We start from the raw sequence: 71,732 nt of genomic DNA, 5'->3' as shown, positions 1-71,732 counted from the left end.
GCAGTGCACCTCATCTATTCATTTTACTTCCAGGGAAATCGGGAAAAATTGGCAGCAGATTTTATAATACAGTTTTATATCATAAAGAACTTACTTCCAATCTTAGATCCTGAATCCTTAATGACTGACTTTGAGAAAGGAAGTATCATTGGTTTCCTTAAGATATATCTGAATACAAGGATAACAAATATTGATGAAATTTGGCCTCTGTACACTGGTGCCGGGTTTAATCTGGGAGACAGAGCTTTGGGTGATGTATTTAGAAAGAAAGCTTTATTGCTTTGCCAGGCAAAAGGGGCCACAGCAGGCTAATGCCCTCAAGATGGTGTGTCCTGCCCTAGAAGGGGTGGTGAGGAGTCTCACAGTGTTCAAGGAGCAGGGCGTAGTCAGCTCACAGACCTTCTTCTGATTGGTTGGTGGTGAGGCAACTGGGAATCAACATCATCAACCTTCTGGTTCCAACTGGTCTGGGGTCTACGTGCTGGTGGGCAGCATAGAGTTAACTTCTTCCACCTGACAAAGGTTTCAGTATCTGCAAAACAGCTCAAAGGACATGGCTGAGAATATCACCTACAGTCCTTGAGGAAGAACTAAATGTCTTTGATGTTGTTTAATGGCTAAAGTATCATTATTTTGTATTGCTTGACTGTTTTCCTTTCGTTCTGTATTTTCTCACTTCTCTGATTAAATTTATTCTTTAACTAAAGGTTTTCTATAGACAAAAGGCAGATGGAGGACGTGGGTGGCAGTTGTTCTGGGAAGGCTCCTCCTTGGTTATAGGATCCTGCTCAGTTGTAGCAGCTGTTTGTTTTATTTGGCAAAAAAAAAAAAAAAAACCCAATTCTGCAAAGTCATTGACATTGGACCAATGTTGCTCCATCAAACAGATGCTGAATTTAACGTGAAAACTTAAAACATACAGAAGTGTTAGCACTTCTTCAGTGATACTATTGGTGGCTCTGTTGAGCTGATGGGTGACCATGATTTGCCCCAAGAGTTGGTTTCATGTTTTGAAACACATGACATTGGAGGAGGAAGGGGATGAGGGTCTCCCAAGCACAGAGTTGACACCACACTTCCCACAGAACTTTGGAACGTCTATCAGCAGACGTGTTACAGCCTGCCAAGAACACACACTGGTATAGAAGCCTTCATGAGGAGATGCAGGGCTCACTTACAAATGCACATCCGAGGATCTGGAAACTGATACCTGCTTTAATGAAGACATAAATTTTAGGGCAGAAGGAAACATGCAGTACCAAACTAGGAGGCAAGTCAACAAGCAGAACATTGTGTAAGACTGTGAATGAAGGAAAGATATGGAAGACAAGGGCTGAGACAAAAATCCACAAATTAAAATCAGTTATTTGGGCAGTGTTGCCGTGAACCCACAGACATTTTAATGTATTCAATTTTTTTTTGATATTTTCATTTCACAATAAAATCTTTTAAAAATTTTGTTACTAATTACCAGCTCCACAATTCTGGGAGCTGGTGAAAAGATGTTGACAAAAAATTAATCAGCAATCTAAGAAAGAAATGGAAAATCTTAGTTGAGCCAATTTGAGGATTGTAACCTAGAAAGAGCATCTCAGAAAGTTCTGAGAACTGCTCCCCGCCGCCTCCTTTACAAGTCTAGACACAGTTTATAGAACTTTTTTGAGATAGAGGGCTGGACATCAATGATGTATTATTGACAGTTCACATAACCTGGATCATCCCGGTAGGTCATGCGACCCTTTATAAGTTCAAAAAGGAATTGTCTTACGGATGCTAGGTCAGTGCTGCCCTTTATGGTTGAGCAGGTATTCCTGCCAGTGGGGGAGGTTTAGTGATCCCTAATGCAGATACACGGTGCACTGTGGTGGGGAGGAACGACGCAGGGGAGACCAAAGGGCGGAGAAGAATTTTGTATAAATTTCTCTTGTCTTGCCATAAAAATATGACTTTTATTTCACAAAGGTTAAGAGGTTGTGGCCTCTCTGTCTGGTGCTGGAGTCCGAAGTCAGCACGTAGGCAACTGAAAAGAAAAAGAAAAAGTACATACATCGGGAGAAGATAGGAGAAACTGGAACTGACACAGATGATCTGGAAGCCATGAGAATGGGCTGGAATCTGTGTTGATCCCTTGTCCCCTCTAAGCTTCCATCTCTAATGATGGGTGCTGATGGGCAGGAGAAGCTGGTGTGAGCTTGCAGAGCTGAACACATCTGGTCCATGAACAGATGGGTAGACGTGCGGTCTGGCTGGTGATGGAGCTGCTTCACCATCACCCCCGCGAGTCAGCAGATGATGACAGCGTGTGTTTGCGGGCATGAAAGGAGTAAGTCCCCAGCTTCGCTCCTATGATCTCACACAAAATATGTTTTGAGGCTGGTGCTAACCCGGAACTTCTGGGAAGAAAAGGATTGGTTACTATATATACAAATATACTCTTATCAAAATAAGAACAAATATTTATAACTATTCCAATTCTCATTCTGCAATTGTGTGCATGGTTGTAACTACTATTTATATGTATCTTCTTGCATTTCTCACTGCATATTTATTCCTTTTGTTCTTGGCAAGCACCTTGCCTGGTTGTGGTTCCCTACCTAGTGAGGTGAAACAGACCTTCATTTTTGAAGAGTTTGGGCCATTAACAGTGCTGTCTGCAGGTTCCCATCAATTTATTCTCTTTTAATTATAATCCTGTTACATTAATTTAATTACAGGCAAAGGCAGCTGTAATTGGTTGAATTATGCTCTCTCTCTCTCTCTCCGTCTCTCTCTCTCTCTCCGTCTCTCTCTCTATATATGTATACACACATCTGGAAATATTCTATTTCCACAGGGACTTCAAGTTAGGAACTATATATGTATATAGTGATATGTGTGGGCTCTCTCTCTCTCTATATATATACATATATGTGTGTGTATATGTATATATATGTGTGCATGCTCAGTCATGTTGGACTCTTTGCGATCCCATGGATTGTAGCCCACCAGGCTCCCCTGTCCATGAAATTTCCCAGGCAAGAATATTGAAGTAAGTTGACATTTCCTTCTCTAAGGGATCTTTCCGACCCAGGGATTCTTGGAGGCCAATTCTTTACCAACTGCATCATCTGGGAAGCCCACAAATATCACTATATATATATATATATATATATATATATATATTTCTTAACTTCCAGTCCCTATGAAAATAGAGCATTTTCAGATGTCCTCAAGTTGAGATGAGGTCATTAGGTTGGGCCCTAATCTACTGTAACTGGTGTCCTTATAAGAAAAGGGCAATTTGGATTCAGAGACACACAGAAGAGAGCACCTTGAGGAGGCACCGACGCAGAGGGAAGATGCCAACATGATGATGGAGGTAGAGATTGGAGTGATGCTACTACACGCCAAGAATCACCTGGGGCTACCAGAGCTGGAAGAAGCAAGGAAGGATCCTCCCTTAGAGGCTTCAGAAACAGTTTTAAGCCACTCAGTGGTGGTCCTCTGTTACGGCAGCCCTAGAAACGAATATAGGTATGTAGAAAAAAGCATTAACCAAGTCAATAACTACATGCAGATTCTACAGGATGTATTGATTTCCCCTGTCAAATAAAAAACACCAGGAAGAGTGGCTGTAATTGGAGTCACCATCTAATCAAGTTTACGATAATCCATTGTCATTTTCCAAGATCCATTTTCCTTCCGTACAGGTTAAAAGTGGGTGCAGCAGGAAATCTCCACCCTTAAATATTCCAAGTTCTCAATTGTGGTTTTAATCTCTTTGTTTTCTGATATTGATGTTACCTTTGGGTTAGTAGATAGAGGCAGGTATGGTGACTTCCATTCAGCTTTCCCTACTGTAATAGCCGTCACTCCATGGGATCCAGCCAGTTGCTGAGTGTATATATTCCACTTATGCATTCCCAGTCTGGAGATAGCTACAGAGTAGGCTTGGGGTTTGAGGACCCCACCCCCGACCCCATGAGATGGACCTGAGCCAAAATCCCTTTGCACTTCCTGATCACCACAAGCCTCTGCACGAACTAGTCTACCGTTTTGGGGTTTTCGGTGTCTCGGAATTATGGTCAGTTCAGAATCACTGTCTAGTAATCTCCCCCAACTTGATTATTCTCCTTCCACAAAGTTCAATCTCCCTGGCAAGTGTGTAGCTGCCTTTGGAGGGAATTGGAGGTAGATTCACAGGGCTATTTTGGTGTAGCAGGTCCTTCCTCAAAAAGACCTGGCCTCCCCTTCCTTCAAGCATCTCTGGGACAGTGAACTGGTTTTAATAGGGAATGAATTCAGAGTCCGTGAGTCCACTGTGTTTCTCAGACCTTGATCTTCTCAGCTTGTATGGATCAAGGTGTTAGTGGGTGGCCAATCCTATCAGTCCTACAGATACCCAAGACCTCTGCTGCTCATTACTGCCACCATGCCAGTAACATCTCTCTGCAATGTGCCATGGAAATCTTGGCCTTTCAGCCACACATAGTGTGGGCCATCTTTTGGTCCAGATTTCTGTCCAGCAACTGGGCAAACTGTTAGAGCACTCCCTGCCCCTAGAGCAAATGCACTGGATCTGAAATCTCTGCTTTAGTGGTCCATATCAACCAGTTTGGCTTGATCCAACCTTATTTTTCCTTCCAATCTGATCCCACACCATTTGGAACCATTCCACACATGTTTCCTTGGCTCTTATCAATATAAATTGGCAAAATCATGCAGTTCTTTCACTGTACATCATACTTCATCATGAATCCCTCCCTGTACTTCATCCTCTGGAGCCTGGGGTTTTGAGTCTGGCCGTAAATCTGGATGTGCTGAGAAGGGTGAGGTAGAGAGCTGGGGAGGCACAATCCTCTGCCAGGCAGGTGAAATCAGCATTGTTTCTTTGGCCAAGGGGAAACTACCCTCCTCATTCTTGGGTGAAAGTTCTGGAAAGGCGGTGTGGAAGAACTGAGGGCTTAAAAGCTACTCAAGTGTCTCTGTCCCAACTTTCAGTCTCACTCTTTCGAAGTCGAGGCTTTAACTAACGTCAGAAAGTCCCTGAGGGTGACAGTTCCATCCGTGTTACAGTTTAAGCACCTGCAGATCTAGGCTTTGGTTTAGTTTTTGTTCTTAGAAACCTCAATTTGGTGGCTATAGGAGATAGATTATTTTAGGGTTATAACGGAAGCTGAGTCGCTCGTATGAACCTTGAGCTGGAAATTTCAAGCCCTGATCTCATCATTTACTCCTTCCCCTATTTCTCTGTTGTACTTTGAAACAACCAACTGAAAAAAAAAAAAAAGAAACAACCAGTTGCATTATATTTCTTACTTTCACTAAAATTTTTTTGTGGCAGCAAAAACTTGTTTACTAAAAGATTATTTCACTTAGGCACTATTTTGACACTGAGTACAATGGGGGCTTCCCCAGGTGGCTCAGACAGTGAAGAATCTGTCTCCAACATGGGAGCCCTGGGTTCGATCCCTGGGTGGGGAAGATCCCCTGGGGAAGGCATGGCAACCCACTCCAGTATTCTTGGCTGGAGAATCCAAAAGACAGAGGAGCTTGGTGGGCTACAGTCCATGGGGTCACAGAGTCGGACATGACTGAGCCACTAACACTTTCACTTACTTTTCACAATGGCCTACCAGGATGCCCTTTACCACTAGAGACAAGACCACTAATACCTTTAAATCTAGGCCAGAGAGCCAGTTCAGAGAACCCATCCCTGAGATTTGTTCCCCTGGAACTTTCCAGTACCAAATTTTGTATGAGACAAGGTTCAGCCAGAGAAGCAGAACCACACAGAGCTCTACATGACAGGAGTCTATTATGGGAACTGGCCATGGGCTATTGTGGGTACGCTATGAGAGGCTCTGGTTTGTGCAACTGCTGCTGGATCATGACCGGCTGTGTGGTCAGTCTCTAAAGATGCTCCTTCAGTGGGGGAAGCGAGGGCAAGCAGGGACCTACACAGATGACCTAGAACCCATGAGGATGAACTAGAACCCTTGCTGGTCTCTCATCATCTGCACCTGTAAATTGGGCGAGGGGTGCTCTGCAGAAGACATCAGTGTCTTGTGTCATGGAGCGAAAACCCACCCGGCCCACGAGCTGTAGGTGCCAGAGAGAGGATCCATCAGGATGTGGAGTTGCCTTGTGTGTGGCATCTTTCCCATGGTAATGGGATGAGCCACAGGCAACGATGGTGTGACAGCCGAGACAGGCAGTGCCTGGCATGCTGCCCCGACTTGCTGAGTGTTGAAAGAATCTGACTTCTGCTTTACTTCTGGGTTCCCGAAGCTGACATCGCAGAAACCCACCATAGTCTCAAAGTCTGGGAAAGTACTCTTCCCAAAGCCCTATTATTCTTTTAAATGCTGACACCTTGAGAGACAAGGACCTTTCCATCTGCCTCTGAGAATGAAAACAAGTTGCTCTGCCCTGTGGGGATGCTGACATCTGGGCTTTGAGCCGTAAGACCCAGCCTGATGTGAGTGGGAGCTTGGGGTTCAGGGTGGAGAGTAGTCATGTGCCTGTTTCCCTCCGTATGTCTCCCCCAAGCAAGGTCTCTATCAAGCTTTGTCTCAGATTCTCGATGCCCAACCAAAAATCCATGATATTTATCTCAACTTGGCAAGGTGCCTTCACACACATGTATTCTCTCCTTTGGTTCTCATAGAAACTAAGAGATGTTCAACTCAGAACATCTAAGTCATCTCCAAAAGAGGTAAGGAGGCCTGAGGGTCCCAAGTCAGGACTTCAGGATCATTTTTCCCTTTAGCCAATCTTCCTGTTCAGGGCTAAGAGTCATTATGCTGTTATTAATAATCTCCTGGAAAACGTGGATGGGGATTTGCAGAATCAGGATCCAGTCATGTTCACTACTTATTTCTGTAGCTGCTGGGAAACCAGTCACGCCTGACATAAATCCAGGAGGACCTCAACCAGTGGTCAGGTCTCCTGAAGAGCTATTCGAAGATACACAAATCAGTGAGGGGCCGTCACATTTTCAGACGCACGTTTGCATGCTGTGTAGATCTTTGGTTCCCACATTTCCAGTTGAGTGCCGTTCTTTATTCTTGACGCTTAGTGCCTGGAGATGATTATTCTAATAATAGGTTTTGCCTGGCGAATGGGCCTATGCAGTTATAATGAGCTGCCAATATTTGTTGAAAGTGGAAGTCGCTCAGTTGTGTCTGACTCTATACAGTCCATGGAATTCTCCAGGCCAGAATACTGGAGTGGGTAGCCGTTCCCTTCTCCAGGGGATCTTCCCAACCCAGGGGTTGAACACAGGTTTCCCTCATTGCAGGTGGATTCTTTACCAACTGAGCTATCAGGGAATCCCAGAGACCTTGAAAAGCAGACTTACATTCAATGTTGACATTAATTCAGGAGATGGTATCATTCATAGGTCCTTTTGGATTCTGTATAACAAAACTATGTCCATATTCAATCAGATGACCCAGAGGAATACGGCATTCTTGACTTTGTTGTAGTCAATTTTCCTCAAGGAACATCTTGGCTCCTCTCCCTGAAAGAGTAGTTTTCAGTACTGGAAACGTTCATGTTCCACTCCCATGCAGGGTGGGTTGGGCTGTGGGAAAAGTGGGGGGAGGTGACCAAGACTCTTAGTCTTCTTCCTCTTCCCCCGTGACCTCTCTCTAGTCCATTCTTTTGAGTCACTAACCTGCCAGACAACTAAATCAATTGTCCCTAATCAAACAGAAAAATAAAATTGACGTCCAAATTCCAGATGGAGGCAGAGATTGGATGACGCGGCCACAAGCCAAGGAAAACTGGCAATGACCGGAAGTTGCCAAGCAAGAGAAGCGAGGATTCTTCCCCAGAGCCGTCAGACAGAGCGCGGCCCTGCTGACACCTTGATCTTGGACTTCTAGCCCCCAGAACTATGAGAGAATGCATTCCTGGCATTTTAAGATCCCAGTTTGTGGTGTTTTGGCACCCAGGAACCTTATACAAATGTTTTTCACAGGAATAACAATAAATACTCCATGAGACTCAGTGACTTGCCCAAGGTCACACAGGTCTCAGTGGCAGAGCTGGAAGTGAAGCCTACATCTTGACTCAGAGCCTGACCCTTCCTCTGCGTACAACTGGGGAGCCTCTTGCCTGCACACAGTTGCCCCCTCCCCATGTCCCCTTGGATACTTTGGGGAACTCAGTTCCCAATCCAGGCTCTTCTACAGAATCTTGAAACAAGACCCCGTGGAGACCGCCTCACACATAAAACGCATCATTGCCTTAAAATAAAGCAGAGTTTAAAATCCCAGGCCATGTAAACAAACGCCCATGTTTGAGTCTTCAGACCGATCCTGCCAGCTGCTGTAATCATACAAGAGGCTCTTTGAGTCCTTTTGCCATACTATAAAAATTACTCTAATTTGGAGAAGATGGAGCCCTGTGTGTGGAAGTTCATAACTGATTCAATGTGTCACAGGGAAGGCTGTTTTTTAAATTCTTTCTTGACTCTTGGTGTCATTGGGATTTGGTTCAACCCAAGAGTCATTAGGTCAGAGCTTGATTTCGGAGGTCCAGGTGAAAGCTTGGCTGATCTGGACAGGAGCCGAGGTTTCATCAATGGTCCAGGGTCCCTGGAGTGTGTCTACTTAGTCTTGGAAGGGCCCATCCGGCAAGAGCCAAGCTGCTGGCTGGACTTTATCACAGAACAGAAAAGGTAGAGGTTCCTTTCCTGGCAAACTAAGCAGCCCTCACATGCCAGGTGGCAGAGACACAGCAGCTGTGGCCTCTGAGCCCAGGAAGTGAGGGTCTAGGTGAGGAGTCAGAATTCATTTTCTCAGAGGGAAGGGAGACAGCCAAGATCCAGGCTTGAGGTTCGGGGGGCTCAGGGGAGGAGGAGGTGTCCCTGGAGCTGGCAGCAGGGTGGGAATCTTCCTGAAGGGATGGAAGAGCTGGGCCTTGGGGGAGGGCAGGAGATTGGGAAGACACAGAAGGAAGGAGTGGGGAAAGTCCCCACGAGGGGACCCGGAGCTGTGGATGCAGAGGGAACCTGGGCTGTGGGATAGACCGCAAGAGGCTGGCTGGCTCCAGGAGTCAGACAGCGGGAGGGCCCCAGGGTGCTGGCAGCTCCTTGCTCCTCCATGCTTCATGGGGAGCCTCGGGCGGCTGTGGGGAGGCAGGCAGAGAAGCAGCTGGGGATGGGGAAAGAGTCTGTAAATACGCAGACTATATACGCCCTTCACTGAGGCTCTGGGAGTGGGGAGGCAGGGGGGATCGCTGCTGGATGCAACTGGCTCCATGGTGGTTTCTGTTGCACTTATTGAATTATTATTTATTGCCTCGCTGTGCTTTGTTTTGCTGTGTTAAGTTCTTATGTCCTCCAGTTACTAAATCTAGGAGGAACAGCCAAAGGCCCTTAGTGGGGAGGTGGTGGGCCTGCTGTTTCAGCCTTCCTGGTTGGTAGGGGAGAGGGCGGTGTGTGCGTGTGTGTGCGTGTTTGTGTTTGGAGGGCTGGTCCTCCACAGACACACTCCGGGATCTTGTGCCCGTGTCCTCAGTGTCTTCAGGAGATCAGGAGCACGTGAAGCCCTAGGATTATTTAGCCGCCTTGAGCCCCCGTGGCAGAAAGTGAGGGCAGACGTCCCAGCTCTGTTCGTGGTGACGTTGCCAGGACCCACCCTGACATCTGCGAGGCTGGCTGGCCTTCCTCTGACTCAGGCTTGCTCTCGCTGCCCTTTGCCTGGGTTGATTGGAGCCATGTGCGAAATCAACCTTCTGCAAACCAGGCACTGAGAACCCCTGGAAAAGCAAGGAGGGCCCGGCAGAGATTGTTTCCTGAAGCTTCCAGGTCTGTGATCTCTGCCCCTGGTGCCCCGGTCACTCTGGGGGTTGCTCTGATCACTTTGAGCTTGGCCCCCCAATGCCCCCTTTCTCTCCCAGTCTTTGTTTTCTCCCTGATCCCCCCAGGAAGAGGTTGGTGGGAGCCTCTTGTGCTACTTCCTGGCAATTTGGGGGATGGAGCAGGAACATGGATTGAGGTCCCAGCTCAGGCTTCACCTCTCACTGGGCGACCTTAACTCCCCTCAGCTTCCCCTGCTGGTGAGAACACGTATGTCATGGGAGGTGGTTTTGAAGCTTAACTAAGGTATTTGGCACTCAGCAGGGCTTGTCCAGCCCCCATACTGGTTTTCCCCTTGCTTCTCCAACTGGGGCGTCACAGAGGATGAGGTCTCCTGAGTCAAATGGGCTCCCAGGATGGTCTAGACCTGGGCCTGCCCAGCATCTCAGGGCAGAAATACCTGAGCCAAATCTGACTGCTGAGACAAAGAGACCTCATATCTTTGCTCAGAATGGCTGCTGATCACTGCTTTGCCTGCAAAGGGGAATTTTATTTTAGGGTTCGATAGCTTCATTCAGATCCCTCCTAGCATCCTTGCAGCCCTACGGCCGGGAGACGATGGAAGAGAGAGGTCTCCCCACCCACAGAAAGTGTTTATACTTTCCTTTCCATTTTATACGCTGCCCTCTCAGTCATCCTAAATGTTTATTTAACGATGCTCAAAGACCTTTTAAGCTTCCTTGGTTTAATGTTTGCTAAACACCCTGTCACTTCCACTTCTACTGATAATTTCCTGCCTGCTGTCGAGCGGCCCCTGCTTACACACCGTCTGGAAAGTCTTAATGGAGAGACTACAGGCTCGGTCCCCACAAGGGTGTGGGCAGCCCATGAGGTCAGGAGGCTCTCTGGGGTGGAGAAAAATGAAGAGGAGCTGTGATGTTGGGAACTCACTTGGAATTCAGGAGTTTCTAAGCTCGGCGAGGGGGGCAAAATTTCAACCAGATTGTGTCAATTGTCAGAATCCCGGGCAGAACCTAGATGGCCTCTGGGCCCTCGCTGGGACCCAAGCCTGGCCCAGAGTTTCTCCATCATGAGGAGGGAGGAAGGGCAAGACCAGATGCCAGGTGGTGGTTCAGCGTGATTCCTGGCACACGAGCTAAGGCATGCCAGGGAGAGAAGCTGGCTGTTTCTCAGGCCACAGGCTGCATGCACAGCCAAACTCCAAGCTCGGTTCAACTCTGGTGTCCTATTTCTTCTTAGTGGCCATAGTTCGGCAGCTCTAAAGACGTAAACTTATGGCCACATGGCCACAGGAAGTTGCAGTGTTGCCCTGTGTGGTTGTGCACGCTCTGCACTGAGCACACCTAGGACTCTAAGTCACACTGCAGTCTAAATGAACGGTGCTCTCTTGAGCTGTGCAGTGATGCAGGCTAGCTCTCGACCCAGAAGCAAGCCGGGCAATTCTGTGGCAAAGAACTGGGGCGAGATTGACTGAAGGTGATGTGTGCAAGGCCAGAGCGAGTGGTTTTGAGTAGGACCCCCTCTCTTCAGGCCAGCTCCACCCACATCCCACCCTAGTGCAGAAATTCCAGATTGGAAAGCTGTGCAGTGGACAGCAGGGGCCTAGCATCCTTGCACTTGAGTCTGGAGCTCCTTCATTCACAAGAATAATGTTTTAAAAAATGCAAAGGCTTTCTCCCCTTCAAAGCTGACAGTTTAGGGACTTCCCTGGTGGTCCAGTGGTTAAGGCTCCACCCTCCCCATGCAGGGGTGTGGGTTCCATCCCTAGTCGGGGAACTAAGATCCTGTATGCTGTGTTTTGTCACCAAAAGATAACAAGAATAACAAAGCTGACAGTCTAGTGGGAATCATACAACTACTAAGCATGGGCTACCGGGCTTCCTGGTGGCTCAGACGGTAATGAATCCACTTGCAATGTGGGAGACCTGGGTTCGATCCCTGCGTTGGGCAGATCCCCTGGAGAAGAGAACGATAACCCACTCCAGTATTCTTGCCTGGAGGATTCTATGGACAGAGGAGCTTGGCAGGCTGCAGTCCGTGGGGTCACAAAGAGTCGGACAGGACTGAGCCACTAACATTTTCACTTTCAAGCATGGCCTACATTGGAACTTGAAGTTCTTCCCATGAGAACTAGTTTCAGGGCAGAGGCAGGTTAGTGTCAGCTGGGGTGGTTGGGGACCATTTCTTGGAAGAGTTGGGTCTTCACACTTGGCTAAGAGAATGGGGTAGCGTGGACAGGTGTGGGGGCCAGGGGAGCAGAATTCACATGTGGAATGACTAGGATGACAGCCAGAAGGTGGGGTTCACCCGAGCATCAGCTTGGACTGCGGGGTGAGGCAGGGTGCCAGCCGAGACCATGTCTGTGCTGAGTGGTGGCGGACACACTGGGACGGTCACGTGGGACCAGGTTTGAGTGACTTTAATCCAGGGGTGCAGTTTGGAATCCATTCTGTTAGGAAGCCACTGGGAGGCTTCTGAGAGGGGACAAACTTAGGAAGAGAGAAAAGTGCTGTAGAGTGTCCCCAGCTTGGGGGCAACCTCAAGGAGAGACCCCGGTGGGAAGACTTAGCAGCATTCAGCGTAGGCTCCCTAACTCTGTCTTTCCCCGAGCCAGTTCCTTTCCCTTGGGGCCAGAGTCCAGCCGTCCACAGGGGCCAAGAAGGGCTGTCATTCCTGGAGGTGTGATCGACTCTCTAACAATGGGCCAGGGAGGCCACGTCCCCTCCCACGACGCCTCATCGCTCATGGCTGACTGCTTCCAAATGATGGGGAGAGCCTGGTATCTCATGAGTTCTGCAGAGGACCTTCTTGCCTGCTGTGTGTGTGTTGGGCGGGAATCCAGGGAGGAAGAACTCACTGAAGCCAGGAGATGAGCTCAGCTGCTGGGGATTACTGCCCCAGGGCCCTCCCGCCCCAAGGTGCCCGTGCTGATGGCACAGCTGCCAGTTGCCAGTGGGCTGTATTCACCCTAGAAGACACGTGCGAGAGATGATGTGCTGCACCAGGTGGCTGCTGGCAGTGTGGTGGCTTCAGCTGGTTGTAGGAACCGGGTCTTCACCCCCAGTGCTCCCGAGACCATTCTCTCCTCTGGAGAGCTTGCGTCCTCTCCTAGCTGGGCCAAGGTGCCTCTAGGAATTGACTCAGCCCTCAGCTTCTTTCTGTCCTGAGGCTCCATGTCAAGCTCCTTTTCCCAGTCCGAGAGCAAACTGATGATGGACAAGCGCTGTGGGCACGTCCTGTTCCATTCGGCCCGTGGGTGCACAAGGCCATCTGCTCCCAATTACAGCTCTGAGGTTGAGCCAGGGATTGACAGGGCAGACTTCTCAGCCTGGAAACCCCATCGATCTGTAACTTCCCTAGAAAACCATCACTCACCTCCTTATCAGCCTCTACAGGCCTCGGATGGTGACCGGCATCTGGTGGACCCAGGCTCTGCAAACCGACCACAGAAAAGGTGTCTTCATTTCAGCAGTTCTCAACTCTGACCGGTGAGGCTCCTTCTAAAACAAATGAGAATATAAGTCAGCCGTAATAATAGCATGAAATAATGCCATTTGCATGCAGCTTGGATGGACCTAGCGATGATCCTTCTAAGTGAAGTAAGTCAAAGACACATAACATATGATCATCACTTATATGTGGGATCTAACAAATGATACAAATGAATTTACTTATCAAATAGAAAGAGACTCAAAGACATGGAAAACAAGCTTCTGCTTACCAAAGGGTAAAGGTGGGCAGATAAATTAGGAGTTTGGGATTAACATATACACACTACTACACATAAAGTAGATAACCAACAAGGACCTACTATATAGCACAGGGAACTATATTCAAAATTTTGCAATAATATATAAGGGGAAAGAGTCTGACAAACTATATATATATATGAATGTATATAGATGTATATAAAACTGAATCATTGTGCTATATACCTGAAACTAACACAACACTGTAAATCAATTTTTTTAAAAAACTGATGAGGATTTGGTACTCAAAACCAAGAGGAAGAAGGCCAGAAGTGTTAACCCCATGGTTTCATGTGACCTTGGCAAGCAACAGGGACCCCAGTGAATCCAAGACCAAGTCCCATTTCAAATTCTTACAAAGGCAATCTATGGTATCAGTCTAACAACACTGTCTGTTGAGCTGAGACTGACTTGAGACATGGGCTGTGGAAGTCGCTAGAAGTGAGAGCCTTTTCTTGTCTCCTTGCGCTGGGAGGCCTCTAATCTTTTCTGTTCCTTGGAAAATGCAGTTTGAATTTTTCCCCTGATGGCCTTAAACCAAGATGGGAGATTTTAAAGCACCAAGAGCATGGGGCAGTTAGCAATTTTCTGTCTCTTCTATTTGAGAGGCCCGAGTCGCTATATCAAAGAGCCATGGATTTTCAGGGCTGGGGATGATCTTAGATGGCTTCATATAGACCCTCTGGGCCTGGGCTAGAGGAAAGAGAGGCCCGTGAGTAGAATGATACATTGAGGGTCAAGTAGCTAGTGGATGAGGAGCTGGACTTTGGAACCCAATCTGTCTTCCAGCCCACCAAACTGTCTTCCATTTCCTGGGTTTATATCTCATCACGCTGGAAAGAAGCTGGGGTTCCCCTACCAGGCCCCCACTGGTAAAAGTGTGTTAAACCTGCCATCCTTCCCCCGACGAAGATATGCATAGACGGGAACACCCAGCTGATTCTGATGAAATTCTCAAACAGAGGCCTGGGCCCCAGCCCTGACCCTCTAAGTCAGACTGTCCCCCGGGGGTGGGCCCAGCCCTGCAGGTAATTCTGAAGTCCAGCCAGCCTTGGTGCCACGGTCCCGGGAAAGCTTCCTGAGGTCCAGGAGGACTGCGGCTCAGCTGGGGTGGCGCAGGGTGGTTTGGGAGACATCTCTGCTTTTCAGTTCTTTGGAGGGAGGCTGGCTGGTGGCAGAGGAGCAGGGGAGCAGGGAGGGCTCACTGAGGTCACCGGGCGAGCGCCTGGCCTGGGGCTGGGGGAGCAGCGGGGCTCGCTGTTACGAGGCGCATGGCCGCTGCTGCCAGACATGGGCCGGAGCGGCTGCCGGCTCGTCCCGCGGACTGAGCTGAATTCACCAGAGGCCCGTAAGGCCTCTGCAGAGTCCAGGTGCCGGGGCCCCGGGGAGGCTGGGCTCTGAGTCGGGAAAGCAAACCCAAGTCCCAGCTGTGCCTTAAGTGGCTTTCAGGAAGAGAACCACGGAGGCTTAATTGTGTGCTGTGTGTGCAGTGTGTGGTGTATGTATGTGTGATATGTGTGTGGTGTAGTGTGTATGTGTGGTGTGTATGATGTGTGTATGATATGTGTGGTGTGTTTGTGTGGTCTGTGTAGTGTGTGGTATGTATATGTGGTGTGTGTGATGTGTGTGTGGTGTGTGCATGAGTGTGGTGTGTGTGGTATGCATGGGTGGTCTGTGTGGTGTGTGGTGTGAAAGTGTGGTGTGTGGTGTGTGTGTGATATAAATGTGGTGTGTATGTGTGGTCTGTGTGGTGTGTATGTCATATGTGGTATGTGTGTGTGGTATATATGTGTGCTCTGTAGTCTGTGTGGTGTGTGTGTGATGTATGTGTGGTGTGTGTTGTGTATGTGTGATCTGTGTGGTGTATATGTGGTGTGTGTGTAGTTTGTGTGTTGTGTGTTGTGTATGTGTGGTCTGTGGTATGTATGTGTTGTGTATGGTGTATGTAGTATGTGTGGTGTGTGTGTGATATATGTGTGGTGTGTAGTGTGTGTTGTGTGTTGTGTATGTGTGGTCTGTGTGGCGTGTGGTCTATGTGGTGTGTATTCTGTGTGGTGTGTGTGGTGTATGTGTGATCTGTGTGGTGTATATGTGGTATATATATGGTAGTTTGTATGGTGTGTGTGGTGTATGTGTGGTCTGTGTGGCATCTGGTGCGTATGTGGTGTGTGTGTTTAGTCTGTGGTGTGTGTTGTGTATGTGTGGTCTGTGTGGCGTGTGTGTGGTGTGGTGTGTGTGTATCTGTGTGGCGTGTGGTGTGTGGTGTTTACGTGTGGTCTGTGTGGCGTGTGTGTGGTGTGCGTGTAGTCTGTGTGGTGTGTGTTGTCTATGTGTGGCGTGTGGTGTGTGTGGTGTATGTGGTGTGTGTGGTATGTATGGTGTGTATATGGTGTGTGATGTGTATGTGTGTGTGATGTGCATGTGTGTGTGTTGTGTCTGTGTGTGTTGTGTCTTTGTCAGGCACCCCTGCGCTCTGGCTCACTTTTGTGGGTTAGTGCTTTTAGAATGATGGTCCCGTCGTTGGAGATGAACCGCTCTGTGGAATGAGAAGGTCCCTGTGGGCCCAGATCCATCCACGCACCCACCACCCGAGGCTGGTCACCGGTACCTGCCTGGGGCAGAGAAAAAGGGGAACATACTCAAGCTCTCAAATGGACCCGTGGCCGCCTGAGTGCAAGGGATTTGATAGGAAAGAATGCAGGTCCCCAGGTGGCAAGGCACTGGGGGATGGCAGCAGTTTCTGTGCTTTTACCAAAGCTGAGTTCAGAAAGGATGAAGCACTTTTGGGAATTAGAGGCCCATGTCCTCAGGGCGGTGAAGGGAGGATAGCCTTCAGTGGATGCTGAGCGCAGAGACATGAGTGCCAGTGTGCAGAACCCTGCGTCTCAGACCTGGAGACCTGGAGGAAAAAAATCACTTTATATGAATTACGAAGAATTCTGCTTTCTACACTTGGAGACTTCGACCTCCTGAACCAACTGCCCTCTTCATGCCCGGGTATATTCTTTGTCTGAAAGGGCCTCTCTGCCCCAGGCCTGGGGAAACCCTGTCTGCTGCTCCCCACCCCCTGCCCCGCCAGGCAGTGAACCTTGCAAATCCCACCTCTGTCCTCTGTCCCAGGGCTCCTCCAGGGACAGGTGCCCGTCCTTCCCACCAGACACAGGGACACAGGGAGCTGCCTACCTGGCTGAGCCCTGCTCCCTTCCGGCCGCGATCGGATCACCCTGGATGTGTGTGTAATCCCTTTAGTGTTTACACAGTGCTTATCCTGCACCATCTCTGCAGCTCCTCACAGCAGCCCCGAGTATGTGTTAATTACGCAGAGTCAACAAACATTTAGGGAGAGCTGACAGGGTGTGTGTGTGTGTGTGTGTGTGCGCGCGTGCGCACGTGCATGTGTGCGTGCCTGCCTGGCACAGCTGAGCGGGCTCTTTCTTGCATTTGCAAGCTGAACAGTAAGCTCTCTGAAAGCAGGGCCCTGAGGGTTTGCCCTGAGCATCTTCTCAGCTCCTGGCAGAATTCCTGGCATGCAGCGGGCACTCAGTGAAGTAGGGATGAAGGAGCTTCAAGGTCAGCATATCTGCTTTCCCTGCAGAGCAGTGAGGGGCAGGCACGTGACAGAGGAGCAGGCTGGCCTGGCCTGCCTGTGGTCACCCAGCAAGGATGGTGGCTCCAACCTTCTAGCCTTCAAGCCTCATGCCTGCCCCCCTCTACAGGCATCTGGTCAGCAGCCTTGGCAAGAGAGACATAGGAGATTAACAGCTACACACTACTCTGTGTAAAAGAACTAAGCTGCAAGGATATACAGCCCTGGAAATACAACCATTATTTTGTAATAACTTTATTTTTTTATTTTTAGCTCTTTATTTTATATTGGAGTATAGTTGTTTAGCAGTCCGTCCTAAAGGAAATCAGTCCTGAATGTTCATTGGAAGGAGCAATGTTGAAGCTGAAACTCCAATACTTTGGCCACCTGATGCAAAGAACTGACTCATTTGAAAAGACCCTGATGCTGGGAAAGATTGAAAGCAGGAGGAGACAGGGACGACAGAGGAGGAGATGGTTGGATGGCATCACCAACTCAACGGACATGAATTTGAGTAAACTCCAGGAGTTGGTGATGGACAGGGAGGCCTGGCGTGCTGCAGTCCATGGGGTCACAAAGAACTGGACATGACTGAGCGATTGAACTGAACTGAAGATAGTTGTTTAACAATATTGAGTTAGTTTCAGGTGTACAGCAGAGTGATTCAGTTATATGTATGTACACGTATCTGTTGTTTTGTAAATCCTTTTCCCATTTAGGTTGTTACATGACATTGGGCACAGTTCCCTGAGCTACATAGTAGGTCCTTGTTGGTTATCCATTTTAAATACAGCAGTGTGTACATGTCAATCCCCAGTTCCCTAACTATCGCTTCTCCTTACCCCTCCTCCCAGTAGCCCAAAGTTCGTTCTCTGAGTCTGTGAGTCTGTTTCTATTTTGTAAAGAAGTTCATTTGTAATAACTTAATTATACAATTTATTTTTAATCGGAGGATAATTGCTTTACAATGTTGTGTTCATCTCTGCTGTGCAATGCCATGTGTGTCTTAAATATACCTGTATCCCCTCCCTCTGGGACCGCCCACTCTCCCCCATGCCCCCCTCTAGATCATCACAGAGCCCTGAACTGAGTTCCCTGTGTTATACAACAGCTCCCCATGGCTATCTGTTGTACACATTGTAGTGTATGCACGTCAATGGTAATAACTTAAAATGGAGTAGTATCATCTACACAAATATTGAACCACTGTGTTACACGCCGGAGACCTACATAACATTGTCAATCCACTATCCCTCAATTAAAAAAAGAGAAAAGAAGGACCAGGGGCGGCATGCTGAGGGCACTGTACCCCTCTCCCCGTGAGGCTCCAGGGAAGCAGGTCCAAGGGCCTTGTGAGTCAGGGGAGCCCACACAGCGTGCCCCCACACAACTTTCGGAACTCTGAGCCTCTTCCTAGAGCACCTCAACCTGGGGGAGTGCACCCCAGGCTGATGTACCCTCTTCCTGGGGATGTAGCCTCAGGCAGGTCTCGGGCCGCCTGGCCTTGCTTTTGCTCAGGAAACAGCCTCAGTAGGATGTGGAAGGGGCCAGGGTCACCAGATCTTGGGGGCACTCATAGGGCAGGGAGGTGTGTCTTGGAAGGTGGGGATCTTCAGAGGAGGAAGACCCTGCACAGACCCTCTCCCTGCCAACAGCTTTGGGGGAGGTTCTGATCCAACAGCTGGCTGCAGGCTTGCAGGATGAAAGAAACCGGGATGAGAGACATTTTCCAGAGAACATACATCAACCTGGGAGGCTGCCCTTCTCCTGTGACCCCCTGATGCCCTGGGAGATCAGGCTTTCACGAGCTGCTTCCTGCTATCCACTGACCTTCCTCCTAAGCGTTCCTGAGGTTTTGGCTAACCTGATGCTAAGGAAAAAAAAAAATCTCTCAAAAAGAAAAAACACACAAAGAAAAAAATGAGGATGAGTTTTTTTTTTCTTTAGCCATGGACTTTATTGTTTGAATATTTGCAATTATTATTCTATACACAAATGTTGATTTCTTACAAAACTCTGTATTCCATATTGCTAGGTCACTTCACTCTTCATTTTATGTCACATTTCCATCAAGAACTATTTCCCCAAATCACCATCTGCCTGATTGTGTGTTGTTGTTGTTCAGTTGCTAAGTTGTGTACGACTCTGCGATGCCAGACACTAGTCCACCAGGCTCATCTGTCCATGAGATTTTCCAGGCAAGAATACTGGAGTGGGTTGCCATTTCCTTCTCCAGAGGATGAGTTTTGTATGAGGAAGTCAGGGGGTCTTGATTAGGGACCTATTTCTTGGAAATGGTCTGCACCTCTTGCAGAGTTGGGACTTTGGTGGAGTGTGGAATGCTACAGAACGAGACACCCGCAGCTATGTCTCGGGGTGAGGATGGAAAGTTCCGGGTGTGAAGTAATTAACCACCCAGAGCCCTTGCCCTGGAATGAGGGCTGCAGAATGACGCAACACTTTTCAAGTGGCCTGGGGGGGTATCGGATTTTATGGTGATTATTGAGCCCTTTTTTCCCCTTGCCTTGCTAAGAATGAGAACTATAGTTCCGTGCTGTCTAATATTGTAGGGACAGGCCGGACTTTTTAAACAAATTGAAACAAAATGCACTACAAAGTCAGATCCTCAGGCCCACCAGCCACACCGCTGGAGCCCCAGAGCCACATCTGGCCAGTGGCTACTGGATTGCAGGGAACAGATGGACAGCGTTTCCATGCTTGCGAAAGTTCTTTTGGATGGCCCAGCTCCAAACATTCTTCTGTTTGGGGGTGGGAAGCCACAGAGGAAATGAGAAAAGTTATTTAAGAAATGTGAAGAGGAAGAACCACTTAATCGTCAGCCCTGGACTTTGAGAATCGGATTCTTCAACAATAACAGAGCTGTACAAATCAGACTATTGTCTTGGAAAACAAACGTCCATGTCTCTTTACTGCCCCCTCTGACATTTCAGCCACGGAGTCAGGACATCTGGGTTCAGAGAGCTCCTCACGGCACAGGGGACAACCTGGCTTAGCTTGAGGCAGGGGGAGAGGGCAGGGAGGCGGGAGGAGAAAACGCAGTCTCAGAGTGAGTGTATTCTGAAGCTCAGGCCGAGTGTGTGTGCCGCCTGGAGGATGTGGGCAGGAAGAGACAGGGTGGGGACTGGGCACAGCTGGACTCACACTGGCTGATCTGTCCTTCCCAGGCTTGCGCTGGTGAGGGCGGAGGTGTCCGGCCGGAGAAGGGCCGCACTGAAAGGCAGAGTTTGTCCCCCACCAGCCTGGTGCCCAGCCATGTTAAGGTCATCTGTGACACAGGGTGGTTTTGGGAGGCCCTAGGGGCTTGCCTCCTCTTCAGTCACCCTGGCATGCAGATGTTGCTCTGGCAGCCAGGAGACCCGTCGTGGCATCCACCGTGGCAGAGGATGTGGCCCGCCTTTGGGGTTGGCATGGGACTTGCAGGGCGCTGAACTAGATGGTGGGCTGGCAGAGACTCAATGTCTATCCCTCATGGTGGCCAAGGTGGGCTCAGGGCAAGCCTGGGGTAGACACTTGATTCTGAGCAAGAAGGGCAAGAGATCTACATGGCAGACTTGCCCTGGGTAGACAGGGATGGCATCTAGACTGAGGATGCCAGGCACAAGGCACCCTCCATTTGTGAGGGTGCAGGGCATGCTAGCCCCTTTCTTACCCAGAGACTCTCTCAAGAAGAGAAGCAGGAGGGAAGTTCTGTCTTAGTAACTGAGAACTTTTATCCAAAGGAGTCTGTGTATTAAAAAAAAAAAATCTGTTTGCATGATTGGATCAGAGTAAGTAAACTGGACTTGGTTGATGGTTTATTGTTAACCAGTGTGTCTGATACTCAACTTTCATCCAACCGCTGTGGCCTGAAGTATTTGGTGCTCCAATTGGTCGGGCTTGGTTTACCTGTCCACCTGGAATCTACCTGGGACACCCAGACAGATGGGGGAGGATGTAAGGATGCTGAGTAGTCTGAAAAACTGTGGAGTCAACTGGATTTGGTATTTACAGAGCAGTGGATGGAATCATTCTCAAAAAATTATATCATTGTTGTCAAAAGGACATAAGCTTAGATATTGGTGGATAGATTGTAGGCAGAAATATACCTGAATCAGCTGGACTCATCTCAAGGTCATGGTCAAGATCCCGACGCTCAGAGCAGATGAAAGGGCAAGCTGACCTAGGGAATGTGTCAGAGCTTGTGTGATGAAGCTGTGCTTTGCCACGTTTCTATCTATGAGTCTGTGGAAAACACTGCGGCCAAAGGGGTCATTAATGTCTAACCTGTTTCATTCTGGTTGCAATTCTAAAGTCCTGGAATTTGTCCTTGGGCCCCAGCAAACTTTAAGATGTTGTTGAAGAGGTTGCACATATTTGCATAAACTTTCAAGGTGAAATATTTTTAGTGTTTATCTTTATGGCTGCCATTTGTTTTTCCTTCTCTTTCTTTTCCTGGGCTACCATGGATTCAAACTCCTTCAGCCTGAAGAGGACACAAGACCAAAGAGCCCCTAAAACTGGCAGGAAGTGATCATGGAAACCCTGAGAATAGTCTCGAGCTCTGGGCAAAGGAGGTCAGATGACTGTCAAGGTCCTTATTATCAGGATGTACCCCTGACTTCATTTATATGCGGTAGTGGATTGAATATAATTTCCACTCAGACAGTAAAGAATCCACTCTCAATGCAGGAGATACAGGTTTGATCCCTGGGTCGGGAAGATCCCCTGGAGGAGGGCATGGCAACCCACTCCAGTGTTCTTGCCTGGAGAATCCCCATGGACAGAGGAGCGTGCTGGCTACAGCCATTGGGGTCGCAAAGAGTCGGACACGACCGAAGCAATTAACACTTTCACGCTTTCACAACCCTCAATTCAGGTCCATCTGCAAACTCAGAATATGACTTTATCTGGAGATAGAGTTTTTGTAGATGTAATTAATTAAGATGAGATCATACACTGGATGAGAGTGGACCCTGAATCCAGTGCCTGGTGTTCTTAGACACACACAGGGAAGAAGTTCATAAAGACGAGGCAGAGACTGAAGCAATGAGCCATCTTGTCAGCTATAAGCCAGGGACCCCAGGGGGACTGGGAGCCACTGGAAGCTGCAAGAGATAAAGATACCTTCTTCTCCCGAACCTGCAGAGACAGCATGGTTCTGTTGACCCCTGATTTCAGCCTTCTGGACTCCAGAACAGTAAGAGGACAAATTTCTGTTGCTGTAACTTCCCCCTGCCCGCCTGCTCCCAGTGTGTGGCCATTTGTTACAACAGCACTTGGAAACGGGGGCTTTTAGGGAAATTAAGACCTGGAGCAAAAGACGGGTCAGAGGGGGAAATAGAGACAAAGAGGACCCTTCTGAGGTTCCTTGACAGGCTGATTTGAAGGGTTCATTTCTCTTTCAAGACAGAGTTGGCCTGTCTACGCCACCGAATCTGGCCAGCAGCGTGCAGGGCCTGGGGCGGTGGGAAGGGCCCGGCCTCCTGTCTGTGTTCTCTCAGCACAGTCCAGGCAATGCTGGGCCAAGCTCCACGCCCTCAGGAAAGGGGTTCCTTTCCTCCCATCCTGTGCCTTCTCCTCAGCTGTGAGTCGTGAGTCTGAGGCTGCCACAGGGCACCTCTAATCCATAGGAAGGCACTGGAGAGGTGGCTGTGGCCTTGATCTGGCTGGACACTAGCCTGACACTGCCCAGCCTCAGACTGCCCCTTCACTCCTTCTGTGCACGCACACACACACACACACACACAGGCAATTTTAATATTTCGTCAGTGCTCATTATTTTCAAATTCTGAGTTTGTGAACTCACCTACTCGCTAAAATTTATTTGTCACCCCAAACCGGTACTCACGGTGCTTTGGGGTCATTTGTCGACCTGCCACTGAACAATCGGGATCTTTGATGTGCATGTTCCCAGCGGAGGTCAAACGAGGAGACCCTTTCTGCCTTCTTCTTTCCTCCTGTAAACAGATGTCCTTTTTGTGATCTGTTTAGTGCCATGTCTTTTTACCTTTTGGGTGCTTTTTTGTTGGTGATTTCACAGTTTAGATTGGCCACCCAAGCAGAGGGCTAAGTGCTGTCCAGGGTCCCCAAGCTCAGGAAGACTGTGACATGCCCTCTGGAAGGGATGCAGTTTAGATACATTTCCTTCAGGAGCGAGGTATCCGGTTGTTGGCCATGAATTAATGCATCAACAACAAATATCTTTAAGATCAGATCAGATCAGTCACTTAGTCGTGTCCGACTCTTTGCGACCCCATGAATCGCAGCACGCCAGGCCTCCCTGTCCATCATCAACTCCCGGAGTTCACTCAGACTCACATCCATCGAGTCAGTGATGCCATCCAGCCATCTCATCCTCTGTCGTCCCCTTCTCCTCTTGCCCCCAATCCCTCCCAGCATCAGAGTCTTTTCCAATGAGTCAACTCTTCGCATGAGGTGCCCAAAGTACTGGAGTTTCAGCTTTAGCATCATTCCTTCTAAAGAAATCCCAGGGCTGATCTCCTTCAGAATGGACTGGTTGGATCTCCTTGCAGACCAAGGGACTCTCAAGAGTCTTCTCCAACACCACAGTTCAAAAGCATCAGTTCTTCGGTGCTCAGCCTTCTTCACAGTCCAACTCACATCCATACATGACCACAGGAAAAACCATAGCCTTGACTAGATGGACCTTTGTTGGCAAAGTAATATCTCTGCTTTTTAATATGCTATCTAGGTTGGTCATAACTTTCCTTCCAAGGAGTAAGCGTCTTTTAATTTCATGGCTGCAATCACCATCTGTAGTGATTTTGGAGCCCAGGAAAATAAAGTCTGACACTGTTTCCACTGTTTCCCCATCTATTTCCCATGAAGTGATGGGACCGGATGCCATGATCTTCATTTTCTGAATGTTGAGCTTTAAGCCAACTTTTTCACTCTCCACTTTCACTTTCATCAAGAGGCTTTTCAGTTCCTCTTCACTTTCAGCCATAAGGGCGGTCTCATCTGCATATCTGAGGTTATTGATATTTCTCCAGGCAATCTTGATTCCAGCTTGTGTTTCTTCCAGTCCAGTGTTTCTCATGATGTACTCTGCATATAAGTTAAATAAGCAGGGTGACAATATACAGCCTTGATGAACTCCTTTTCCTATTTGGAACCAGTCTTTTGTTCCATGTCCAGTTCTAACTGTTGCTTCCTGACCTGCATACAAATTTCTCAAGAGGCAGATCAGGTGGTCTGGTATTTCCATCTGTTTCAGAATTTTCCACAGTTTACTGTGATCCACACAGTCAAAGGCTTTGGCATAGTCAATAAAGCAGAAATAGATGCTTTTCTGGAACTCTCTTGCTTTTTCCATGATCCAGCAGATGTTGGCAATTTGATCTCTGGTTCCTCTGCCTTTTCTAAAACCAGCTTGAACATCAGGAAGTTCACAGTTCACATATTGCTGAAGCCTGGCTTGGAGAATTTTGAGCATTACTTTACTAGCATGTGAGATGAGTGCAATTGTGCGGTAGTTTGAGCATTCTTTGGCATTGCCTTTCTTTGGGATTGGAATGAAAACGGACCTTTTCCAGTCCTGTGGCCACTGCTGAGTTTTCCAAATTTGCTGGCATATTGAGTGCAGCACTTTCACAGCATCATCTTTCAGGATTTGGAATAACTCAACTGGAATTCCATCACCTCCACTAGCTTTGTTCGTAGTGATGCTTTCTAAGGCCCACTTGACTTCACATTCCAGGATGTCTGGCTCTAGGTCAGTGATCACACCATCGTGATTATCTGGGTCGTGAAGATCTTTTTTGTACATTTCTTCTGTGTATTCTTGCCATCTCTTCTTAATATCTTCTGCTTCTGTTAGGTCCATATAATTTCTGTCCTTTATCAAGCCCATCTTTGCATGAAATGTTCCTTTGGTATCTCTGATTTTCTTGAAGAGATCTCTAGTCTTTTTGAATATCTTTAAAGCTGTCTTTAAACCGCAGCAGACCTAAAATGAGATTATGCAATAATTGGTTGACGAATATGTCGTGACTGGAGGCTTGCAGGAACCTGGGAGCTGTGGTTCAGTGTTCAGTAGGGCTGTCCACACGCAGCCTGCAGAATATCTCTAGGAATAATAAAAACCAACTGTGTATTTTTCATCCAGGTCTCGTGATGAGGGTGAGGATGAACTGGTCCACACCCCTGCCCCCAAGTGGCTCCCTGGGTAACAAACTGAGGAAACCCTGGAATCCTGGGAAGTTCTAGATTCACATGGGTGAAGAAGTTTTCTCTCACTTAGCAAATGTCTTCAGAAAACCCAGGACGTGAATGAGGGCAGTGACCCTGTGAGTCAGGGCTTCTCTCTCCAGTGTTGAGCTCTTTCTCTAGAGTATTTACCCAGCAACATTCCCTGACCTCAGATAAAGCAAGGTCAAGAGAAATAAAATAAAACAAAACAGAAAGTCCACTCACTAATAGGGGACTAGAAATCAATATAAGAATAATAAAACTAAACCAACATCAGGGCTTCCCCGGTGGCTCAGCAGTTAAGAATCAACCTGCATTGCAGGAGATGCAGGTTCAATCCTTGGGTCGGGAAGATCCCCTGGAGGAGGAAATGGCAACTCACTCCAGTATTCTTGCCTGGAGAATCCCATGGACAGAGGAGCCTGGAGAGCTACAGTCCATGGGGTTGCAAAGAGTCAGATATGACTGAAGCGACCTAGCCACGCACCCAACGTCAGGCATCTCACAGGAAGGGATTATTTGCAATTGACCCAGTTCAGTTACATCAACAGTTATATCAGGTGAGGAGAAATTTCAGAATAGGTATAACACGAAATCCAGTCCCTTCTCTCCTAAAGGTGTATCAGAATCATTTTCCATCTTTTAATCCTTATTAAAAGCAAAACAAAATAAAATAGCGATAACAGCAACAAAAAAGGGAGACAAAGATAACGGGTCTCCATGTGCACGACCTAACTGGTCTGAAGTCATCACAAAACCAGTGAACAACCTGCTGTGAAAATGATGGGCTGGAATGACTGGTCTGGGCCACCTGACTTGAAGGAATAGACAGTGGTTCACTCTGGATGATTCTAAGAGGGTGCAGGCTGAAGTTTAACTTGGCAATTACTGGAGAAATTTAACCTTAAGAAATGAGTCATCATGCAAATTAATATTGGAAAATTATTTACTCAAGGGGAATGTTAAAACTCTGGAAAAGAACTTTAGAAATTAGCTTCAAGCAACGGGGTGCCAACCAGCACCTGTTTATGGCATTTTTAGTGCCTTCTCATGCAAAGTACTATGTAGTTTCCCAACTTAAAACCAAATTTTGCCCCTGAGTAACCTTGGGTGACTTACCGCAAACAATCTCTGTGAGCCCTCGTTGCTTTATATGGAAGTGTCCAAGTCAGGGGGTCATCACGTGACAGTTTGCAGGAAAGAACTCCATTGAAATGGAAGTCTTATGGTTATTACCCCAGCTCACTCCCACCAAGCTCTTCCTGGGCTCAGAGTCCCATCCAGATGCTTCAGATGGTCCCCTCTGCTGAAGCTCTTCTCTCTCTCTTTTTAAAAATTATTATTGAAATATAATTGATTTATAGTATTATGTTGGTTTCAGGTGTATGGCAAAGTGATTCAGTTATATATATATAGATTTTCAGACAGTTTTCCATTATAGGTTATTACAAGATATTATAACATAGCTTCCTGTATTGTACAGTAAATCCTTGTTGCTTATCTATTTTATTCTTTTATTATTCACTTATTTTGACTGTGCTGGGTCTTTGTTGCTGCACTGGCTTTTCTCTAGTTGCGGTTCCCGGGCTCAAGAGCACAGGCTCAGTAGTTGTGGCGCACAGGCTTAGTAGCTCCGCAGCACGTGGGATCCTCTTGGATCAGGGATTGAACCCACGTCTCCTGCACTGACAGGCAGATTCTTTACCAGCTGAGCTACCAAGGAAGCCTGTATATGTTCATGCTGCTGCTGCTGCTACTGCTAAGTTGCTTCAGTCGTGTCCGACTCTGTGCGACCCCATAGACGGCAGCCCACCAGGCTCCCCCGTCCTTGGGATTCTCCAGGCAAGAGCACTGGAGTGGGGTGCCTTTGCCTTCTCGAGTATATGTTCATAACTACCCCTAATTTACTCCCCCCCTTTCCCCTTTGGGCTTCCCTTGTGGTCCCACCTACAGTGTGGGAGACCTGGGTTCGATCCCTGGGTTGGGAAGATCCCCTGGAGAAGGGAAAGGCTACCCACTCCAGTATTCTGGCCTGGAGAATTCCATGGACTGTACAGTCCATGGGGTCACGAAGAGTCGGACACAACTGAGCAACTCACTTTCCCCTGCGGTAATCAGAAGTGTGTTTTTAATGTCTATGAGTCTGTTTCTGTTTTGTAAATAGATTCACTTGTATTACTTTTTAGGTTCCATGTATAAGTGAGATCATATAATATTTATCTTTGACTTATTTCAGTTAGTATGATAGTCTCTAGGTCCATCCATTTTGTGCAAATGGCATTATTTCATTTCTTTTTATGGCTGAGCAATATTCCCTTGTGTGTGTATGTATGTATATTCCACTGTGTGTGTGTACGTATATATATATATATATATATATATATATATATATATATACACGTATATATATGGGGGCTTCCCAGGTGGCACTAGTGGTAAAGAACCATGTGCCAATACAATGCGGGAGACATAAGAGACATGGGTTTGATCCCTGGGTTGGGAAGATCTCCTGGAGAAGGAAATGGCAACCCGTTCCAGTATCCTTGCCTGGAGAATCCCATGGACGGAGGAGCCTGGCGGGCTACAGTCCATTGGGTCGCAAAGAGTCAGACACGACTGAGTGATTAAGCACAGCACAGGATTGCTGGATCATATGGTAGTTCTATTTTAGTTTTTTAAGGAACCTCCATATGATTTTCCATAGTGGTTGCACCAATTTTTATTCCTGTCAACAGTGTAGGAGGGTTCCCTTTTCTCCACCCCCTCTCCAGCATTTGCTATTTGTAAGCTTTTTGATGAATGGCTGTTCTGATCAGTGTGACGTGGTACCTCATCATAGTTTTGCTTTCTGCTAATAATTAGTGACACTGAGCATCTTTTCATGTGGCTCAGACTCTCCTCTCCCTTCTCCATGGGTCTAAATGCTACTTTTCCCTAAAGACCAGATTTATATCCTACTGCTTCCTCCAACTAGCTGTAGCCTCTCCCTGCTGTGAACGCCCACGGAATGTTGTCTGTGCAGATTTCACGTCATGTGTCATGTTGGGCCCTGCGTGGCCACCGTTTGGTGTGAATGTTTTATATTCTCTACCACTCTGCAGGCTCCTTAAGGGCCAGATCTTCTCTCCTACAGGTCACCTAGCCCAGAGACTCTCACAGAGCACACATACAATTCCCTGTTGAATGTTTTGTCCACTTTTCAGGCTGATCAGTGCAGCAAGTCTCCCTTACATGACTTAGGTGTTTTAGGAAGGTTGATACAGCTCAGAGTGCAGGCTGGAACCAGGCTGGGCTGAAGATATTTGCAGGAGGGTAGCTCTCATGGGTTTGGGCTAATAAAGGTCCGTAAAGGAAGCTATAAAGTAAAAGAACTTAATGTGACAATCTTTGTAAGAATGGAGTTGTCCAAAATTGTGTTTTTGTAAGTGTAGTGGTTACCTAAAATTGTTGTTTGACTGAAGATGTTATAGACCCTCCACCCACCACCACCCATATTTGTTTTGCTTCTGAGGGTTGAGAAAATTATAGATGTCTCTCTTTCCCAGACATCTAGTTTTATTCTCCAGAGGCAACCCATGTGGAATATCTATGTATTCTTAGAGATAGTCTTTGAATATAAAAGTATCTGCATATATTCTCCTTTCCCCGACATTTTTGGTACGGATGATAACCACGTGTGTTACAAACTGTCCTTCACTTTGCTTTTTTCACTTAACATATATTCATAACAATATAAAAAGTTTCTCTAAGAACTAACTCCCTTTCATTTTTGACAACTGCATAGTATTCCATTGTATGGCTATACCGCTATTTACTTTAGTGATGTTCTCTGTTGATGAACACTGAGGTCTTGCTATTATTAATAGTGCTACAATGAATAACCTTGTGAATATATTGTTTCATGTGTATGTGAGAAAACATGTGTTTGATAAGTTCTTGCAAATAGAATTGCTTGAACAAAGGTGGGTTCATTTCTATGAATACTGCCAAGTCACACATGACACTCCTATCAGCTCATGAACTGGACTGTTTCCCCACACCCTCACTCACAAAACTGCCAGCAGGGTGTATTATCAAAATCTTTGATCTATGCCTGTCTGAAAGTAAAAAAAAAAAAAAAAAAACATTGTTAGATGATATAGTTTGAAGTTGCTTTTCTGTTATGTATCAGGTTATGTGCACTTTCCTATACTTAAAATCGATTTTTATATCTTTTCCTGTGAGCTGTCTGTTCATATTCTTTGTCATTTTTCTGCTGTGGTTTGATCTCTTTTTGCAATACTTTTTTATGTACTGGGAAAATTAGAATTGCAAATTTTTTCATTGCTTGTTATAAATCACTCTAGATGACTTAGTAAACCATAGTATTGCTACTTTATTTACTTGAAAAGTATAGTTACCTTCTTAAAAAAGAAAACTGCATAAATTACATATTCCTGATTGCTTAACTTCCCTTGTCAGATGCAAAACATCTTATTAAACAATGGTTGAAATAGTCAAGAAACGCAGAACACCTATACTATACACTGCAAGGAACAGACAAGTAGATTTAAAAATTCATAATCTAGCAAGTTGGAATTGATGGACCAGGAAGATGATGGGAACTGGGGAGAAAGATCTGGGCAGAGTATATTTAGGTGCAGTGAGGATGGAGTGGGAATCCCTTTCAATGTCTGGAAGAGAAACTGCATGAAGCAGGTGAGTGTTGATGAATCCCAGGGGGTCAGGGGCAGCGTGGTGATCTGTGGGTTGTGCCAGTCACAGGCAAGACCTTAAAGAGGTTAAGGTAATGCAAATGTGCCCAGTGTTAAGAAATCAAAGCCCTGTGCCTGGAAGGACCAGTTTTCTCACCTGCAAATGCCTCGTGCCTCTTGTGTGACTGGGAACATAAGTAAATCTGTGCCTTCTTCCCCTGCCATCCCTAGTCCAAACCCTTCCCTGGGGCCCCTAGACTAGACTTCTAGAAGCCCCAAAGTAGTGCTGAAGGTGTAGGTAAAAGTTACCTTGGGGGTAAGGGCTGCAACCTCAGGCTACCACACCTTGCTCTTAAGTTCCTGCCTTGGGTCCCATGCCCCCTCTTACAAATGCTAATAGAAAGGAAAGAAGAGGCGAATGAATTTGTTCTTCTCTAAAGAGTAGGACTAGCTGGCAGAGGTTAGGGCTGCGAGGACGGTGGGTCTCGACACCCACAGAGCTTAAGGAGGCCAATGCCAAGTGCAGAACAAGAATCAGTTATCCAGTACAGTAGCAGTCAGCCACACTTTTTGGTAATTGTTACAGTGACAAGTCATTGAGCGCTTTTCACTGATTAAGTGGCTTAGCCTGTTTGGTGAATTCATATCCCAGCCCTGCAGAAATTCTGTGGTCAGACCTGAGATGCTGGGAGTCTGATTTTTGTAAGATCTAGGAATGCGTCCTTCCCAGCTCCTCAATTTCTGAGTTTCATATGTTCCTTGTCTGTCGTTGTTGTTTAGTCACTAAGTCACATCTGACTGTTTGTGACCCCGTGGACTGTAGCCCATCAGGCTCTTCTGTCCATGGGATTTCCCAGGCAAGAATACTGGAGTGTGTTGCCATTTCCCTCTCCAGGGTCTAGGTTTCACAAATGTGGATACAAATGTAGATCAAATTCCAGCTTGGATGCATCGAGTATTAGAATAGTCAAAGAAATCTTCAAGTGTACTGTCAAGAGCATTAATAAACAACTTGCTTCCATAACAACATGATAATGGCCTATTGGTCATCTATTTCTATCAGATACTGTGCATCCATTCCAAGTCTCCCAGTTGTTCACAGAAGATATGTCATTCTCTTTTCATAGATGAAGTGACCTGAACTTAGAAAGTAACTGCTGATATCATGCAGCTAGTGAATGACAGAACTTGAATTTGGACCGTTTCATCTAAACTCAAAGCCTGATCACTCATTTCTGCCTTCAGCTCATTTCCCACTGCCAAGCATGCTTTTCTAACTCGCCAGATTTAGAGTTCTGTAGACCCTGAGGATTGCTCCAGTTCTCTAAATTCACAAGACTAGGTCTTGATCTAAATGATAAACACTGTTCTCAAGGTGCTGACAGCCTCATAAATGAGAATAATTACCTGCTTGATGCAAACTGGAGAACACACACCTACAATGAACTGCTGAACCGTAGGTTCTGCAAAGGGTGTAGGAAGCATCGGGAATGATACCATGAACTGAAATCACTGGGGAAGGAGAGAGGTTCTATTTTGGATCTTTTGAGCCTTTGGAAAGGCTAAAAAGAAAGAAGAGGTTAATTTCACCTCCTGGCAATGTGGTAGACTAGACATCCTAGGAAATCTCCCCATTTAATACAGCTAAACCATCTGGAATCAAAATTCCTTTGAAATGCATCACTGAGTTTGGAAAAAGGTAAGAGTTGCTGGTGCTTTTGATAGTCCTTGTGGTTTAGAGCAGGAATTAGCAAACATCTTCTGTAAAGCGCCAGATAGTAAATATTTTTGGGTTTCAGAGCCCATGTGGTTCTCTGTTCCAACACCTCAATGCTTTGTAGTGTGAATGCAGTCAGAGATCATACATAAGCAACAGGTGTAGGAGGGCTTGACCCGCAGTAAACTGGAATTGAGCCTTGGGCCATTCTTTGCCAATCTCGGATCTGGGGTCTTAGAGTTGAATGTCTGTTATGAATCTTCTGATCTTGAGCCCATACAAGGTAAGAAGATAGAATGGACACAACCCTCATACACACAAAACAAGATCCCCAGGGAAAGTATGGTCTAGGAGAATGTGGTCCCTGGCAAAGAAAAACAGAGAAACTTGTCTTATCAGGTTGGGCTCTGGATTAAAAAAAAAATGAAAGCTGTTTCCTTTGTGAATTGTATTACTGTAGGTAGTCTCACCTGGGATTGGGGTTTAACTTTATACTACCTCTATCATACAGCTAACTATAAGCTACAAAGTTAGTTTGAAGTGGTTCTTGATTGGTAGTGGCCTGGGGCACCTTACCAAAAGTGAGTTCATAACCCCAAATTACAAACCACACAAAGGAACAAGGCTCTGTGAGGAAGAGTCTGTAGAAACACCACAGAAAACAGCAGGCTCATTCGCTCAAAGATCTGCTGTATTGCAATGATTGGTTACAGAAAAACTAAAGAAATAAGAAGACTGAAAAAGAGAATGGAAAACATTTCAGGCAAGAGGAAGAAGAGACACAAAGTTTCAGTGATGGGAATGGAAGCATACTTCAGGACAAGGAGGTAATAGTTCTGGATGGGGTTGATATGAGGGCAGTAATGAATGAATGAATGAACAAAACGTTTGTTAAACTTGTAGTGTACTGGGTACTAGTGGTGGAGATGAATGAGAGACACAGGCCCTGACCTCAAGGAGATTCCAGTCTAGGAGAATCAGGTAAATAAATAAAGCCCACGAAATGTGATACCGGCTTCAAGGAAGGAAGGTACGAAGTAAAGCAGAGGCCAAGGACCATGTCCCATCTACCCCAGGAAGCCAGAAGCGGTTTCCTGGAGGACCTTACACTTGAATCAAGCTCTGAAGGGTCTGCAGTAGTCTGGACTTCATTCTGTAGTCAATGGGGAACAATATGACCAGTCTTACAGCTTAAAAAGATAATTATGGCTGCAGTACAGTGAGTAGAATGGAGAGGGAAGAAATGAGAGACAGGCAGACCCAACATGAGGCTGAATAGTCATCCAAAGATAAGGCAGACATGCAGATGAATTTGGGAGATGTTTTAGAATTTTGTCCATTTGGGGGTAACAACTAGTCTTGACACAAATTTAAATGGTTGTCTCCCCACTGATGACCCTGTAACCCTATACCACCTCCTCCCTGCTGCTTCTGGGGACTTCCAGGGTTGCCTTGAAGGTGCTGGTGAATGACTGTGCCCCCTGCGTGATTACTCCATGTCCCCCCCTCCCCACCCTCCTCCCGGGAGCTTCTGCTTCCACAGGCTGGGAGCTGTGACCTAGGTGGGAGGGAGTGAGGTGTCTCTTCCTTTTTCTTCAGTGTTAAGTGTCCTGGACGAGAGCTGCTCATTTTCTAATGATTATACAGTTTTCATAAAATGGTCCTTTGAGTTGTTATGCAGAGACTCACTGCTTTCCAGGTGACTCAGAGGAGAATGGGGAAGGGAAGTCGGCTTTCCAGAGCCCATCTTCCTGGTGTCCCTCACTTCTGAAAACCCAGCCCACTGTGACGGGCTCCTTCTTCCCCTAGGACTTCCTGCAAGAGCTAAAGCAGGGGCCTAGGGTTGAGGGATGGAGCTGATTCTCCCAAGATGTTTCCTAGCCTCCAGGCAACGGGCTTTGCTGAGTCATCTCAACCTTTCTGCCAGAGACGAGAGCACAGAGATCCAAGTGCATCCGTTCAATACAGGGTTTAGAGCTTTGAGTCATCATGGGCTAGGTAGTGTGGGCAGAGAGGATGCTGGAAAGGTCTCAGGAGTCACGGGAGGTCATTGAAGAGACCAGGCAAGAGCTTTAATACCTTCCCAGTGGGTCTATTTCTCCCCACATGTCAGTGTTTCTCCAAGAGTAGACTGGTTTATATCAGCTTCTGAATTACATACAGACTTGGCTCAAATGTTCAATTTGGGGGCCCTTATCTGAATCAGAAGCCCTGGTGAGTGGGGCTTGGGAAACTTGCAACTTTAAATAGTGCTCCCTGGGTGATAGTTTGAGACACTGCACACATTCCTGTAATTGGGCCCATATGTCTTCTCTTTAGGTACACTGAAGGCTCCTGAGTGTAGGTCCTATGTCTAAGGCTCTTCTTGTCTGCCCACTACACACACAGACAATTGGCTGCTGTACAGTATAGATTCACCAAAGTTGAGTGCAATGATAAAATGCTGACGGATGGACCCTGCTTATACTCTGCCCCCTCCAACAAGACATCTGATACTCATTCATTCCTTCATTACGCTTTTATTTTGCAAATACTTATTAGTGCTGTCTCAAGACAAGTCCCTGGGCTAGGCGCTGAGTCCCGAGACAAGGAAAGCGACAGAGAGGCAGAGACTCCGGAGGAGGGAGCCAGGGGTTTGCAATGATGGGAGTGAGACTTCTTGGAAGAAAATCTTTTCCCAGAACAGGGAAGGTGAAAATCCCTTAGGAGGCTTTCCTCGGATGAGTTATAATTTCTGCATTGCTCTCTCTCTCCAAATGAAGAAAGACATCTCAATTCCTTCCTAATTCCCCAGCTTCAGGGCGCAGCGGGCAGTTTGAAGACTCCTGGAGTCAGGAGATAAAGGGAAACATTATGTTCCACTGGGTCCCGTTTTATGTTTATACCATCAACACGGGGCTTGGGGCTTCCCCGTTTCTCTTTCCCTCCGCCAAGGTCACCAGGAAGCCTGTGGGCTCTTTGATGTTCAAAAGACGTGCCTGGTCCTCTGTCTTGAGTGTGCTGCTGGCCGCCGTTCCCCATTCAAGTCGGGGCAGAGGGGGATCCTCTTTCTGGGGCAGATCCAGGGCCCTTAGGAGGAGGACAAGCATGTTCTTTTATGACTGCGCCCCCTGTGTTTCTGGGTCTCAAATGGAGTTTTTGACCTTTCCTCATTTCCCTCCTCTCAACTTTATTCCTGATCAGAAACCATCTGCTGAGTTCTGGCTGTACGCAAGTAGCAAGACATGCAGGAAGCCAGCAGACCCTCAAGTTTAGGCAAAACTCACGAGGCCACCCTGAGCATGTATCTCCAAAGCACAGACCATCAGGAATCTTAGACCAGCAGGTGCCCACAATCCCATGAAGGAGCAAAAAGCAGGGTGGGGAACCACCCACCCCATCTCCATTAGTTAAATCATTTCACACTGTTTCTAGGCTGTCCCTGTGTCATATGATGCACGGGGTCTACATCTCCAGCAGTTGTAACCAGAGGCCCCTCTTGGGTACCAGTGAAGACTTGAGACTTGGCCGGCTTAGCAGAGATGCTTTGGCCGCTCCCCTGGCCGGGCCACAGCAGGAGCAGGAGACAGCTGAGCAGGCGCTCATCCCTGAGAGGAGCATGGTATAAGGAAGGGAGGGTACTGGTCAGCTTGCATCCCCTGATCCTCAGGGAGGTGGATTCAGAGCAAGAATATATCTGTAACAGGGGAGGCAGGGATGTCACAGCATCCTCAGAAAGAGGTGCAGAGCTGGCCTCAAAGACAAAGGAACACAGTTTGGGAACTGGAACTGTGCAGCTCTAGTCACCAGGTTGCATTCTGCCTTCCGCCCGCTGCTCGCCGTCCTTGTGATTTCCTGGTCCCCACGGTTCTGGTGACGCAGAATGCCTTCCTCTCCACTTCCGGCACACAGGTGACTACCAACAGACCACCACCCTCCATCCTTTATGTGTTTTATTCTGCTGTCTCAGGTCTGCTGCTCCTCCCAACACTGCTCACTCTTGGGCCCTCATGGTTTGTCTTCTTTCTGTGTGTTTTTTTGCGTCCCCATCCCCCACAAACCTAGCTATTGACTCTCTTTCCTGTCTTTTCTGTTAAAGTCCAATAGAAGGAGCATTTGACTGGATAAGTGAATTGTCATTGTCCTTTCTGAGCCGTGCACTTTGGGCTGAGCTGCTTCATGGGCAGCTGGTCAACCTGTTGACTGGCCAACTGAGAAAGCTAGAGGCAGGGCTCACCCCTGCTCCATTCAGCTCAGCCAGAGGTAATAATGACCTCACCAGGACAGTGCATTTGAGAAAGCATCTCAGGCTTGTTCTCCATATGAATGTGTTGCATTGAGCAGTTTTCTTAAGAGGGGACCATGGTTACAGCTGCCATTTTGAAGAACGGTCTGCTTAGTGCGGTGGGTTTGGGGGGAAGACAGACAGACCTGGGTTTGGATTATTGCTCTAGTTAGCAGCTGTACCTTGGGAAGTTTACTTCCGATCTTTCCAAGCTCATTTCCACACTGTAGTGATGTGTAGGTTAGGGACAGATTATGAAAAGTAACACCCTAAATAGCTTTTATATGGCAGCTGTATCGGTCTGTCTGATTCTGGATTTCCACGTCACTGACTTTCACATCATTTTGGCATCAGGAGCCCATTTCTTGATTCAAGCCCCATGGTTCCTACCATGCCAACACTGGTGGCGAAAAGAAGAATAAAGTAGGTGTAGAAAAAGCGTCATTAAGAAACATTCAGAATACATCCTTGATTGTGTTGTAAGGTCTTATCTGAGTCTGACTGGAAATATTAGGCAAGATTTAAGATGTTTCCTCTAGTAGTTCAACAAGAATGACTTTAGTTGTTATATCGGAAATGAGAAACCAGACAAGTTTTCTTCTCTAGTCTCCTTCAATTAATTGATTTAAGAACATCTGCAATACCTTTGTGTAAGACTATCTGAGTAAAGACTTCGGGGAACAATGCAGGCTGTGTAGAGATACATCTACACAATAAAACCAGATCCGCAGTCAGAAACCCTAAGGTCTGGTTATCAGTGTTTTGCAATTAATTGGCTTAGAGTCGTGATTGATGCCCAGCGAGCCATAATCAGCTGCAATCAGGAGAGATCTAGAGAAGAAGCAGGTCAAAACCAAGACATTCTTCCCTAGATATGATCATTGAGAAAGAAATATGGGTGATTAGCCTCGGCATCTTGATCACCTCCCTTGGCTAGTCTGGCACAAACCCACTCCTCCCCCTGCCTTCTTCTTCATTTCAGGATTAAATCCAGGCTACCAGACAGAGCGTCTAGCCAAATCTTTCATGTGAAGAATTCCTGGATAAACTGCATACAGTACAGCCCAGTCTTCTGGATATCAACATGATTTCCCACAAAAGGAAGCCCTGTGAGCAGATAGCTCATGTGGATCACTGATGGACGGCTTGACTTGCATCAGGCAGCAACTCTCTGCACCCGTTTTGAGACCCTGGGACCAGGTTTCATGAAGCTTCTGTAATGGATTATCCTGAAGGAACAGATCAAGGTGGCCCTCCAGCATCAATGTCCCCATGGAAGTTTTTTTTGACGGTGACCTAGGATTCGTAGTGTCACAAGGCTCCAAGTCTTAGGAACTCATGCTAATCACTCAGGCTTGTTGACAAATAGGGCATCAGAAGCACTGATATCTCTGATCACATGAGTAAGAGTATACATTAATACATGTAGATTAGATGGATAGGTAGATACAGAGAGAGCTATGTCACATTTTAGAAAACGTGCTTGCTTTGGTAGAGATGTGTTTTGGTAGAAAATATTTTTCCAGTAGGTGACAAAGCCTACAGGGGAGAGAATTCTTTTTCCAGAAGGCCATGATGGTGATTTTTAGTAGTAATAGTGGAGGCATAAAAATGAGAAGCTACAAGAACCTTCTTTTCAGTTTGCTGTAGAAGAGATAAATCACAAATCGCTAGGCCCTGAGGAGGTGAACCCCAGACTGTACAGACTAAGAGACAACATGGAAAATTCTATTGAAAGCCCTCTTTTCCCACTTAGATTCCTGATGGATGGAAGGAGTTGGGAACATCTTTATTTTACACTGATTTATCGATGCAACAAATATTCCTAGAGCAGTGTTATTAAGAATTGTTGTAAGTGTTGAGAATTCAGAAGCAAGACAGAAATTTGCCTGTTAATGGAAATTTAGACAAAATATCCAGTTTTTCCCATGACAGATAGTGCTGTTTGAACATTTTGCACTTCCTCTGAGCCTATAGAGAAACTTGTGTTTCTCTATGATAGATTGTTAGAAATGGAATAGCTGGGTTACAGAGTTCGTACATCTTCAGCTTGACTATATATATCCCTAAATCCATCTGTAAAGTGGTTGTTCAGATTAAATTCCTGACAAAAGATATGAGTTCCTGTTACTCCATATTATTGCCGATTCATCACATTGTCAGACACTGTAAGTTACGCATTAGTATTTCACTGTGGTCTTTTTTATTTCCTTGACTGCTGATGTGGTTGGGCATTTTTCATACATTTATTGGTCATTTGGATTTTCTTTTTTCAGATTCTCTCTGGAGGAATTTGTCCTACTTTGTTCACCCTTTCCTGTTTCCAGAAGGGTGAATACTTTCTCTGTCGTGGAATATGCTATGCTAAGTCACTTCAGTTGTGTCCTACTCTGTGTGACCCCATAGACGGTAGCCTACCAGGCTCCACCGTCCCTGGGATTCTCCAGGCAAGAACACTGGAGTGGGTTGCCATTTCCTTCTCCAATGCATGAAAGTGAAAAGTGAAAGTGAAGTCGCTCAGTCGGGTCTGACTCTTAGCAACCCTATGGACTGTTGCCTACCAGGCTCCTGCATCCATGGGATTTTCCAGGCAAGAGTACTGGAGTGGGGTGCCAGAATAAGTTTCCATAAATATCTGGATGTGTTTCTGGACTGTCTGATCCCTTGTATATCTCTCTCTTCCTGTACCAACACTTCTCTGTCTTGATTAATATAGTTTAGGACTTGCCTGGTGGGCCAGTGGTTAAGAATCCACCTGCCAATGCAAGGGACAAGGGTTCGATCCCTGGTTCGGGAAGATTCCACATGCTTTGGGGCAACGAAACCCAAGTGACACAACTACCGATTCGGCACGCTGGAGCCCATGCTCTGCAACAAGAGGAGGCGCTGCAGTGAGGAGCCCGTGCACCACAGCTAGAGAGTGACCCATCTGCTACTAGAGAAAACCCACGCACAGCAATGAAGACCCATGGCAACCAAGAAGAAATAAGTATGCTTTTAAAAAGCAATATTAAGTCATCCTAAATCACTTTGGTCTATCCTTAGAACACAAGTATGAATTAACATTGTAAAATTTGTTAATATATTTTACATCAGCAAATGCAATGAGAAAAGCCATATGTATTAGTCTGTGAGGGTTGCCGTTATGGAATACCGCAGACTGGGTGGCTTAAACAGTGGTACTTAATATTCTCACAGTTCTGAAGGCCAGAAGTCCAAGACCAGAGTGGGAGCAGCTGTGGTGTGTCCTGAGAGCCCTCTCCTTGGCTTGCAGTTGCCCCATTCTTGCTGCTTCTTCAAGATAATTGCTCAGTGCCTGTGCACCTCTGGTGTCTCTCTGTGGGTCCTAAGCTCCTCCTCTTACAAAGTTTACCAGTCAGAGTAAAGTAGGGCCCATCCGAATGGAAGCATCACTGGCCATCCTTCCTGGCAGCTCTTGTCAGTGTCAGCCTCCTCTGCTCAGCCCTGTCCTGGATGGTGGAGCTTTTGCATGGTTTTTACATGTGAATGGAACAAAAGAAGGACTTCAGCCCCACTCAGGCTGGCCTATCTCCCCTGGAGTGCCCCTTCTCATCCTTCCCTCCCATCCACAGCCCGGCTCCAACCTCATCCCTTTCAGGTGACCCTGGACCACAGCAATCTCGGCACCCTCTCCTAAATGCCTTGAAAGTTTCTTGTCTGCATTATTCCTTTACTTTCCACCATATATGTTTCCTGATGTCATGTCTTCTTTTTTTTTTTTTTTTTTAAACTCAGGACTTTATTATCCCAAGTACAAAGGGCAGGTCTTCACAAAACAAGCGGGAAAGTTCTGATGGCAGGGAGGGGGGCCTCTACTTGCAAGCAATGTGTGGGTTTTGTGAGACTATGGTGACCGAGTACTTGCACAGGAGCATCTTTGAGATGCAGTGGTCCTTGTTGACTGGCTTGGACTTCTTGCCCTTGCCACTCTTGGGGACCTGGGTCCACATCTCCTTCAAATTCTCTCACATGTGTTGAACGCCCTCATCCAGCCCAGGAGCATTCTGTTGTTCTGGTGGTTGATGAGCCCTTGGGTGCTGTTTTTGACCGACTGCGTGAGCACAGAGAGTGGCCCCAAGTTCAACTCCTCCTCCTCCCACTCCTGCAGCTCCTCCAGGGTCACCTGCCTCCCAGGCTTGTTGAGAAGGCTCACGGTGGTGGCCATGCCCTCTAGTCACTACCATCCGCAATGCTTTGACCTTTCGAAAAGAGAGCAAGGGAGAGCCCACGTGTTCTATTGTTAATTTAGCTGCTTGTAATGATAGGTTTTCTGTGTTCATTAGGTAGTAGGTCTTCTCAGAGTAGAGATCAGATTCTTACACGGTCCACAGTAAGTGTTCATAGTAGTTATTCAATCAGTACTGCTTGAACGTATGTATGAAGGCATTCATAAATGAACCAATGGGTGAATGAAATATAAGGAGACCGTACACACCCTAGCTTTGGGGGTGCTTCTTGGCAATGGCTTGGTACTCAAGGCTGGAAAAAGTGCCAGGACTCCTCGGAGCCCTGAGCACATGTAATTACTACCCTGTGGATGAGGTTTCTGCCTAGCATCCATCTAGGGCTTGCTTTGCTAAGGAATTCATCGTGTCATTAACTCTGCCTCCCTCCCAAGGGTAAATGGGATCCCTGACACCGGGGTCCTCATGACCCTCAGCTTAGTGAGTGAGCAGAGCTCCATGTTTACTCAAATCCTGTCTCCGAGCAGCCAGTAGTGAGGCGCTGATTAACAGCTCTTACTGTACATGGCAGCGGCCCTCAATCACTTCCACATGCCCTGACTTCATGTTCTATTGTTTCAGCCGCTAATTTTCAAAATCCCCTAGACAAGATCTCTGCTCCGAAACATGTGTTTTGGAGCTGTTCCTTTCTGCTGTGCGCGGCTACAAAACTTACATGTGGTTTAATTCAACAGCAGGGCGGAAAGGGAGACGTGTGCATAATTTTTCTCCCTCCTCTCCTCCTCTGAGTCCCATTTCTGCCAAAGCCTTTGGCCAGGATCCAGAAATGGCACATTCAATAATACCCAATGTGTTTGGGTAATATTTCATAATTACATCGTTGTTGGGAAAATTGTTGCCTTGAGAGTAATTCCTATGCACAAACAGAAAGTCGGAGGCCCATGTGTCCCTTCGCGCTCCCCCCCTGCTAGCAGGGAGAGGGAGGCGAGGAGGCAGAAGAGAAGAAAGAAGGGAGAAGAGGAAGGAGAGAGGAATATGAAATTTGTCTGTTTGGCTCTCATAAGGGGACGCATTAGAGAAGATTTATAACATGGTGAAGGATGAATATTAACAGCTTTTAGGAATCCCGCCAATTCTATGCTTGGAACTGATTTTCTTCAGAAGGTAAATAAAAAAACCCCACATCTAGGTTTCCAGAAGATGGAGGGGTAGATGATGCTGTTGACTGGAAACTTAGGAGATGGCCCGTGTTCTGCCCACACTGCATTCATGAGCAAGCCCCAGTGATCGCTGGTCAAACATGGCGCCTTCAGGTAGCCACTCTTTCCAGGCTCACCATCTGCCTGGAAGCTGGTTTCTGAGGTTCCAAGGAAGCGAATGCACAGTTAGGAGGCCCAGAGGAAAGGCTCTGGGATGTGGAGGGAAGGAGGGCTGGTAGAATGCCAGGTTAACCTGGGGGGTCTGGTTAAATGGCGATTTCTCAGCTGTGACCTCCAGGGTCTGTCTCAAGAGCAGCTTCTCCCCAGGTTGTGTAGAAAACACTGGGGAGAGTGTTCAATCAGCATACAGTTTCCATGTCTTCCCATCAGGAGCTTCTCTGCACGCCTGTAACTGATGTTTTTGGAAAAGTCTTGTGCAGACCTTCCCTCTAAGTGCCTTTCATTTTAGATCTAAACTCTTGGTATGAGATGCCAGCTCAGTCCCTGCAAAGATGCCATCACCCCGAAGAAGAGACCCCTGCCCAGGGCAGCCACCTAGACGAATGCTCTCCAGGGACCACTGCAGAGCCTGGCAATGAAGAGGCGACCACAGTCCATGGCGTTTGGCCTCAGAGGTCGCTGATGGGTTATTCTCGAGTGAGTGCTGACTTGAATTGGTGACAGTAGCCAATGTGCTTGTCTTCCTGACATTTCCAAGCAATTTGGGATGGATCATTCATGCAGTTTTAGCCAAGAGGAGGTTTTGGTTATGGCCCAAGATGTCATTGATTAAGAACAAAACAAGTAAAGATCACATTGAAAGCACTATACCCGAATGACCATCATCAGTGGCCAATCTTCTAAAACAAAGCAAAGTCAAACCTCCAAACAAAGTAAGCCACCATCTACGAGGCAGCATCTCCTGGTGCCCTCTGAGGATCTCTGCTTCCCACAACACCTCTATCCAATTGGATGGTAAATTCCAAGAAGGCAGGTGTCCTGGCCAGTCTTGCTCTTTATTAAATTCCTAGTAGCTAGTACTGGAATGGAGAAGGCAATGGCACCCCACTCCAGTACTCTTGCCTGGAAAATCCCACGGACAGAGGAGCCTGGTGGGCTGCAGTCCATGGGGTCGCTGAGGGTCGGACACGACTGAGCAACTTCACTTTCATGCATTGGAGAAGGAAATGGCAACCTGCTCCAGTGTTCTTGCCTGGAGAATCCCAGGGACAGGGGAGCCTGGTGGGCTGCCGTCTATGGGGTCGCACAGAGTCGGACACAACTGAAGCGACTTAGCAGCAGCAGTACTGGAATATAGTAGTCCCTTAAAAAATTCCTGATGAACAAGTTTGCACATTAAAAATAATTAATTAGAAAAGAAACCAGTGGACCTAGAGACTGTCATACTGAGCGAAGTAAGTCTGACAGAGAAAGAGAAATATCATGATATCTCTTATATGTGCAATCTGAAAAGAAATGATACAAATGATCTTATATTTACAGAACAGAAACAGAACTCATAGAGAATGAACTTATGGTTGCCAGGGGGAAGAATGTGAGGAAGGGATAGTTAGGGAGTTTGGGGTGGACATGCACACATTGCTATATTTAAAATGGATAATCAACAAGGACCTACTGTATAGTACAGGGAACTCTGCTCAGTATTATGTGGCAGCCTGGATGGGTGGGGAGTTTGGAGGGAAAATGGACACATATATACGTATGGCTGAGTCCCTTTGCTGTCCACCTGAAAGTGTGACCACACTGTTAATTTGCTACACTCCAATATAAAATAAAAAGTTTTTTTTTGTTTGTTTAAAAAAAGAAAAGAAACCAAGCAAGCAAACAAAACCAACACAACCAGGGACTAAGATCTGAAGGGGAATTTTCAACTTCATTTAAAGAACAGTATGGAGCCAGGCTGGGCTTCCCTGGTGGCTCTGATGGTAAAGAATCCACCTGCAATGGGATTCAGTCCCAGAGTCAGGAAGATCCCCTGGAGAAGGAAATAGCAATCCACTCCAGTATTCTTGCCTGGGAAATCCCATGGACAGAGGAGCCAGAGGGCTACAGGCCACTGGGTCTCAGAGTTGGACATGACTGAGCAACATAGGAGCTGGGTTAAGTACCATTCTGCTCTGCTTGTGTGTAACTTGCCCTCCAATCTATGTGTGGGTGGGACGGTCTGTTTTCCCCTCCAACCTGAGAATATTTCTAAACGTTAATATCATTAACCTTCACGAACCTTAGCTGTTTCAGATGATTCCTGGAGCAACAGATAAATAATTCTCAGTCACTCAGCCCCAACCTGTGGTACATCATGGAAGAACTGATGCAGACTTATTTTCATAAAGTTTTACACTTAGGGAGGGTAAGTAATTCTTCTCTTGGGCCAGAGCCATGGACCAAATGATTTGGCCGCCATTTTCTGAATTCTCGATGTTTCTGAGGGTGAGGAGCTTGGGCCTCCTTTGGGGAGGATGGAGCCACCTACCCCACTTCAGGCCTGGAGCTTCCCTAATAGGAACCAGATGGTGGGTTTGGATTGATCCAATTTACAAAGCATACAGCTGGGGCTTTCAGCAACCCCTTCTTGCATCTAACCAAACTCACGAAAACTTGCTTGCGGTCTGAGGCCTTGCCTCATCCGAAGCCTCGGTGAAGTGCGTGTCCTCTCCCCAGTCTGTGTTGCCGCCCCCCACCACGACAGACTGAGAATCCAACAGGCTTGGGTCGGGAGCAGAGCATTTAGAGCAAGTCACACAACAGGCTTCTGAGTTGGGTACCAAGCCAAACACGACCTGATTTACAGGAACTTGGGTCCCCCTCCCCCTCGTAGAGCACGCCCACTCCCTGTAATTGACCTGGCTGGAATTCTTGCCACAGAGATTACAAAACTGGGAGCAATTAGCTGGAGATATTCATAGGTTCTGTCATGTACAGTATTTGTAACAAAGCCTTCGATTGAATTCCAAATGGAGAATTTTTATTCCTGGAGCCAAAGAGGACTTTGTTCTAGGGTTTACATCATGAAACTATTTTTAGAGTCCAAGTCTGCTCTGGCTGGGGGAACCAATGTTCCCTGTCCTTTCCCGGATCCTTGGTGCCAACACCCTTCGGTATCAATTCTTTTCATTCCCCAGAGCTGGGCATGGGGCTGGACATGACTAGGGAAGGAGGAAGGCTTCAAGGGGGTCAGCCTGGGGTGGGCGGCTGTCTCTAGGGGACTCCAGAGGGATGGGGACCAGGATCATCTCAAGACCCAGCCTAAACGGACAAATTGTTGAAAGCTCCTGGAAACCATGGTTGAGAGTTTAAAAGCCTGAAGATGGCCGTCTATCCTCTCCTGTCAAGACAGAGCAGGAAACATCAGTTTTGTATCAAGAAAAGTTCTTATCATTTCCCAGCATCCTAGAGACCTCTACACTCTCTGTGCAGGGTCTGTTATAGGAGCAAAGATCTGAGTACAAGAGGTTGTTGTTCAGTCACTCAGTCACGTCCAGCTCTTTGCAATCCCATGGACCGAGGCATGCCAGGCTTCCCTGTCCTTCACTATCTCCTAGTTTGCTCAAACTCATGTCCGCAGGCCCTCAAACCTAACAGAACTCCTGTTCCTTCTATTTATGTGTATGTACTTCTTCATACTTTTCACAGCGGTTTTATCCATCTCTCTTAATGTGATGTCTAACTACTGTAAGTGGAACTTGGGATTCTAACGGTTAGAGCAGGCAGACAGCTAGGTATGAGCAGAGAAATGGAAGCAGGGGCCACGGGGCAGGAAACCATGCATGTTATACACGGCAGGAATCCATAGGCAGACAATGTCAGCAGGGACCTTCAGACTGACAGGAAGCCACACCTTTTGGTTGATAAAGGTTCCAGGGGTGGACGGAGAAAGGTTGGGAAAGGCGGGGGTCTCCTGAGTCTGAATGTAACCTGCTGCTCAGTGTGTTCTCATTATAAGATTAGCCTTACAGATAAGGAGGGCCCATGATGCACTTTGACACATCTGATCTAAGCTAAATAGGGATAAACCTGCTCCTCCCCTCAGGAAAATGCAGCTGGGATGAAAATCAGGGAAGTTGACCCCCAGACTCCTTCCCCAGTGAATATTCCGCCCTTTCCTTTGTACATTCCTCATAAGGCGCTTGCCAAAGGGTCCCAGGGCAGCAGCTCTTCACCTGTCCGCCTGTTCTTCCTCAGAGCAAGCTGTGCTGTGCTTAGTTGCTCAGTCGTGTCTGACTCTTTGCAACCCCGTGGACTGTAGCCCACCAGGCCCCTCTGTTGATGGGGATTCTCCAGGCAAGAATACTAGAGTGGGTTGCCATGCCCTCCTCCAGGGGATCTTCCCAACCCAGGGATGGAACCCAGGTCTCCCGCACTGCAGGCAGATTCTTTACTGTCTGAGCCACCAGGGAAGTCCTTGCTTAAATACATGTTCACTGTATTTTCTTAGGGCTTCCCCTGGTGGCTCAGATGGTAAAGAATCTGCCTGCGATGTAGGAGACCTGGGTTCCATCCCTGAGATCCCCTGGAGAAGGGAATGGCAACCCACTCCAGTATTCTTGCCTGGAGAATTCCATGGACAGAGGAGTGTGGCAGGCTACAGTCCATGGGGTTGTGAAGAAATGGACACAACTGAGCAACTAACACTTTACTTTCTTAACCTCTCTGCTAGTCTCCGCATTCTTTCTCAACCAAGAAAGAACCTTAAATTCACCGGCAGCATAATGATGGGGGAACGGAGGACCAGACAGGAGAAGTCATCTTCAAAGATCATTTAATGGGATAGCAGCTCAAGTTTCTCAACTCCTATTTCAGAGGTCTTTCCAGTAAACTGTGTAAGTCTGTTCAGCTGGGGAAGAGGTTTCTAGGAAGAGACTGTCCAGAGGGGAGAAATGTTCCTGCCTGAACCTCCTCGGAGCTGGCTGAGCTGGGTCACATCCTTCAAACATGCTGGCTGTCTTCCTTGCTGGCAGACTCTGGGGGCTTGTTTCCTGGGGTGAGAAGCTCTTCCCACTTCTCTCTTCCTCGTGGGACCCCTGTGCTAAGTGTAAGCTTCATGGAGCACTGGGTTGTGACTAGTTAAGCGAGCCCTGACACCCAGGGGTGTGCAGACTCAGGTCCAGGGCTGACCCCAGACCATGCAGAGCTAAAGGCACCTCCTCCAGAGAAACGTAGCTCCGGAGCTGGGCATCGCACTTGGGAAGGATCCCTGACAGCAGCCCGCCACCCCTGTTCCCTGGGTCAGGGCAGATGACCTTAACCATAACAGAAAGAGATCAAAGTGGATGCCAGGCTTCCCCCCATCAGGCAGGGAGTCGGGGAAATCACCTCTGGGGGTGATGGGGGGAGGGGCCTCCTTCCCTCCATACAGTGCTGGCCATACCACCTGACTCAGGAGTCCATCCCCTCTTGTTTTCCAGGCTGTGGGGGCCTTTGGAAGGAATGAGCAGGATTTCCCACCTCCCCTCAGGGGCAGCGGGGCTCTGTGTTCAAGGGAGCTGGACTTCCCTCACCCCAAGGGAGGAGCAAGTACAGGCTTGCACAGGGGAGGAGCTGGCCAATCCCACTGGGGGTTTTTCAGGTTGAAGATGCCCAGAGCGGAAGGATGGAGAGGTCCTGGCCCCCTGGGGGTGGGGACCTGTGCTCTGTGGGCACCCAGTGATAGGAGGTCCGGGACCCGGGATGGAATGCGTGTGAAGTCTGGGGGTGAACAGGAAGTGCCACGTCTGTTAGAGCTTTGAAGGGTTCTCGAGACTCCCTGATAGGCTTGGAAGGACGGGGCGGGAGAAGCAGAGCCTGGGTCTCAGAAGGGACTGGGCAGGCTTGGACCTCAAGCATCAATTCGGGGAAGACAGTGCTGAGGCAGGAGATCCTTCCTCACTTTCGGGATGCTGTGAACGCCGGAATTTTTTTTTTTTAATGGTCTGAAAAGAATCGAAACTGACTTAAAAGGTTGAGGGAGGTTGCAGATCGCTTAGAGAAATAAAGCGATGGGCTGTTTCTTGAGCCCATGATTTGTGGAGTAAATTTATACTGGGTACTAGCCCCAAGAGAAGCGTGCGTTCACCTCCCAGTCAGCCCACAGCTCCTCTGGGTTACCATCACCAGGACACACGCCAAGGCCAGCCTCTTGCCTCTATGTGCCCTTTTCCCAACATTTGGGGCTTCCCTGGAGGCTCAGATGGTAAAGAATCTGCCTGCAATGCGGGAGACCTGGGTTCGGTCCCTGGGTCAGGAAGATCTCCTGGAGAAGGGAATGGCAACCCACTCCAGTATTCCTGCCTGGGAAATCCCTTGGACAGAGGAATCTGGAGGGCTACAGTCCATGAGGTCACAAGTCAAACATGACTGAGCGACTAATACTTTCCCAACAAAACACAGGCAGATGATCTTTTTGGAAAGTATTTTTTTTTTTTTTTTTTGCAAAGCAGTCACATTTTTTTTTCATTAAAATTTTTTATACAATTTTAAAAGGTTACACTCATTTACAATTATTACGAAGTATTGGTTGTATTCCCTGTGTTGTACAATACATCTTTTAGCCCCCAGTGGTCTCTACCTTCCCCTCATCAACTCCTATATTCCCTTTTCCCCCTTCCCACTGGTCTGTTCTCTTCTGAGTCTGTATCTTTTTTTGTTATATTCACTAGTTTGTCACTTTTCAGATTCCACATGTAAGTAACATCGTGCAGTTATTTGTCTTTCTCTGATTCATTTCACTAGCACAATACCCTCCAAGTCCATCCATGTGGCTGCAAATGACAGCATTTTGTTCTTTTTATGGCTGAGTAGTATTCCACTGGAGAAGGAAATGGCAACCCACTACAGTGTTCTTGCCTGGAGAATCCCAGGGACGGGGAAGCCTGGTGGGCTGCCATCTATGGGGTCGCACAGAGTCGGGCACCACTGAAGCGACTTAGCAGCAGCAGTATTCCATTGTATATACATAGACCTCATCTTCTTTATCCATTCATCTGTACGTAGACATTTAGGTTGCTTCCATATCTTGGCAACTGTAAATATTGCAAAGCAGACACATTTTAAAAAGTTTTCATCTGATTTCATTCACAAAATATTCGTGGGACTGTAGAAAAGCTCACGGACAGATTTGCTTCTATTTCTTGAGGTCTGTCTTGACTTCTGGGAAATCAACTGGTTCCTCTGTTCACCCAAGACCTGGAGATTATGTCCTGGGCTTCTTGAGTTTGAGATGCTCCAGAATAGTGAGAAAAGGTAGGGAAAAAAGTGGAGAATGCGACTTGCATCTCTAAAAGTGCGAGCGGGCAGGGGCTGGTAAGCCAGCCCTTCTGAGAACAATGCCTATAAATGTTCTGTCTTGCCTCCGAGTCTTTTTGTGCCAACTTTCTGGGCTCCCTTGTAACCTTGAGCCTCAACTGATGGGCAGGGACTCTGCTTCTGCTTTTTCCTGAGTAGCAGAGGAGGTTACACTGTGACCTTTATTCTCAGACCTTAACACCGTCTCTGATAGAAAATGTGGTCAGGGACTTTCCTGGTGGTCCAGGGGTTAAGACCTCATGCTTTAAATGCAGGGGGCCTGGGTTCAATCCCTGGTTGGGGAGCTAAGATCCCACATGCTGTACAGTGTGGCCAAATAAATTACGAAAAAAAAGAAAACGTGGTCAAAAAGAAGACACTATTCTTTCCCTGAGGTGAAGGAAGGCTGCCACAAATCCAAAGTATTACTACCCCAGACCCTCTTTCTCCTGCTAAACCTGGAATTGATTCCGAGGATGCTTTTCAACATGCAATAGAAGTATTTCCAGTTCTAAGTTCTGATGTGAACTGTTTCAAATAGCTGTCCTTATTCTGAATGAAACTCAAACCAGGGTAACATTGGGCTCAGTTCAACCATCCCTATCTTTCGTTTTGAGTCTCTGACACAGAGAAATGGAAGACCCTCTTTGGACTCTCTATTCTGTGGTTGCATCAATCTCCCCATTACTCACTTACCTGAAAAACACAAAGGGTGTGGAGCAGACTCTGGAGCAGAGCAACGAATGCCCACCTCTATCTCTGCAAAGCCTCCCTCGGGGGCTAGCTCTGCGCAGTCCCCTCTTCACCAAAAGGCAGCATTCCTGAGCTGCTCACATGGGCTTGTGGGTCCTGGCCAGCTCTGCCCCCCTAGGGCTGGCTGTCTTTGTCATCCACACTTTGGGAATTAATGTCTGGAACTCTTCCATCTCGCTCCTCCATCTGTTGACCAGAGCCTGGATGATGGAGGCTCGCTTCTCTCCCCTGTACCACGCAGGGCACTCTGAGGATCCATCAGCTCAGAGTTCTCTCCTTCTAGGGCCCCCGAGCCAGCTGGCTGCACCTCCTTCCTTGGCTGCCATTGCTTGCGGGCTCTTGGGGTCTGCTGGCCATGACCTTCAGAGCCTGAGTTCCAGCCAAACCTCTGTTCTTTTTCAGTTTTCTCCTTGGCTCTTTCCTGTTTCCCTGAGCACTGCCCACTTTATTCTTTGGCCCTTCCATCCAGGCAAGGTTCCTATTCTTTTCCAGACAAAGAGAGTCATCATGAGCAACAGGATCCTGGAATAAAGTAAAGGGAAAGTGGCTTGAGTCCAGGAAAGCCCAGAAGCTTCAGAAGTGCTGTCAAGAGCATTGTTACCACTGGGCTGGCTGTGTTGGTTGGACAATGAGGTCGGACAATGCTAAACAGTGCGTGGGGCTCAAAGATTAGCAGAAAGAAACCACAGCAAGAAACTGGGAAAGATCTGGCCATGGTCACTTGCAGATGACGTATTAAAGTGTTGAAATCTCCCTCTAGACCAGGGATCTCCAACGCCTGGGCCACAAACTGGTCCTAGTTTGCAGTCTGTTAGGAACTGGGCTGCACAGCAGGAGGTGAGCGGTGGGCAAGCAAGTGAAGATTCATCTGTATTTACAGCCACTCCCCATGGCTCACAGGACTGCCTGAGCTCTGCCTTCTGTCTGAAGAGCTGCAGCATTAGATTGCAGAGGAGTGCAAACCCTGCTGTGCACTGCACAGGTGAGGGATCCAGAGTTCATGCTTTTTATGAGAATCATCCCCAAACCATCCTCCCCCCAAGTCTGATCTATGGAAAAATTTCACCTTCCACCAAACAGGTCCCTGGTGCCAAAAAGATTGGAGTCTGTGCTCTAGACTAAAGAAGCAATGGGGAATAATCCGCAGAAAATCAAGCCTCTGTGAATACTGACTCGCCTTAATCTCTCAGCTTTTGAAAGGTGGGGTAAGGGATATAGGGAACTCTTGCCCTGGCTTTAATTCTTTCTCCTGGGCTGAGCAGGTGAAAGGCTCCTGTTCTGGGAGCCTGGGAGAAATAAAAGGAAGAGGATGTTGGGCATAGCCAGATACATGCCTCAGTTATTAGGAAAGGATTCCCAAAGGGGGAAAAAAAATCCAAAAATAACCTAAGAGATTCCATGACATGTGAAAAGCCAACCAATAATTGGGAATAATAGCAATGAAGAGAACAAGAACAGTCATCAAAGAAACAGCATAACCACCATGAAGCTTGCTAATTAGCTCAGATTTTACAAGCGGTCATGCAAAAGATGGAAGAAAAAAGCACACGAGCTGGCCAATCCATATGAAATATGTCGGGGAGATTCAAGATCACAGTGAGCCGTGGATTGTAAAGTGTGCCAAACAACAAGACGGACTATTTGGAGTAAAGACATGACAATGAGATGAAGCCAATAATTGGGAAAGATTGTGTAATGGCTGAAGAACACAGCCTCTAGTTGGAGGACCCAAAAGAACTTTCAAGATCCACTTGTCTCTGGTAGAAGCTCTCTTCTCACACTTATGTTTAACTTATTGACATACAGAGCCCCATGCCCACTATTTCCCCCACTCTTAGCTTGTAATTATGATCCATTTACATACTGAATTTCCCAACCTTCTTTGCAGTGTAGGGGCCTTGCAGCTTGTCATGGGCCAGAGGGATATGAGCAGAATGAGATGTGAAGTCTTTAAGTGTCATCTCCTTAAAGAGCAAAGCCTGACTCTTCTGTCTCTCATTTCTGTCGCTGTAAATCCAGAGGTGGAAGCATGTGTGACCACAGGAGAGGGGACCCACTAGGTGGGCTCCCTGACCTTTCGATTAGAGCTGATTTACTACCCTGAATTGTGGTTTTCCTAGTAGCTCAGACAGTCAAGCATCTGCCTGTAGTGGAGGAGACCCAGGTTCGATCCCTGGGTTGGGAAGATCCCCTGGAGAAGGAAATGGCAACCCTCTTCAGTATTCTTGCCTGGAGAATTTCATGGACAGAGGAGCCTGGTGGGCTATAGTCCATGGGGTCTCAAAGAGTTGGACATGACTGAGCAACTAACATACACTCACACACACACACACACACACATACACATACACACACATACACATACACACACATACACACTACTCTGAACTACATAAGTTTAGATTTTATGAGAAAGAGACATAGACTTTAACTTATTAAGTCATTGTATCTGGGAGTGCTTTGTTACACCACTTAGCCTAATAAGCCTAAATGAACACAGAATCGAATCATCTCATTGTGTGGAAGAGGCAAAGAGACTGTGAGAGTTCAAGTGCTGACACACAGCCATCACAGTCCCTGTGGGGCTGGTGCTTTGTGGGGAAGTAAGAGTGAGTGGCATGGGGAGATGGGATAAGTAAATTGTTTCTGAGTGTGACAGCCAAATTTTGTGCAAAACATCTAACATATGCTAAGATTTCAAGTCAAGAGACTTGGAGAACCAGAACTCTGGATTTTCAAGTACTTGCAAGTTGAGCTCCTTGATTTTGCTCTCTGACTCTTTGTCCCAATACACACACACACACCCCACATTCCACAAACACATACCACACACACATCACATCACACACGCACACTATCTCTGTCATATCTAATTCATCTGTAGATCCATGAGAATATGATTATTGTGTGAAGTCCATGAGTTTTGGAGCTGTTTGTGATGCAGCATTTTTGGGGCAATAGACAACTTTGACAATTGCATAAATAATGAAAGAGTTCTAATTGTGATTCTAGTCATTAGGGAGAGATATAAGTTTATACAAGAGAACAACTTGACCTCATCTGGACAAGCCAGAAAGGTTTTTCTGAAGAAGGAATATATAAGTTGAGACCAAAAGCTCGAGTTGAAACTGACCAGATGAAGTGATTTTGGACTGAAAGAAAGGACATTCAGACAGAGGGAACAACAGGTGTGAGGTCCTGAGGCTGGAGATGTTCAGCGTCTTTGGAGAATGGAATGAAGGTGTAGTGCCTAAACTTAGGGGTGGAGGGGAAGAAGCAGCCGTGACGAAGATGAAGACGTGGCAGGCACTCAACCATGAGGTGCGTGGGAACCAGATTATGCATTTTCTTCTTCTTCTACTTCTTCTTCTTTTGCTTTGTTTATTAGACCTTGGGACTTTGTAAGGAGCTTTAAAATAGAGAATGACGTAATCAGATTTGCATTGCCGCAACAATTCTCAACCTGGTGTCAAGAATGGATGCAAGAGAACGAGTGCAAAGAGCTGACTCCTTGGAAAAGACCCTGATGCTGGGAAAGATTGAAGGAGGGAAGAGAAGGGGGTGGCAGAGGCTGAGATGGTTGGGTGGCATCACTGACTCGATGGACATGAGTTTGAGTAAATTCCAGGAGTTGGTGATGGTCAGGGAGGCCTGGCATGCTGCAGTCCATGGGTTTGCAAAGAGTTGGACATGACTGAACGACCGAACTGAACTGAACTGAGAGAATGAGTGGTGTTGGGAGATGAGATAAGAGGCTGTATTATCATTCCTGGTAAGGGGTTTTCCTGGTGGCTCAGAGGGTAAAGCATCTGCCAGCAATGTGGGAGACCCGGTTCAATTCCTGGGTTGGGAAGATCCCCTGGAGAAGGAAATGGCAACCCACTCCAGTACCCTTGCCAGGAAAATCCCATGGATGGAGAAGCCTGGTAGGCTACAGTCCATGGGGTGGCACAGAGTCAGACACGACTGAGTGACTTTACTTTCACTTTATCATCCCAGGCAGGGATAATGATGACTTAGCTAGTGGTCTATATCTGGAGACAAGGAAGGTTGTTTAGGAGACAGGGATGATGGGATTTGGTCATTGATGAAACAAAGACTGGGAAAGAGACAGCGTCAAAAATGTTTTCCAGGCTTCTGGCACGAATCCTTGCATAACTGGTGCATGCCATCATTGGTATGGAGAAAACCAGAGGAAGGGCATATCTAGAGGAAAGCCATGAGTTCTCTTTTTATGATCTTGCGCAAGTGATAGCCTGTGAGTTTCAGGTTTTTATCTGTAAACTGGGAATGATAATTTTAGGCTTGTTGAGAAGATCAAATGAGATCACACATGCAGAAGAGCTGTGTGAGTCTGAACGCACAGTTCAAAGTAGGATCTTGCTACTGTCACAGAGACAGAAGGGATAGAGGGGAGAAACAGAAGGTTGATAAGCTGAAGGGGTAAAAGGACAAGTTGACCTTGAGCCAAATCCCTCTAGTCTTTTTGGGAAAAACCAGTGAGGGAGGCAGAGCCTCCCTTGAGACCTCATCTGAGATGTTCTTTTCTAAGCCCTGGGAGGCCCTGCTCTTTGTAACTGGTTCAGGCTGAAAGCAGAAAGCAGTTTCCACTCCTGACCACCACATTCAGGACACACTGTCTCCAGTAAGTCTTCTGTGCACCAAAATCCTTGAGATTAGACCCTGCTGGTGCAAATCTGGAGTTGGGGTGGGCGTGATGAAAGCCTGCTGCTGTGGCCTAGACAGCTCTGACCTGCTTAACATGTAACAATCTAGGCTGTTTGCTGTGCTCCCGAAACCATGGTTTCTTGGGAAGCCATCAATGACGTTTTTTATTGAAAACTATTCATTGACCTACCCTTGTCATATTCTGCAAATGAAGTTTCTGTCCATGTGGTTGCTGAGGCCAAAACCATAGGAGTCCTTAATTTCTCATCCCTTTGCCCCCACAGCCCCTCCATCACTGAGAATGACCAAATTTAACACCCCGTTCTCCGCATACCCACTGCCATGATGGCAGCATTTTCTTCCATCTGAGCTACTGCAGACACTGCCTCCTATCCAGTTCCCAAAGAGCAGCTCAGGCTACCTTTTCAAGTATGAACAGTCCACTTCACTCGTGTGCTTAAAAGTCTCCGTGGGTTTACCCTCCTCATTTAGAATAAATCCAAACTCCTTGCGATGGTCCACAAGGCCCTGAATACCATGGCATGAGAGAGGAGCAAAACCTGCCATGTTGATTTATTTTAATTATGGCATAATGAGCCCTGGGTTACTTTGAGTCACTTTTTAGGTCTTGGTGGGTCTGTACTAGCCTGTGCTGGTGATTTTATCTTGCTTGATCTGATAAGGCTAGAAACTTAGCAGTGATCCTTGACCAGGAGAGGGAAGTTCTCTGCATCTGCTCTAATCACCAGTGTCCCAGTGGGGGAGGGAAAGATGACGCCTTCCAGGATGGGGTGGGACTGCTCGTGTCTGACTAGCTACCTGACGAAGTTGGAATGGACAATTGCCCAATCAGAACAGATGTCAGCCAGAAACCAAGCATGTGGGCACTGGTGTCTGCTGGTTGAGTACCAGGCGCACTCATGTTCTTGACGTTCAGCCTGTCTGCCTCTGTTTGGTTCCTCAAACTGAGAAACTGATTACCTTTGAGCATTTCACCAGCTGCCCCTTCTACCGGGCATTCTCACCCTCCAGCTTCTGGGCAGGCTTAAACCTCCCTGTCCCTTAGGCCCCAACCCCCAGTTTAAAAGGTCTCCAGTGGCCCTCCATCTAGAGTGCTCCCCACCTGTGATGACCTACCTGGCCGTCTCATTTCTCCCTGCTTGTAGATGCCTGTCCCTCTCTGATAGCATGAAGGCTGCAGAAGAGGGCATTCAGCCGGTGGATGTATCCCAGGGCCTGGAACAGTGTCTGGCAGAGAGCAGGCCCTTGGCAATCGTGGCTGGATGATAAGCCAGTTGGTGGCACTTCCCAGGAGTGGAGCCATGTACTTGGCGGGGGCCTGGCCTGGGAGGAGATGCTCACAGCTGCGGTGCCCAGGGCGTGGACAGGTTGGTGGACAGTGTGGGCTGAACGTGGAGCCCCCCTCATTGTTACAGGATGGACAGCTGACCTGGGTCTCAGGAAGAAAAGCATGACAGGGAGCTGCTTTTACATTCCTTTCATCCTAGGGGCTGTGAGGATAAGAGGTCGGTGGGCTCACTCGGAAAAGTTAATTCCATCTACCCATCTGCTGTTTGAATTTTGCCTTTAAAAACTTTTGGTACCAATTCCAATGGTGGGAGTAAGGGGGTCTCCCCGCATCAGCAACCATTCTCCAACAAGATCTGGTTGTCCCGTGAGTCAGCTCACGTCTGACCTTGCCTTCTAAGAGAGCATCAGATCCCACAGGTTAGGGGGCTAAGCCCACCCGCCCCCTTCAGACCCAACTGCAAGTCCTCACTGACCCCTCTGCTTCTCACTGACCTGTTACAGATCGGAGGCTCCCGGGACCCCCTGCCTGGCGACGTCCATTTACCAGAGCAGCTCACAGAACTGAGAGAGACACTGAGTTATTAGAATGTTTACTCGCTAAATAGTGTCCAGCCCTTGGCGACCCCATGGACTGTACCCCACCAGGCTTCTCTGTCCATGGGTTTTTCCAGGCAAGTATAGTGGAGTGGGTTGCCATGCCCTCCTCCAGGGGATCTACCCAACCCAGGGATTGAACCCAGGCCTCCTGCTTGGCAGGCAAATTCTTTATCATTGAGTGACCTGGGAAGCCCCTAGTTACTAGATTACTGGTTCATTATAAAAGGAACAGCTAGATGGAGGAGGTGCTGAGGGTGAGGTGTGGTGAAGGGCACATCCACTCCCTCTCTGGGTACCATTCTCCCCACATCATGATGCGTTCATCATCCTGGCCACTCTCCAACTCAGTCCTTGGGGTTCTTATGGAGGCCTCATCAAACAGGCACCATTGATTCAATTATTGGCCATTGGCGATCAATTCAAGCTTCAGCCCCTCTCCCCTCCCCAGAGGTCGGGGTGGGACTAAAAGGTCCAACCCTCCAATCATGTGATTGCTTCCCCTGGCAACCAGTCCTCATCCTATGGAGGCATCCCCAAAGTGACGTCCTTAACATAATAAAAGGCATTTTTAAGGCTCTCATCTCTAGGAAATTCCAAGGGTTTTAGGAACTGCTAGAACCAGGACAAAGACTATATACTTATTGTAAATCAGAGTATCAGCCCTGCAAGACGATTAACAAGCACAAAGTCACTTGATCGTGTTGACTGGTTTAACAACCCCTTCAGTTCAGTTCAGTTCAGTTGCTCAGTCGTGTCGGACTCTCTGCGACCCCATGGACTGCAGCACACCAGGCCTCCCTGTCCATCACCAACTCCTGGAGCTTGCTCAAACTCATGTCTGCTGAGTTGGTGATGCCATCCAACCATCTCATCCTCTGTTGTCCCCTCTCCTCCCACCTTCAGCAGCCCCTTAGATGGCAGTGAAGAGTCTTTACCCTTCTTCCTTTCCGTGCATCTCCTACGTGGACCCCAGGTTCCCTTCTAGAAAGAGCTGCTTTTCCTCAAGTCCACACTCGGCTTTCCAGGACCAGTCCCTGCGAGCTCAGCACCAGACCTCCCACCCTGGCATTGGAGGTCCAGCCGACTGGGCGGGAAGGGCCCTGGGCTTTGGGCCATCTGACCCTGACTTAACATCGCGGCCCATCCCGGTCCCGCTGCGGGGCTGCGTCACCTCTGGGGGTCTCCCTTTCCGTAACGGCGAGAAGGACAGCGGTGCTGAAGTCACCTGGTGTGGGCTCTGAGCTCTCCTGCCTGAAACACCCAGCGGTGGCTGTGGAGTGGAGGATGGTCAGCACCTTCCGGCTCTGAGCTTCTTGGGAGCAGAAGTCACGCCTCCTGTTCTCTGCTCTTCTCCAGAATCTCCTGGTCATGAGCGAGGAGTTCAGTGAACCTGACTGACTGACCCACGCCCTTTCGGTCTTTTCTAGCATTTCCTACCTGATTCTGAGAAGTGGAAGCGTGCACCTTCCAGAATGGTCCCACTGCTCACTGGTTCTGCTGCCAGAGGCAGAATTGCTGGGAGGAGCCCCTTGGAAGGGCCAGGGCACCTCCGAGAGACCAGAAGGGGAGAGGCTTCTGGGGGGAGACGGGTGGGGGGCATACGAGAAGCACTGAACGGGGGTGGTTTCCTGGGAGTTTGGGGAGTTCTGAGAGCGGCATGCCATAAATGAAGAAAAAGGAATTGAATCTTTGGGAAAACGGGGCTAAAGAGGCCCAGGAGTGCAGAAGGTCCAAACCGTTTCAAACAGAAGTGAAAACAGCACTAAATTCAGGCTAAGACAGCTCTGGTGCCTGTTCCAGTCCTTTCTGAGAGGGGGTATTCATAGTACTGCCCCAAACCCCCCTCCAGTGTTTCCTGGTTCCTGCTGGAGTGTCTGAAGGGGCTGGTGTGTCCCCCAGAAGTGCCAAAACATGAGGGATGGATGGGGTCGTGGATGGGGTGCGGCTGGTTACACAGGACCAGCCTGTGAGCGAGAAGCTTCCGGACTGCTCAGAGCTTCTCTGAGACACGCTCCGTCCCTCCACAAATATTATTTTTGAGCAGGAAGGCCTTTGGCAAGCACTGGTCTGCAGTACACGTTCTGTTGCAGGGAGAGTTGAAGGCTTTAGTCCGGAGGTACTAAACTCCAAACTTGTAGCAAAGTCGGAAACAGCCCCCTGTCTTGGAAGGCAAGTGCAGACTTTTGAAGATTGACTTCCTACTTGGCATCAGGCCTGGCTTAAATCATGAAGGGACAACGTTCAGCCCAGAAGAAGCTCTTATTCCTCTGCCCTCTCCTTTCCTTCCCCTGCCCCATCCCACCTCCTCCCCTCTCCCGCTGCCCCTACTTTTCTGCACATTCATGTTTCTATCCATCCTCAAAAAGGATCTGAAGCCTGGCCTGACTCAGGTTTAAGTGACTGATAACAGCTTATCTCCATGAGATTTGGCTTGAATATGGGCCACAGCTTTCAGTTAAGGAAGGGACGTGTGGGTGGTATTTTATTTTATATTGCGGGTGGTATTTTAATCAGACTCTGACGCTGAAGACCTGATCCTTTCAAAGATGAGAAGAGATTTAGTGATTCTTTAGTCTTGGGTTCCAAGATAAGGATCGTTTGATCAGCCTGGAGGACCCCAGAGTCTGTCTTGTCACAACATACCTTGGTCATTTGAAAAGGGTGATCCAAGAGCCAGACTTTGAGAAAAAACGACCTAGTTCTGCATTTGACTGGTGAGAATCAACCGTGGGTGCGATGGTGGACAGAGAATGTCGGCCGCCATGTTAGCAAACAAAGGATGTTGCGGCCATCAAGCCATCAGCCACTGCAGCTGCCCGCCTCTGACCCTCTGCCCTGCACCCTGAGGGGATTTAGGATGCAGAAAAATAAGATAGGTCTACATCTAAGGGATCATTTCAATGCGTTCAAGCTTTTGCATCTTCCCATGCAGTGAAAAGTGTGAAATTTATTACTTGAGATGCTTGATTTCCTTTAATCTTTTGATAGTCCAACTACCTGATTTTTTTTTTTTTTTTGCTAAATCTCCAGTATATCCTGGCTCCTCCCTTACCTCTTTGTGCTTTATTTCACAGAATGAAACACAGCTCTCCATTTTCAGGTGGTGCATTTTTTTTTTTTTTCAGTTGACAGTTCCCTCCTGCCCCTGGTTTCAGTACCAGGGCAGGTCCTGGGGTGGGTCACAGCGGTAGCTGCTTCAGCCAAACCCCCAGCACCTGCCACTCAGTGATTCTTTTTTTTTTTTTTTTTAATGCCCGCCCCCATCCCCCACTCAGTGATTCTTGAGGGTTTCAAATCACGGATGTCTTTTATTTTAAAGGGCTATCCAAGGAGAACATGAAGCACAGCCATCTGCCAGCCAGCCTGCAGGGGACAAGCCCAGGTCCAAGCTGGTCCCTGTGGACTTCACCCACGGGACACAGAAGGGACCAAATTCTCTCCCTTGACATCGAGGGGCTCTGCACACCTGCCCCCTGGGACTCCTGCCCACCACCCACCGGGATCTAGAGTGACTTTGATCAGCCAGGTTCCTCCGCAAGGCCCCAGCTTCTTCTCTAGAGCTTTGAGCTTTTCTAGCTAGACAAGAATTTCCTTCTCAGACAGGTCCCACATAAAAACCAAAGCTCCCACATCCAGTCCTGGTTGAGAAGGAAAGTCTTTCTTAGGCCAGAGGGAGAGAGTCAAAGCTGGAAAGCAGACACTGCCTCCCACAAGTTCATAGCAACCAGCCAGAAGTGGCATTAACCTATTATTTGAATATAAAGCCCCAATCTTTTCATGGCTCTGAAATAGCCCTGTTCTCTGGCTACCTGCGGGATGGCTCTTCGCAGGAAAACTGGCCTGGAGGAAGGGAGAAGGGACCCCCACCATGAAACACCAGCGTGCTGGGCAGGAGGTTACTGTTGACCTCTCCTCATGACCTGCGTAGTGTTAGCAGAGCAGGGAATCTCTCTCTCTCACCTTTCTCACCCCGTCCTTTCTTCTTTGTAGTTTTACGCCTTCTTCTACTGGGAAGTCCACGCGTCTGCCAACAAGAGGTCTGGGTGCGTATGAGAATGGCTCCCACATCACCTGCAAAAGTTTTTGCACTTAATTCCCCAACGTGTTTTCGAGAGAAGTGGCATTATCCTCAACCTCCGGATTAGGAGACTGAGGCTTCGAACAGTTCACCATCAGCATATCCAAGGTCACCAGGCTGGTTGGCAGGAAGGGGTGGAAATTGAGCCTGAACTTGCGAACTGCAATGCTTCTCTTCTCCCTAGGAGATCACAGCCCAGTGGCAGGTCCGTAAGAATAAAATATCTCAGCACCATGGTGACTGCCTCATTTGCCAAAGAGAGGGATGACATACTCATTGCATCTTTGCAGGCCAAGGAGGCTGTTTAGGAAGTTAACCAAGGAGGGGAGGGGGAACAGGGAAAAAGAACCAAAACACCCCGAGGAGTGCGCAGAGAGGGGCCAGAGAATCTACTCTGGGGCACAGAGTAGGTGCTCAAGGTACACATGTCAGCCGGATGGCTGAAATTCTAAAGCCAATGGGATCAAAATCTATGAAGCTGATGGGAAGAAGAGACAGAAGACTTTCTGGAATATCCAGTTTAGGGAGGAAAATAAATTTGCATGTTGTGACTCCATAAAAAAATAACCAGGGCCAACATCTGCCTTGGAGGCCAAGGTCAAATAGAAGAACCAGAACCTTTTCTCTTCCCCCATCACCACCTGCCCCGCCCCTGCCCCGACTCCAGGGGCTGAGTGAGCTGCCTGCCCAACCTTGAATTCTAAATCCAGTCTTAACTTTATAAAGTTTCCATCTCCTCCCTCTTCAGCTCTGGCGCATTCTGTTTTCTGCTTTGAGGGAGTCACCAGCTTGATAGACTACAGGAAACCTGTTTGAATTTTATATTCAATTTATAGGGTTCTGGTTCTAAGAGTGTCTCAGGCATCCATGGTGAAGGCTGCTAAATGGGCCACGTAGTCCATTTGGAGATGACGCATCCTGGCTTTTGCACGTCGGTGTGTGCCTTCCTTCTGGCTTCTGTGTTTGTACAGGGGGACGGAGCGGGGACACGATTTTGGTGACGTGTAAGTGTGACCAATCCTCCAGGAGAGAAGGACCTTCTTTCTGAGTTCTGGCAGCGTGGTTTCTTGTAGGTTTCTGCAGCCCCTGGTTCCTTGCCCAGGGCTTTGAGTCTGGCCTCCAAAGGCAGGGCAGGACTTTGTGATCCCAGGTCCTGACTCTGACCTCACACCTCCTTGGGAAGAATCACAAGCCTTTTCAGACTGCTCTGTGACCTTTTAGAAGGATTGAAGGTCTCGGTGCACACCGGGGTTCCTCTGTCTGCTTGGCCCTCCTGCCACCCTGGCAGGCAATCTTGATTAATCTCCTCCTCTGGTCTGCAGCTGGCAGGCTCTTTCCCCATCAGGAGGGCAGATTTTCCTGACCTTTTCATTAAATCTGCACTGCATTGCCTCGGCTGCCTCCTCTTGCTCAGTTGAGGCAAAGGATTTGAAGCTGATCACCACCACATACACCCCACCATCCTCCTTCTGCCTCCAGACACGGCTTCATCTTTGCCCTCCATCCTCAAGGCCTGAGTCAGCATGCCCTGCTGGACCCACCAGGAGAAGATCCTCCTTCCCCTTTGAGCATCACAGCATGTAGAGCTTTGGACAGTCACTTGATGCGTATTATATCTTGGCAGCCAGGAGCCCAGTGGTAAACAGATAGCACACTGAAGTTGGGTAATTTCATAATATTCATGAATATTTAATACAGGAACTTCTACAAAGGTGTGGGAAGAGAGTAGGAGAGGCGTGAAAGTGTAGATCCCCAGTGCTGGCATCCGGGGATGTCTTATCCACCTCTGTGCTTGAAGGAGTGAGGGCAGGTCAGTACCAGGACCAGCTGGGCTGGACCTTTGTTAGAGGGAAGTGTTCAGTTTGCAAAGACCTCTTGGGTCGAACATGGGAGAGCAAATGTCCTGATCTAAAAACAGGAGGGAAGGGGGCAGGGCACAACCTTTAAAAACAATGACATAGCCCAAAGGTATGAATAAACTGATTAGAATCAAATAGGTCTAAGGCAGCAGATGAGTTAACTTCCACTAGACCTTGAGCCTTAGTACAGGCTCAGTGTAATACATTGGCAAGCTAAATCACACACCCACAGACGCCATGCGAAGTTCCAAGGGTCAAAAAGAGGGCAGTGGCCCAATTTCTGGAAATCTCCACTCCTTCCCCCCAAATAGATGGAATACTCCTCCCACTCATTAGCCTACGAAATTACCCACCCTCAATGGCACCCCACTTCAGTGCTCTTGCCTGGAGAATCCCATGGGCAGAGGGGCCTGGTGGGCTGCAGTCCATGGGGTTGCTGGGAATCGGACACGATTGAGCAACTTCACTTTCCCTTTTCACTTTCATGCATTGGAGAAGGAAATGACAACCCACTCCAGTGTTCTTGCCTGGAGAATCCCAGGGACGGGGGAGCCTGGTGGGCTGCCATCTATGGGGTCACACAGAGTCAGACACGACTGAAGCAATTTAGCAGCATCAGCATAAAAACGGACAACCCCAAATTCTGCGGCTTCTTGCCTTCCAAGATGGTCCATATTCTGTCTGTGACGTGTGTTTCTCTCTAAATACATTCACTTCTTACTCATCCATTTGTCTCTCACTGAATTTTTTCTGCAGTGAGACATCAAGAACCTGAGCTTCCTGAAGTCCTGACACCAGGTTTGTGATTTAGTTGGAAGATCATGGGTTCAAGTCCCAATCTGGGTTACACAGTTTCAAGCTTACTGCCCTCCTTCCTCCCAACCACTGTTGAATCCATCCGGAATTGAGAGGACATGAGCCTGCTGTGTGGTTCAAGAAGTAGGTCCTTGACTATGCCTCCTGAGCCAAGATCAGTTTTGTGGGTCTACTTTCCTCAAGGCTAAAATAAAAAGATTTGCTTAGATTAGTGCTTAGTAGGCTATGGTCTAGGGCCAGGTCTACCCACTGCCTGCTTTTGTAAATAAAGGTTGCCTGGGACACAGCCGCGCTCCGTTTCCCCATATTCTCTATGGCAGCTTTCTGACTATAGAACAGAACTGAGTAGTCCCAGATAGAGACCAGGCCACTCCCAAACCCAAAACACTGACTACCTGGACGTTGACAGAAATGTTTGGTGAGTTCTCACTGGATGAGTTCCAAGGCCCCTCTGGTTGTAGGGATCGGTGGTGAAGTGTCATGCTTTAGATGGCTTAGCATCTCACCTGTCTACACCATGGTGGGGGGATGTGGATGCCCCCTGACCTGCCTGGAGGCTGCCTGCAGCCGGTCGCCATGGCCCCCCAGCCCTGCTTCAGGGGCTCTGGCCAAGGAGAGTTGGTGGCAGGCGGGTAGGTTGTAAGTGCTACTCACCCATTAGGCTCCCCCAGGCAAGCTCAGTGGAGAAGGGATGGAGTTGAGGTGACTAACCAACACGGGCTGTCTCCAGCAAGATGGGAAATTGAGCCTCAGCCCAAATTTATGGGCTGCCTCTGCTCTCTTACCACCCCCCTCCCCACTCCCCTGCCACCACCAACCACCGCCTTCTTCCCCACTCCCTGACATCCCTTCCAGAATCAACTGTTTGCACTCAAGCCTTTGTCATAGGCTGCCTTGCGGGAAACCCAGATGAAGACTCGCTATCTGTGGCCCGGATGCGCTGGTAGTTAATATACATGTTGTTCTCATCGGCAGTCATGTGTCTTCCATTACTGACCATATTCTAATCCAAACAATGACGTTGGAAATTTTAGCTAATTTAGAGAAACAAAAGCTTGCTGCCGAGAGAGTGGCCTAGGAGATAGGGTTGAGTTCTGTGAACCAGGGTATCTTGGGGACCTCGATTCCCTTATCTGTACGTTTAGAGGATTGCATGGCACGATACCCTCAGTATCTGAATGTTCCCAGCGCCATGAAATTGGATCCAAGTTGTCTTGCTAATCTCGTGGCGGTAAGGAAAACCAGACATTTTCACAGTCTGAACTGCCGAGGTGTTTTGTGATAAGGGCTTGTTTTTTGTCCTTTCCTAATGTAGCAGTGGTGGGTAGGGAGGTAGTCCCCAGTGAGGGAAGACCAAGATGCAGAATTAACTACCTTGACCTCATTCTCTGGCAAACCCTCCTGTTCCCTGTCATCACCCCCTTGCCTCCCACCCCTGATCTCACCTCTCCATCCTTCTGGTACCCAGCTTACAACATCATGGTGAGCAAAGAGCAGAAAAATAATGAGTTTAATCCTATGTGCTTTGGCTTCTGAAAGTAGGAAGATTTAGCAAAGTCTGTCTAGAAAGATTCTTAAAACTTCTTGGTCACCTGGGGTGTGACTTCTATCTTTGTAAATTATACCCCTGGAGAAGGAAATGGCAACCCACTCCAGTATTCTTGCCTGGAGAGTCCCATGGAAAGAGGAGCCTGGCGGGCTACAGTCCATGGGGTCGCAACAGCAGGACACAACTTAGTAATTAAACCACCACCTCCAAGTCATACCCTTTACCCCTAAACTCAAAGAGTTGGAAGGAAATGTCTATTCACAATAAAATCAGCATAAATAAGACTTAGGTATAATAAATATCATCGCTATAATAAACATCAGATGTAAATATTTATTAAGAACCTATTGTGTACCCCTCGGAGAAGGCAATGGCACCCCACTCCAGTACTCTTGCCTGGAAAATCCCATGGACGGAGGAGCCTGACAGGCTGCAGTCCACCGGGTCGCTAAGAGTTGGACACGACTGAGCGACTTCACTTTCACTTTTCCCTTTCATGCATTGGAGAAGGAAATGGCAGCCCGCTCCAGTTTCTTGCCTGGAGAATCCCAGGGACAGGGGAGCCTGGTGGGCTGCCGTCTCTGGGGTCGCACAGAGTTGGACACGACTGAAGCGACTTAGCAGCAACAGCAGCAGTGTACCCCTAAGAACAGGGAATACATGGTGAGTAATTGGGCAGAGACCACAGTCACTGGGTAAATAATCTCTTTAATAAGTATAACATTGCACAGGATAACAAGGGCTGGGCAGAAAGGTACTGGTAGGTGTGACATGTGTGGTGGGCGCCTGATGTCCCTCGGGGCAGGTGGAGAGGGGTCTCCTGAGGTCTGGAAGGGGCGGATATATATCAAATGTGCTGGATCCTGGGACAGACCCGTGAGTAGAGGAAGTGGACGCCAGGGTGGCCCAGGTACAGAGGCCAAGGAGAGAGTATAGGAGATGGAGCTGGAGACGCAGAGGGACAGGAGCTATCATCCATGCATTCATTCATCACTCTCATGCATTCATTAGTTCACTCACTCAGGCATTCATTCACTCACTCGTTCAGCAAATGCATATCAAATCCCTCCCACGTCTGGGCGCTCTTGTGCGCTCTGCAGCTACAGTGATAAACTTTAAGAAGCTGACATCTTTTTGGTGAAGACAGATCATGAGCAGGCAAATGCATACATATTTAATATAATTCAGGAGGGGATAAATGCCGGGGAGAGAAACAAAGCTGAGGAAGCTTAGAGGGAGCTGTGGATGAGGCGGTGGGGAGATGATTTCAGGCCCTTTTGGTCCCTTGAAGGTGATGGACCTTCTCTAAAGAGCGGCCCTGGCCTCCCAGTCGCCTTATTAAGCCAAGAAGAGCAGAGAGCAAAGTCTCTACTCATTGTGGCCAAACAGAAATGACCTAGGAAGAGCAGGATTGTAATCTTCCAGTTTAAAACATTTTTGCTTATTGATTTGCCATCCTAGAAATGCAGGACCTTGGTGAGAGGAAACACCCCAGGGAGCAGGTTTGGGGTTCAGATTCCCCAGTGGAGGGATGAGCTTGAAGGCCCTGGCCTGGCCGGAGGCAGAGAACTTCAGCCACCCTCCTCAGATAAACGGATAATCGGGAGGCAGAGGGGCTGTGGCTGATGGGCCCGACAAGCTGGCGATTTCCTTGCAGCGGGTTCTCAGGCTGGAGACCACTAGGAAGGGGGTGGGCCTCTGGGGTGTCGGAAGAGGGCATTTCCAGGCGCTAGAGGTAAGAGAGGGCCCCAAGGCCGTTTTGAGTCACTCCTGCTGACTAGACGTGAGCGGTGTGTCTGTGTCTCCACTGAGCCCAGGTCTCAGTCTGCCCCTGGCCACAGAAACTCCTTTCTCGATACCCTGGCATTTGGAAAAGCACCCCAGAGTCTTGCAGAGGAGCATGTGGTCCCTGTCGCCCCTGGAGATGCCCTGGAGTCCAATTCCCATGAAAAGGTGTGAGTCTGTGTGTGCATGCCTCACGCACATGTGTTCATGGACTAACAGATCACAGGCCAGCGCCAGAGAAGGGCGGAACCCAGTGCCTTTCCCGGGGAGCTCACGGTGTGGATGGGACCATGGACCATCCTGGTTCAGGGTAAGTCTGAGATGCTCGGAGCACGATGCACTCAGTTGCTGGGTTGGGGGGTGTCAGGGAAGGGCTTAGGGAGTGTGACCAACTGACATCTGACACAGAAGGCAGGTGTGTGTGTGCGTGTGTGTGTGTGTGTGTGTATAAAACAGAGAGAGACTGAGAAAGAGAGAAGTCTCAAATGTAAAAGCCGCCTTGGGGATCACGTGAACACCAAATAAACTCAACTTATAGATGAGCCTCGTATGCCCTGCATATTATTATGCCATTGCTGGTTTGCAGTTTGCATTTATTAAAATGTATCTTTTAAATTGTTGGTAAATGATTTAGAGCTGTACTTCTTAGTTCTTCTTTCTCACCGTTATGCTCTGTGGTCTGTGTTGCTATGACCATGGGCACAGAACATGAGGGCACACAGACCCAGGGGTGAGGTTGGAGGTGACAGCTATTCACGCCAGAGTCTCTGGGTGGGGTTGTGGTCATAGCCCCAGGTGCTGATGCGAAATCAAGATCATTCAACATCATCCGATTTGTATGCCTTCTTTAAGGAAAGGTTAGTCAAGGCTATGGTTTTTCCAGTGGTCACGTATGGATGTGAGACTTGGACTGTGAATAAAGCTGAGCACCAAAGAATTGATGCTTTTGAACTGTGATGTTGGAGAAGACTCTTGAGAGTCACTTGGACTGCAAGGAGATCCAACCAGTCCATTCTGAAGGGGATCAGCCCTGGGATTTCTTTGGAGGGAATGATGCTAAAGCTGAAACTCCAGTACTTTGGCCACCTCATGTGAAGAGTTGACTCATTGGAAAAGACTCTGATGCTGGGAGGGATTGGGGGCAGGAGGAAAAGGGGACGACAGAGGGTGAGATGGCTGGATGGCATCACTGACTCGATGGATGTGAGTCTGAGTGAACTCCGGGAGTTGGTGATGGACAGGCAGGCCTGGCGTGCTGCGATTCATGGGGTCACAAAGAGTCAGACACGACTGAGCGACTGAACTGAACTGAACTGAACTGAAGGAAAGGTTAATTGGCAAAAACAAATGTACTGGATAAGTACTTTTTTTTTTTTTTCTGATCAGTTTGCTGAGATTTTAGTGGAAAGTCTTCTAAGTCAAAGTGGCTTTAGGGGGAAAAGGTGGTAGGACTTGAGAAAAAAGTGGCTTCTGGGGCAGATGGTTCCTCTGGGTACCCTGCCCCTTTGGTTTCCACTGAAACCTTTGTAGGGAATACAAACAACTCTCCTGCCTGAATTGGGAAAGGGGAGTGGGTGGGGGCAGGTGGGGATGAAAAGAAAAAAATGTAGGGACTCGGGCACACCCAGTGGAGGTGAACGTCAGTGGTACACCCAGGTGTCTGCTTCCCTGAGCCCTCTGGTTAGAGCCTTGGTGGGCTCTGCTGAACTCCTGCTCACCTGCTTAGTGCAGAGCGCATCCTCTGAAGAGGGGTAACCAACATGCCCCGGGAAAGATGGGACAGCCCCACCTCTCCCCGCAGGAGGTGAGTTCCACGTGCTGATTTTGACTTGCCCCGGGCTCAGGTCACAGCCCCAGGCTCCCCTCCACGCAGGCTGGGGACCTGTCCATGCGGACAGCGGGAGGAGAAAGCCGCCCTCCCAGATGCTGCAGTCCTGGTGACCCGTGGAACTGTGGTGCCACCTGATGGCCAAGACAGGGAACAAGCTGGGGACTCGGGAGGGACAGGCCTGGACGGTCCCAGCCGGGGCCCCAGCTCTGGTCGGCACTGTGACTTGGCAGGTCTGACCTTGTGGTCTTGCGGTTCTCAACCTGCGGGCCACAGGACTGGGGCTCCCAGGCTCCAGAAAATATCTGAGGGACCCACTCTGTGCTGGATTCAGTAGTGTTGGTACAGTCAGGGAGTGTGTGGTGGGAGTGGTTCATCAAAGCAGAGGCTAAAAAGACTGGGCCCCAGTGAGTCTACACAATCGGAGGAGATAAGATTAACCCAGAAAAAAGATGCCCAGATGTTGCAGTTGATCGTGGGTGGGCTGGAGAGGGGAAACCACTCCCGGGGGCACTCAGAGGGGCAGTGAGTTCAGGGGCAGGGCTGCGTGGGGGGAGGAAATGGACTCGTGGTATCGTGGGGGAGGGGGAGGTGACCTACTACCCCAAAAGAGCCAACTGTGGTTCACGCCTCCTCCCTAGGCTGAATGGTCCAGCTCTTTCAGAGGTTCTTCCTGGCCTCACACACTGTCCTGGGATGCCTTTGAAGGACGGTCTAGGGGAAACCACAGCTTCTGTGGCACTGTTTGCAGGTTAAGGTCCTGAGTAGGCCGAGGGTGCAGATGAAGTTGGCTCAGATGGGGTGAGGTGAGGATGAAGAGGAAGGAGCCCCAGGCCAGCCAAGCTCCAGTCCCCGGGAGTCAGTGGTCCTGGGGATTCCGTACTGTGGGATGCTGCGGGGACCAGTGGGGGTGCAGGAGGAGCTGGAGGACTTCTTTCCCTTCTTTGAAGCCCCCTCTTCTTTCCCCAGCCCCCATCCTCCTTTCTCTCTTCCTCTCTCTTTCAAATCTCCGTCTTTACTTCTTTCCTCTATTTCTATAAAACTTCTGTGCTGGGTAAGCTCTTGAATCGGGGGAAACAAATCAAGTTTAAATTCCTTAAAAACTAGCCAGACTTTCAACTTTTGGGGGCAGTGATTACTTCCTTCTGGAAAAAAAGAAAAATTGCCAGCACCAGTCACCTCGCAGGGAATTTTGGCTGCCTTGGGCAGGATTTATACCCGGCAAGTTATCAGCATCACTGATATTGCTTCCTCCTTTCCTGGAGATGAGGGACCCAGAAGGAGAGGGAGAGAGAGAATGTCTCCAACAGGACAACTTTCAGGAGTTGATACGTAATGCCCTGCAGGTGGAGAATTCCACGCACTGAACTTGACTTGAGTTGCTTGACTGTGATGGACAGGCAGGGTAGAGAGGCGGAGAGGAGCTGCTCTGAGGATGGATTGTTTTCCTATGGTCCACGTGCGAGTCACGGGGACCTGTTCCAGGTTGCCTCCAAGGGGACCTTTCGATGTTGTGTGGTGCCCGAAGAAGGGAGCCCAAGCTGAGAGCAGAGCAGTCCGAGGGTGGAGAGTGGGGTCCACATTTGAGTGGTTCCCTTTGAAGGACCCCAGTTTGCGGAATCTCCAGAGGACCCCTGGGACCCCCATTGGAGGGTCAGCTTTCACTAACTGCTAGGCTGGAGAGCAGGAGCGCCTGCCCCCAGATGGAACTGTTCTCTGGCTCAACTCTCCTCCCTGATCCCATCCCCTCCAAACCTGGCAGGACTCAAAATCACAGCCAGTGAATTGGGACAGGGGAGTCATGAGCCGAGAAGGACAGCAGAAGGGGCTTCACCTCCCAGAGCCTGGCTGCCCATGAGCCAGAGGAGGCCCCTTCCTCGGGAGCCCCCGACCCGCCCTCTCCCTGGGTCCTGGTCATCCATCAGTCCCTGTACCCTTCCCAGAGCCACAGGAGGAGGCACGTAACTCAGATGTATCCAAAAGACTTTTTTTTCTGCCAGGAACTGGCATTTTCGTGTAGACATCAGGCCTACAAGTCAGCTGGAGATGGCTCATTGTGGTGTCAGCAACACCATGGAAATCCCGTGCAGTGCTGTCTCTGGAAATTCTCTAAATACACGCTTGGGTCTGTCCCTCTGATCGCCCCACTGGTCAGATGCTTTTCCCTTCAGTCCAACGACTTCTCCTGGTTCAGGTTGTTAACACAGACCTTTAAGGCTTACAACTGAATTCTGAGAAATGGCTCCATCACCGTGAGATCTTCACCAGTTTCCTCTTTTGTCTTTTCTGCATAGCTTGCATTCTTTGGATATCAAAGAGAGCTTTGCAAAGGCTCCAGAGACAGGCAGGCATCCCCCTTGACCAGGAGCGCACATGGCAACCGGAGCTCCGGGGCTGGAAGAGACCTGAGAGGCCGTCCTGTCCTCGCTCCATTCTACAGGAGAGGAGACCGAGGCCCCGCACTGCGGGCTTGCGTGTTTCTGAGCAGCACCCGTGGCTAATCCTGGGCACTGTCCTGTGTACCAAGTGAAGGAACCTCAGTCTGTGCCAGAAGGTGCACTTGGCGTTAAGACCTTCCAAGGAGTTTACGGCCAGTGAAGCCCCCCTGTGCTCTTTTCCTTGTGGGGGCCCAGTGTGCAATGGCTGCAAAGAGCAGCCTCCTTGGCAGTGTGTATAGCCTGTTGCCTGCATGGCTGGCCCTAAGGGACCTGGAGACAGCCCTGCCCTGTGGACATCCGTGACTGGCATGCTGTCCCCAGTCCAGGCTCCATTCAGGTGTGCGTGGTGCCTCTGAAAAGCCCCAGGGCAGAGGCCAGGGTCCACACTGGCCAAGTCCGAATGTCCATCCACACCAGGCTGTAGAACAAAGAACATGTGACTGAAGCCCCCTGCACAGCCAAGTTCAAGTTCCCTGGCCGCCAGAAGATCCACATCTCCAAGAAGTAGGGCTTTACAAGGTCGAATGAGGATGAATTTGAAAACAGGGTGGCCGAAAAGCTGCTCATTCCAGATGGATGTGGGGTCAGATATATCCCTAATGACAGCCCCCTGGACAAATGACCAGTCCTGGATGCATGAGAGCCTTGGCGCTGTCCCCTCCTTACTCACGCCCACCAGTGAATCCTACTTTCCTGTTGAAGAAAGAAAAAAAAAAGACTTCCCAAGGCGAAAACAGAATTTTATATTTTCTTTCCCACATCCACATGAAAATACTGAAGAGGCTCCTATTAGGACCAGGAAGAAAGATGTTTCCTTTTTGTTTATCTTTTTAAAATCCCCGCAGAGCTACTGATGCGAGAGACAGAAATTGCAGGACAAGGAGGCAAGGGGTCACTTTGATGCGAAGGGCTCAGAAAGCCCATCCACAAACTCTCCCTCCAGAAATCAAACCAATATTGTAAAGCGATTATCTTTCAATTAAACATAAATAAAATTTTAAAAAATTTCCCTCCAATCCCTGTGCTTGAAAAGCATAGGAAGGTAATTGGACTTTACAAGGCCATGACTTTACAAACCCTGCCTGCCTCCTCCCTTCTGCCTGGCTGGATACCACCCTTGATTTATCTGTGTGTTAAGAATCCATTTTTAGGGAGATTTTCATGGGCAGGTTTTTTTTTAAGTCTTTACTGAATTTGTTACAATATTACTTCTGTTTTATTTTATTTTATTTTTTTAGCCAGGAGGCATGCAGGATCATGTGGAATCTTAGCTTCCTGACCAATCGAACTTGCACCCCCTGCATTGGAAGGCGACGTCTTAACCACTGGACCA

At 48.1% G+C, this 71,732-nt stretch overlaps 1 non-coding gene and 1 pseudogene across 1 annotated transcript; one reads left to right on the top strand and one right to left on the bottom strand.

Moving 5' to 3' along the window:
- Positions 1 to 39,865: 39,865 nt before the first annotated feature.
- On the bottom strand, positions 39,866 to 40,218 carry LOC113884950 (annotated as a pseudogene).
- A 30,328-nt stretch (positions 40,219 to 70,546) lies between these two features.
- LOC113885114 lies at positions 70,547 to 70,681 on the top strand. The gene has a single exon (XR_003509153.1). It is a non-coding gene; the product is annotated as a small nucleolar RNA SNORA70 (small nucleolar RNA).
- Positions 70,682 to 71,732: the final 1,051 nt, after the last annotated feature.

Source organism: Bos indicus x Bos taurus, chromosome 27 (genome assembly GCF_003369695.1).
Source record: "Bos indicus x Bos taurus breed Angus x Brahman F1 hybrid chromosome 27, Bos_hybrid_MaternalHap_v2.0, whole genome shotgun sequence".
Lineage (NCBI taxonomy): Eukaryota > Metazoa > Chordata > Mammalia > Artiodactyla > Bovidae > Bos > Bos indicus x Bos taurus.
The sequence above is the reverse complement of the archived record's forward strand: the minus strand, read 5'-3'. Positions and strand labels throughout refer to the sequence as shown.